The sequence below is a fragment of the Phoenix dactylifera genome, chromosome 5, assembly GCF_051530095.1.
Source record: "Phoenix dactylifera cultivar Ajwa chromosome 5, Ajwa_hap1_PhDact_Kaust_v1.1, whole genome shotgun sequence".
Lineage (NCBI taxonomy): Eukaryota > Viridiplantae > Streptophyta > Magnoliopsida > Arecales > Arecaceae > Phoenix > Phoenix dactylifera.
In genome coordinates, this window is record NC_143194.1 from 7,875,259 (window position 1) to 7,944,899 (window position 69,641).

Consider the following 69,641-nt stretch of genomic DNA (forward strand, 5'->3'; position numbering starts at 1 on the left):
TCAGGACGATACCGCCCTCTCGCTCGAATCCCACCCAGAACAAGTAAGACAGTAGTCTCCACCATTATATCATGCCCCTTGCTTCCTCTATCTCAGGTTTTGCTTCCTTGGCTTCAGCTCTGCTCATCCTTCTAACATGGAGTTCATGCTATATTGCCATATATAGGTCACGCCCTCGAGTTGACGGCTTGGGATATCGGCGATTCGCATGACCAAGGCCAGGAAGTTGCTCTCGGGGACTTGTTAGAAATTAATTTTTAATTCTACGGGCTTACAATTAATATTAATATCAGTTATAAGTTTAGAAGTTGTACGATTCCAGTATGAAATATTTTGAAAAATTAAGGAGGCATCTCAAGTAAACTAAGAGTGATAAGCTAAGAGTTATCTTTATATCAATGACTACAGTCTTGGCATGCACAAGCCATTGAGAACCTTTTGTACCATTCTAGCATGCATGAATAAAAATTCTTCATGCTTTTCACTAAAAAAATTTCTTTCTTGTATTTTGTTTCCTATATTTCTTGTTGTGCCCAATAAGACCGGTGACTTGCCATGAGAAGACGGCAGCCAAGAGAAGAGGAAATGGAGTATGGAAGAGTTTTGTTTGTTTGATTTGTGTCTTGGGACAGGCTGTTCTTGTTTCCTCGCACCTTCTTCTGCGTTTGTAAACTTTTCTCTGTCACTCAGCATTCCAGCTCGCCTTATGAGTTTTGCAACTGTAGTAAAACGAATTTCGATGCACCTAACAGAGAAGTAAAGGCTTTTGGCCCGTTACGTTGCCCTGGTTTTCTTCTCCTTATTGATTCCATGATCTAGAACAGGGAACTATATATATAATTCATGGCTATGATCTTGAAAACGTATAAAATATCCGCGGTATAATGTATATTTTTTTATTCAGTGTTGATTGGTATCAATATGCCCACTCTTAATTTGGATTGATGAGCCTCTTGCCTTCTTACTCTCTTAATCATCTAATAGATATTCCAATGTGGAGAGTATTTTAATTTAAAAAAGACATTCAAGAAAGAGTATCATGCGGAACCTTATCCAACTATGTGGAGCATTTGCATTATATGTTTTACTAGAGGCTACTAATAATAACATGACGATCTCGGCAGAATACCATGAACCATGGGAATTCCTTTTTGATGACACTAGGCTAATATCGTGGTGCCACATACTGATCCAGTTTGTGCTTAGCCTATAGTGTCATAAGGCAAGTTTGAGTTCGCTTGAATAATAAGTTAGGCAGGTCACATAAAAGGTGTTGAATGACATTTTTGCCTCAACAAGTAAAATTTCAACCTTCTAAATTAAAAGAATTTGTAAGACCCAGTAAAATAGGGCTGGTCCACTTGACTGACCTAATCAATTTGGGCCCATAAAAGAAAAGAGAAATCGGCACGTGCCACACATGTGCCTAGAGAGAAGAGGACTCTCAATGAGAGTTTTCTTCCTCCCGATCTCGTCGGATGGAATCCGACTCTAAGTCAGATTCTAGTTGCCCCCAAGCCTATTAGAGGCACTCCCTGAGTCCTCTCTCATCCTCACCGGAGAACCGACCTCGATCAGAGTTCTTAGCTAGCGTGTTTCTCGATTTTTCGCTCCGAGCACCGATCACGTTCGCACCTTCGCCATGGCCAATTGCCACCAAGAGACCGATGAAGACCTTGCCACCATCAAGCTACTCTTCTCTTTCTTCCGGATCTTTTAAAACTTAGATTCCAGTCGTTGATCGCCAGAATTTGGCCGAGAAAGGCAATGCCCTGTTTTTCTCTGTTTTCAGAAACAAACTCTGTTTCTTCTTATTTCTAGCGGGTTTCACCACCGGTGCTTGTTGCCAAGACCTCCTTCTGTTTCTCCACAATGGCTTATGGCCTTGGCAAGAGTTCGGGTTTACCCTATTTCATGATTTAAGGGGTCGGAACTCTTATTTTGATCTGTTGTGGTACTGTCGGCCGCAGTCGCCGTCGAGCGCCTATTGGTCGGCCAGGGATCTCCTGACCCAAGCGCCACCACTACCACCCTTTTCCTCTTCTTTCTTCTTCCTTGGCTAGAGAAAGACTTTTGTTTCTCTCTACTTGAACTTTCTCTCTCTACTCTCTCTCTAAGATAGTTGTTGGATCCAATAGGGACTCTTCATAGTAATTTTGAATGGACCCTGGTGAATGGCACTGACCTAAGGTCGCCGAGCGGCGTATCATCCTCCACCCTGACCCCTACTGAATACTATTAAATTTGATTGCCATGATCCTTGTTAAACCATCTGTGCCTTAATCCGAGTATGATTCGATTAATTTCACTTTGATCAGACCGACCGGAGGGTCAAGCACTCCCGCTTGGTCAACCCTATGAGGGTCTTCGATTTTAAAATTTTATTTTTTAAAAAAAATATAATTATGATGAAATTTTAATGAAAAAGATGTTTCTTTTATATTAGCCTCTGAGAAGAATTTTTAGAATTAATTAGATATGCTAGTTGGATTGCGTTCGCAATGTAAGTAATATATCACTTTTTTTAAATTTATCAGTAATTATTAAATTATTATATTTATGACTTTTGAGTGGTATTATTCATAATGCATAAATTCCATAGATAGTATATTATTATAAAAAATATTATTTTAGAATATTATGATGATATATGTCTTATTATGGATATGATTGATTGATTTTGACTCTGTATGATTTTAAAACTAAAATATGAAACCCAAAACTATTTGAATTTCGACTTGACTATGTTGAGGAATAGGGGCTAATATGTTGGCGCATAATTTGTCCAGAAGGTTGTATCCAAGATTATTAGTGACATGCCGCCAGCAAACTAGCGATCCTGAATAACTTTGCTGCAAAATGATGCGCATCTCATCGTAAGGAGATTAGTGAGTGTTATAACCCTACCATAGGATGATGTGGCCATAGCCCAGGATCAATAAGATGAATTGAATATTTGAAAGATTTTGAATCCAAAAACAAAATTTAAGATTATAAGAAGAATTTGATTTGTATATTAGTATTGTATATATGCCTATTTTCTACAAATTATTATCTATTTGATTGCTTAATTTGTTTAGCTAAAGTGATCATTGCTTACTAGATTATCTAGCTCATTATACAATTTCTTGTTTTTTTACAGATTTAGAGAACTAGCCTATCGGATTTTTTTTGGTACAATATCGAAGTGTTCAATATGAGAGAGCGACTAGCAGAACTTTGATACAAGTTATCTTATATTAGAGTTTATTTAAATTGATATTTTACAATAGATTAATGTTAGAATCGTGAGACATTGTAAGTTGAACTAGTTAATGAAATAAAGTTTGCTTATCATTAGTTAAATTGTTCTACTGCATATTTATGATTATCATATTGAAATATCCTGTATGCTTGCAGTGCAGCGGTTGCCACGACTCCGGTTCATAATTAACCTTGGGTCGAGGGCATGACAGAATTTTTTTTTATAATGATTATTATGATGAGTCTATAAAGGATACTAGCTGCAATAACAAATGTGCCTTCTCATTGGATCCACAAAAAACAATTCCTTTTGGATTGTATCATCGTACAATCATTTTGAGATGAGAAAAATCTAATAAAAAATTTTGAATTTAAAAAATGATATATTATTTAGAGTATAGAAATAATGGTCGTTATTTACATTATAACAGACAGTTATAATTAACAGCCATTATCTTTTCTTATGTATGCATGTAGACACACACACACGTGTGTGTGTGTGTGTACACATATGGCCTAAGTTATGCATGCAGCCAGCCAGAAAGAGCCTCGCTCTCAAGCTGGGTAATGTCATGCCCAAAAATAGCTGGCCCCAGCTCAACGCAGCCTAAATTAATGGGAAGGAAGAGATGCGGTGGGGGGAGAGGGAAGGGCCACGGAATCACCTCGCAGGTAAAACGCTAGATGCCACTCTTTTGAGAGCTTCGTGCAATGTCACCATCTCCCTTGATTTATTTTTTTTTATACTTAAACGAATATTTCATATATTACGAGTACGAATATACACAATAGAATCGGTAAATAATAGGTTTCGAAGTGCCCTGGGCAACTTTCTCTTGATTCAAACAGGACTATGAACATTGGAATTTAGGTTAATTAGCAGTGCTTCATTTACTCATGTCTTTCCAACTTTGCCTTCCATTACATGAGGATTATCCATGAGAGTTGAATCAAGTGAGAAGATCGATATGATTTGTAATACGCTTGGTGGGTTGTTCTTAGCTACCAAAATGATGGACTTGGTATGGTGAAACATAGGAATAAAATCTAGCTGCTCTAGCATATATATATAGTAGAAGTTCTTTCAGGCTTCTCAAGAAACAGGGAGATTTTTATATCCAGCAAAAGGACCACAGGATACAGGCCTCATGTACCAAGATCTTCCATATTTTGTTGCCCAATAAAGCAGCATATGGCTTCAAATTATATTGGGAGATAGCATCCAATAGCAGCACAATATTTAGGAGCCATCATCAGTTTCATAGTGAAGCATGAGAAGCTTGGATGATGAGCAAAACTCAGCTTGAAGATTCTAGAGCAAGCATATTTATTTTCTTGATAAGATAATGTGTGTAGGGAGTTGGGGGGGAGAGGGACTGAGATGTTAGAAGACAACAATAAAACAAAAGAATGCACAAGGGATCTGTTTTACGATGCTCTACCAAATCTGGAGCAATGATCATGGATTAGTCATGATGCTAGCTTCTGTGAAACTACTAGAGAATCAAGGATGGTCAATAGAAACATGACTCAAGAAGTTATCCACATTAGAATTTCGATAGTGAATTTTTCTACAGAGTGATGCATGAAATTATTTGTCTTATTGGCAGTTTCGTGGCTATGGGCAATTCCTTTTTGTCAATAACTATTGGGAATCTCAACAATAATTCCTAGGGATAGAGAAAGCCATGATAAAGACATTCATGAGTTTCAACATGACTAAGAAAGAGGCCGTCAAAATAGAAGATGGTGTGGTTCCAATTGGCATATTAAGTTCCATATGCAAACAGTTTTTGATTCTTATGGTGCTGCTTGGCCTGATTTTGGCTCCAATTCTATGTTGTAAATAGTCCATATATACCATCTATGGATAAGGGAAGAGGCTTGAGTGCTCAAGCATTGATTTTATGTTTACAGAGATATTGAATTGCTTCCTCTCATGCTATTTCAGGAGGCCCCCAACATTGGGCAAGCACCAAAATAATATTCCTCTTTTTATTATTAGGGGTGTCTTTTTTTTTTTTTGGTACAATGGTGCCTTACACAAAACGTGCATGAGTGCAGCCAACAAAATCAAAAAAAAAAACTGGTGAAGAGAAGAAGAAACATACGCTTGGTTCTTCCAAAGAAACTCTCCAACATAATAAGCTGCAAATGAGGCAACCTAGTCGGCAGCAATATTCGCATTCCGGTAGACACGAGTGGTCCGAAAGGAGCCACACCCTCTCGCTAGTCTAAGTATGTCACGGAGTAATGACTGTCTGCCAGCATCGCTATACCGATCTCGAATTCACTCGATCACCGTAGCTAAGTCTCCTTCAAGATAAATGCAGATCGCGCTCCAGAAAAGCCACGCGAGATGTCTTTCTTTTTGTTCCATAACATTTGCAAACTTTTATTTTCTTTCTATTAATATTTTCTTTCCTTTTTCCTCCTCGTTGCGGCGCCAGAGTTAGTTTTTCTTTTAAGATTTTGAGCCCATAGTAATTTTGCACTGATTGGCACTACCTAGCTTAGGCATAGTGTTCAAGTTACATTTATAAACGCCCGATTTGATCCTTCGAAATGCAAGGGATCTAAAAGAATCAGGAATAAAACAGATCTCTACCTAGTTCTTGCAAGCCTATGCTCTATGTGTTGAGGCAAAATCTATTCTCAGCATGCCCAATGAGACAAAATGTTGATTGATGTAGAGACGTTGAAGAAGATGGATGTGTTTCTCTATAAGCTTGAAAAACTGCAACAAGTTCAGCCCAAAAGCATGGAAAGTTCAAACAAACTCGGTAAAATAATGAAAAAATTGCATGGAAGATTTGTGCAATTTGACCGTTAAGTCTTCCCAATATTGCTGCAAATGGTTGCACTAAGGCCTTTGCTTGGGGCATACATTCTAAATTAGGAAAGTTGTTGAACAATGTCAATAATCTTATGGTTTGCTGCTTTCACTCTGCAACTCACCATCTATCAATAAGGCTGTCAAACGAGATGAGCAGCTCAAACTTGTCTCTAGCTCAGCACAGGAAAAACTTGAATCAAGCTTTGTTTGAAGCTAAACAAATCATGCGTGAACGGGCAAAACAGGCCTGAAATTAAATCGACCTGCTTGATTAGGCTCGGTTCGAGAAGGCTCAATTATATAGATACTGGACTTTGGTTTAAGGCTTTAACTTGTGTGTTTTATTCTTTGAATCAATTAAATGTTAATTTGAACTTAAATCAAGGTTGAATTTAAGCTACGATTCAGGCTTGAACCTAGCTTGATTCAAGTTGGAATTGATTCTGGCTTGATTTAGGTTTATCAAGCTTATCAATTAGGCTCATGTCCAGTTTAGTTTGAAATTAAGCTTGAATTCAGATCCAAATAATGATAAACAAATCAAACTTGATGCTAAAGTTTAAGAACGAATATTAATTTTAAATAAGCTTGGCCAAGCAAAGTCGGATCAAGCTCGGCTCATTTACACCCCTAACCATCAACAAATCATAACCATTTGGGAACATCTTTAATGAATTTTATTGTCCAGCATGTAGCTGTACCACCATCTCTTGCAAGAATTAATCCAGAAGAGCTTTGTGCTAATCCACTCCCCTAGTAGCCACCTAATCTAAAAATCCATGAGCATGACTAAGCACAAGTGGCAGAAAGCAACGAGTTTATTGTGATCGCATTTTTGTCATTAACAATCTTAAAAGTCAAATGCTACAAGGTGGGCTTGCTAGGACAAGAAGAGCCGAATAAGTCTCGAAGGTTAATGGTTTTCAAAAGAATGGGGACTATGAGAAATAAGCTTTAGAAACTTTTAAGAGTTCAATTAAGAAGATAGTTAATTCCAAAGTTTTATCTGTAGCAATGACTTGGGGTACCAATGTACTCTTTCTACATGTCACAATGAAATGACAACTGATTAGGAGTTGCCTAGTAGATAATTGGTCAATAGTGCATGCTAAGAAGGGATAAAAGGAAAGTTTTGAAGAATTATGATTATGCTTGTCGGTAGCTATATCAATCAAGCAACCCAATAAGTGACAGTCATTGGAGAATCTTGTTGAAGATGTGATTAATTTTTACCTGTAATAGGCATGCTAACTATACATGATTTTCTTTGTGGCTGGCTTTGGATCTATGCAAGTTGGTGTATGTTGGCATCTTCAGTCAATGCTTTTGATGCATGAAGGGTAGGACAAAGTAGTTGAGATTTACCCACTATCATATACATATTCCCAATTTTGAACCTAGAGATCCTTAGACTCGTGTGGACTACTTTGACTACTACGAGCAGAACTGAATAGGGTCAAAGAGTGAGATCCGCCACATCGGAAAACCAAGTTACAGCCAAACTTTCAAAGGCCATAATTTAGCCATATGATGCCCAATAATTGAGATGAACTTTTTTTTAAAAAAAAAAAAATTGGGTATCTTTTCGAAATCTATAAGTTTGGGCTAACCTCTTAAGAGGTTGAATCAAGCCAAAATTCCATCGTTTAAGCTCCGAAATAGGCTAGTCAAACCGAAAGTTTTATTTTTGGGTAAGACTTTGATCGAGTGTAGCTCTCTATCCGATAAGAATCCAACAGAGCAATAGAAGGAAGATTTGATGTAGGAGTCGGGATCTACCTCCTCGAGATTTTTAGCTTTTTTTTACTAGAAATATCTATTTTAGAAAAAAAAAGTCTTACTAGAATTAGCAAGCGGAATCCGACCCAAATTGTGTTAGAGCGGACCTCACATTATAAATAGAGCCTATGTAGCTCGTTTTTTTTTAATGATCAATGAAAGAAAAGATCAATGAAGCTCAAGCTACTGATTGCAGGGCACTTTTTGTTTCATGCTCACAGTTTTGTGATCTGTATATTCAGCAGAATGGAAGAATACGAGCGTTGGAAATTTTGAGTATTTTCAGTATGACATTGGGAGGAATTCCTCTTCTGTATGGTTTATGGCCAAGAAGGCTGGAATTGTAGACTATGTGCTTCCTCAGTATGTTTAGAAGTGCAATGACTACAGAAACTACCTACTACCTTCGCAGCTGCAGGTCAGAACCAATGTTCTCAAGCCAGCTGACCACCTCCTTGATGGTAGGCCTCTTGAAAGGATTCTGAACGACACACATGCAAGCAACATCAAGCACCTGCAGCATTTGCTCTTCAGACCCTTTGCCTCTCAGCTGGGGGTCGAAGACCTCATCCTGCTTCCCCTGGCATCTCATCTGCCGCACCCAGTGGACAAGCTCTCTCGATAGATTCGGCAAGATCTCGACAGGCCGCCTTCCTGTGAGAAGCTCGAGCAAGACCACTCCGAAGCTGTACACGTCCCCCCTCAATGTGGCCACCCATGCTTGCCCATACTCCGGAGGGATGTATCCCAGGGTCCCAACCAGTTCAGTTGTCACATGAGTGTCGCAGGGAAGGATCAGCCTTGCGAGGCCAAAATCGGCGACATGGGCCTTCAGTTCTGCGTCGAGAAGGATGTTGCTGGACTTGATGTCGCGGTGCACAATGCGCGGTTGGCAGATTTGGTGGATGTAAGCAAGACCACGGCTTGCCCCCCGTGCTATCTTCAGCCTCGCAGGCCAATCAAGCACCGACCCCCCACCGTCATCCCTCTCATGGAGCCAGTAATCCAGGCTGCCATTTTCCATGTACGAATATACCAATAGCCGGAAGTTGCCGCAGATGCAGTAACCCTGTAGGGACACAAGGTTCTCGTGCTGGGCCATGGACAGAGCCTCCACCTCTGCCTTGAACTCCCTCTCTATGAGGCACATGTCACCAGACAGCCTCTTGATGGCGAGCTTCGTGCCGCTCGCCAGCGTAGCTTTGTACACCAGCCCGAAGCCTCCGCAACCGATGATGTTTGCCTGGTCAAAATTGTCCGTCGCCTTCAAGATGTCGGCGAAGGTGAGATCCTTTGTTTCGCAGTTGCCTGGCGATAGCATGACCAAAATGGAGTCCTTGATGGCCTCGCATGGAAGGCCCGAAACTGAGGTGCAGGCAATGCCATCTAGATCCATCATGTCGTTACTACCGCCTCGACCTGGATGCCTCTTCCTGCGACAAGCCACCATGGCAGCGAGAGCAAGCACTCCGATAGAACAGACGCTAAGTGCGACTCCAATGATGAGCTTCTTGTTGAGCCTCCTGCGTGAGGGTGAAAGGGGTTGTCCTGAATGATTGGTGCAAGATTTCTGAATCTCAGAGCCACAGAGCTTGGGATTTCCTTCGAAGCTGGAGGCTGGAAAAGTGTCGAACTGACCTCCCGATGGAATCGGCCCCTCTAGGTCGTTGTAAGCAACGCTGAACGAAGCAAGGAAATTAAGCTTGTTCAGCAGCGATGGAATCATGCCGGAGAGATGGTTCCTGGAAAGATTCAGCCTTTCCAGGTTGGTAAGATTGCAGAGCTGTGCAGGAATCTCGCCGGAGAAGTTGTTAAGGCTGAGGTCCAATGCGAGGAGTCTTTTCAGTAGAGCGATCTCTGGGGGGATCCTGCCACTGAGGCTATTGTTTCCCAAGTATATTGCTGGGGGAAGGGCTGATAGGGAATCATACTGCAAACCAGATGCATTGGTGAGCATCACAAAGACGGGCAGTTCGAGATACCCCACGTCCACCTGGGCGGCGGCTTGCTCCGATGTCAGCACCGGCAATCCTGTGATTCCCAGGGGGAATTCTCCCGAGAAAAGATTATTAGACAAGTCCAGATAAAAGAGATGGGGCAGAGAACCCAACCAACTGGGGACTGAACCAGTGAGTTGATTGGAGGAAAGATCAAGAACCTCCAGCTTTTCAAGTTTGGCCAACCAAGGAGGTACCTGACCGGTCAGCTGACAACCCCATAGGCTCAGCACCTGGATATTCTGGAAGCCGTCAAACCAGCCGGCATCCGGCATCGCCTCGCCGATGAAATTCCCTGCAAGGATGATGGCGGTGAGGTTCCTACAACTCTTGAGGATCTCCAATGTGCCGCTGATGTTCACTAGCTTGTTGGAAGAAAGTGAAAGGTATGTCAGGTTCTGCGGATTTGCCATCTCTCGTGCAATTTGGCCCTGCAGCATATTCCCGGCCAGTCGCAGTGCGGTTAGAGATCTGCATGAGTAAATGCTGTTGGGAATTTCACCAACGAAACCATTGTTCCCGAGATCAAGCATGATGAGATTGGAAAGCCTGGAGAAGTTGACGGCAGAAAGCTCCCCGGTAAAGCAGTTGCTCCTGAGGTTCAGGCACGTGAGTTTCGCGCAATTGCTCAGCGCTGAGGGCAAGGAACCATTCAGTTTGTTACCATATACGAACAGCTGCTCCAAACTTGCGAGCTTGCAGATCGAAGCTGGGAGCTGTCCAGTGAGTTGATTGCCACTAAGATCAAGTGTAGTTAGATTTGAGAGGTTGGTGATACGTCCCCCATCGAGCATCCCAGAAAGTTGATTAAAAGACAGGGAAAGCTGCTGCAGTGAGACGGCATCAAAGAGATCGTCTGGGAGCGGCCCACTAAGATTGTTGAAGCTTGCTTGGAAAACTACTAGGTTCGAGCAATTGCCTAATCCTGATTGGATGCTGCCGCCGAATTGGTTGCGGGAGAGGTCTAGGATCCTGAGGAGGGGCGAGTCAGCGCAAAGAGCGGAGGGAATCAGGCCAGTGAAGCTGTTGTTGCTGGCGTTGATCGCCACAAGATTATGCGCAATCCCCCAGCCGAAGGATGGGAATGCGTCAGTAAAGCGGTTGCTGGAGACATTCAGCACCAGCAGAGGATGGTTCCCCGGAGGCGAAGATGAAGGTGGCGGCGAAGGCAATCCACCGGACAAATGGTTGAAGCTGACATCCAAAGTCACGAGGTGGTCGGACCACAGCAGGGCTGGATGCAGGGTGCCAGAGAGCCAGTTGTGGGAGAGGTTGAGGTGAGAGAGGCGAGTGAGGTTTGCAAGAGCGGGTGAGATCTGGCCTCTGAGTTCTTTAAGGGGAAGCCACAGACGAGTGACTGATTTGTTGCCATCGCAAGAAATCCCTTCCCATATGCAGCAATCTGTGCCCCTCCATGAACCCAGAAGGCTGTTGTTGGAGGTTGACGAGAGGTTGGAGCGGAAGGACAGAAGAGAATCCCTCTCCACCTGCGTGCAGGCACCATGGGGAGAAGCAGAAGAGAGGATGACGACGAGAACAAGGTAGAAGAGGCGGAACAGGTGGCTGCTGCTGTGGGATTGGTGGTGGAGATGGTCAGCAGCATGGACAAGGTGTTGCATGGCTATCTTTTTGAGGGCATGCAAGTGCATCGGGAAGCCAGAGGCCAAAGAATCACCAGCTGTTTGGCAGAGTTGGAGTGCCAATTTACGAACTTAGCAGGAGAGACCAGAGAGCGAGCAGCTTCTCCTTCTTCCATGAGGATGGAAGCCAGATGCTGACGCATGCTAGAAATCATATACCAATCACGATATTAGTCAATGATTCTTGATAGAAAAAAGAGAGAATTGGTAATAAACAATGATGGTGGCTGTGGTTGTTCAGCGCGTTTACTTTTTTTTTTTTTCTCTTCTTAATGGTTGAGCTGTCTGTCTATTTCTTCGAGAGATGAATGAATTAAGGAGAAGCGCGTGGAGCAGCCAGAGCTGACCTCGGCTGTTCCTGTTTACCGGCGACCAATTCAATCCTTCATTCTCTCTCTCTGTCTCTGTCTCTGTCTCTCTGTCTCAACCTCGCAACCCTGTTAGATTGTCATCCTGTGTTCGAGGCCATGCCCGGCTAATTGGTTGCCATGGTCCTGCACTCAAAACATTCTGCCAAATATTCTGTGTCATGGTGAACGGCAAAGGTGCAGGAAATCATAATTAGATTTGTTAGCTGCATGCGTAGATTCCGAACATCTGTAAAAAATCTGGCTGCTCATTTGATCAATCCACAATCTATTTCGTTTCTTGCACGCTACGCGTCTAAAGAAATGGGAACATGACCATCCAGATGGCTCCCCAAGTCAATCGCCTCGCAAATAATTAGTCTTCCGGACAGACAAACGGATATATGGTAGGTACCAAGATTGGCACTATGTGGCCTTACCTGAAATTTTTTTGCTTCCATGTTGGATGAGATCAAGACGGCGATTGAGGCTTGTTTTCTGGGAAGGGATATAGTATTTGAAAAGATGCCCCGACTGGTCTACTATGATCGAAGGATAGAAACCGTTGCGAAGACGACAAGGAAAAAAAAAAAAAGGGAGAGCATGCGAAGAGGAAGGCATCTATGACTCTGTGGTCCGCTCTCTTCACCACTTGCACCTTCTTTAAAGAAAATTCTTCCGTGTCCAACCATGGCTTATTTTTCATAAAAGACATACTGGGTAGGCATACTAGGAATTTTTTTAAAGCACCAATAATTTTTGTAAAGATACGGAAAATTCTGCATAGAAGTTAAAGATGGCAGAAAATAGATTGCATAGAAGTTAATGTTGTATAAAATATGTACAGATTTTAAAGCTGTAGTAATTTTCTACATAGATTTTAATCCGGAGAAAATTTCTGCACAAATTTAAAGTTATAGAAAAATTTTACAAATATTTTAAATCTGCAGAGAATTTTGTGTATAATTTTTAAAGTTGCAAAAAACATGTTTGCACAATTTTTAGAGTAATATGACTTTCTAAAAAAACTGATTTTTGTAAAGAAACAAAAAAAATTTACAGCTTTCTAATTCTATGTAATTAAAACCAAATTTAGTCTTATACGATTCAACTAAATTTGACAAACGATCAAATAGAAATTTCTAGTGTAATCAAACTCAAATTCTTAGAAAATTGACATGAGAAAGAATGTGAACACAAGGGATCGTCCTGCATCCACATCTAAGTATTCTTGATAAAATAATTGCTGGCATGAGATTGCAGGTGAATGATCGCAGACTTAGTTAAATAAATATATCAAAGCTCGAAGATTCAATGTCAGGGCAATTTAAGACAAGTGGACTAAAATAAGATATGGCATTTCCAATCTTTTGCCTAAAATCATGGTGGAAATTAAAATCACCGGACAGGGGTATTCAAAAAATAATGCATTGCCTAGAAGATTAGCAGTGGCTATGGTCGAGTGTCCACCCAATTGCACGCCTTGAGGGGTATGAATTAATGAAGTTGGAAATTCAAGGTTTTCATGTATGAAGTCAACCGCCTAGTTTTAAAATTTGATTTGTATTATTAATATCATCACCTTGACCATCAATAAATGCTTTCTAGTATGTTTAATTCAGACCAACCACTTGCTTCTGATTGTTTTCCAGCTCAAGATGTGAATTATGATTTATTAAATTAACCTTTCAATTGACTATTATTAGGTTGTTGGCTATGTCAAGGGTGGCTAGGCCTCTTCACTAAGTCACAGGGGCCCACAATAGGAGGATGCTCTGGATTTGGTGTTGAGGACTCATCAAGGCTGTAAACACCTCGTGAAGAGGAGAAAGGAGGAAGAACAGAGGATAGGAGGATGGAAGAAGGGTGAGAGGAATCTCTCTGAAACCAAGAGCAGGGGCTATGCGATGCAAGTATTAACAAGCATGTGGGATGCATCTGAGAAATGCATGCATGACCATGAACTATTTGATCATGGATCAGTTTACCAATCCAATTTGGTAATCGGTGATTGGCTGAGCAGTAGACGTAGCTCGATTGACATTGACCTACCTACGTATTGTAGGAATCACTGATTGCCACATCAGGCTGGTAAACTGAGTAGTGGTGTGACAGATCATTGGTGGTGATAGTCTCTACCTTCTTACACTGGCAAAGGTAGGGCCTACATATCTCTATCCCTGATTTATACAGTTTTAGTATGAATACATTCAAGAATGTTAGAAAATAGCAAATCACGGAGCACTCTAGGCAACTCTGTCTCCAACCCATAAAGCACCCCAGAGTGATTAGCCCCAACCTTCTTCGCAAGAATTATACTGGCCTGCCATCGCCTTGGGCAACATTCTAAGCTAAGCCCTGCTGAGGTCTCACTTGTTTGCAAGGGAGAATATTAGATGCGAGGATAATTAATACAAAATGATCATTTACATGAAGGTATGCTTTAGAAAGTCACGCATAAGAATGTTTGTTGAATTAAATCAAGTTTATTTGCATTCAATGCATTACTTTAAAAATTCACTTGGGTTTTAAACTAATTAGAAGAGCTAGCTTCTTTCATCAATCAAAGATGCATAAAAATAGATTATTGTTTTGTATTTATTATATTTACAGATTATTATTTTATATATGGTAAGTTGATTTTATTTTTATTTTTATACATGCAAGGCATGTGTCTCCACTCTTCCTTCTCTTTGCAATAAATGCATCTCTTCTACCACTAATTTTTGAGGTAAAAATCACTAAGGGCTAGTGGTAAAGCATTTATCTTGAGTGTTAAGTTCATTGATGAGCCCACAACTATCTTTGATTCTTTTTGTTGACCATGTGCGGAACATGTGCTGTCTCACAAATTAAACTATAAATAAAAAAAGTGAAAATTGAAAATCATTAATTGATGGGAATGCTATTGTGACAATTCACACATAAAATTTTGAAAAGGATTCATGGGTAAAACACCTAACCCTAATCATTTCAATATTTGATGGAATCATCTCTACTAGCAAAATGGCCCATCCTTTCGAAATAGCAACGTGATCTTCGCTATCAGCTCTTCATTATTGAGCTTTTAACATCCTTCTTTTCTCTTTTCTTTGAACATTTGGAGATTTTACCATAATTATATTTGATGCCATGCAGTTGTCGAAGAACTTCAGTACTAGTTGGTAGAATGGGAGCAGATAGCAACTCTATAGTACCATCAAATAGATTATTTTGAAATCGAAATAGATGATTTGCTTCTAACCATTGACGATGACCCATATAACAGAACTTTTCTCCATATTTTAACCAATACGAATAAGTTGAATCCGACAACGCTTATTAGCATCATCTTATTATTGGCTTTCGACGACATTTTTAAGCATCATACCTTAATGGCGCTTAAAAAAACATCGGTATAAATGTTTCTAAATTGCCAACACTTTAAAGCGTTGTTGGAAGCCAATAATAACACAGCGCTAATAAGATGCATTGGTAAAATTTGGCACGGTTTATCTTTTAACGATGCTTCTTTGACAAATTTTCATTGGATTTCACACTTTTTTCTAGTGTTAGTAAGATATCTTTGCTCGGGCAAATATTATGCTCAGTTTGAAAATCAACTTATTGAAAATCAACTTACCATAGCTACCACTATCCTCGAAGTATGTTTATGCCATGTGGACGCAGCCGACCACTTTCTGCATGATGGGATTGGGGTGGTCATATATGTCTGCTATCCTATCTGTTAGAATAAGTTTAGAAATTATATAACAATCTGCACAACTCATAATATTTTTTTTATCAGTGTGATTTTGTGTCAACCTATATTAGTTTTTTTTGTTAGCATAATCTTGTTAGAGCAATTTTAGGGATCACACGACAACATATATCACCTATAATATTTTTCTTTGTTAATGAGATCCTATATCAACCTATATTATTTTTTATATATAGAGTCTATATACGAGTATATATAATCCCTAAGATGTACCAAATACAAAGCAACAAAAAAATAAATTATCTCTCTCTCTCTCTCTCTCGTTTTCTTCTTCAAATATTTCAAATGGTATCAGATCACCGATCACGTAACCTGCTGCCATCATCTCTTCAGCCTTTGCTGTGGTCATCGTCGTCGTTCGCAGATCTTTTGTTTCTCCTACCTCATTTGGGGAGGAGAGGGTAGTCAGGGCTCTAGCCTCGGCGGGTTTCATGTATGGAGTTTGTATACGAGTATATATAATCTCTTTTCTATGCATGAAATTTGTATACGAGTATATATAATTTCTGAGATATGCTGAATATGAAGTAATAAAGAAATAAAATTACTTTTCTCTTTCTCTTTTTCTTTTGCTTTCTTCTCGAAATATTTCAACACCATCATTCTATCAACTCCAACTATTTCTGTAATTCAGGAGAATCATGAAGTATAAGACATCCATTGCTGATTGCGTTAGTGGTATGAGTTAGATGATTCACTGTTGTCCTAGCTCGATTTTCTAGCAAATGAGCAATCTTATTTGCCATCCTAGGAGTATAGGAAATAGAAAAATAAAAATTTTGGTGGAGTTTTTTTAGTATAAGCAATAATATTCTAGACCCGCAAGACAGGAGTAGAACAATCCGTTGATAAAAACGTCACAACAATCATTAAATCGCCTTCAACAATTCCTGAGCATGGATGGATGAAGTGAAATCAAGAATTCAATGCCTCAAAAACGCTATTGTTTTAACATCTTCAGCTGAGTGGGAAAGGAACAATGAATGATTTCCAAAACTATACGATTTTCTTGATGATCTTGAACAACCGAAACAACACGGAAGCTGCTCCATATATATTCATTTTAATGCAATCAAAGGGAGACTAACTCATTATTATGAATAGAAACTTTATCAATTACATGGTTAAAGATGAAAAGTACTCCTTTATTATCTTTTCGTTGCAAGCTTTCCAGATAAATCACATGAGTGAAGTAGTGTAACAAAAATTTGATAATAATTATTGCAATAGGATGAAAAAAAGCCACTCAACTATCCAATTATCATACAAGAATATACTTCTAAAGTTCATACTAACTTCTCAACAAAGTTGGGAAAATCTATAATAAATAAAAAGATGATCAATTGATTCAGCTTTCTTTAGATGAATTCATTTTCTGATTCATGTTTAGCCATGCTCATATTATGTCAGTATCGAGCAACACCAAGGTACTCCCCCTCACACAATTTCACGTAGCAGAGGTCCCTAGCACGCAGCAGTTGCAGCCCACGAGAAAAACTAATTGCTCGCAGCGACAGTGATGGCGACGACGTTGGCAGCCGAGCATTCCAGGACGCGTGGACCGGTGGCGACCCCGTTCACGGCTCCGCATCCGCGCGCTTGGGAATGCGAGCCTGGCTACCCTCCTGTCCATGCCTCTTATCTCGCCCATTTAATTCTCATCGCCAACCCCAACTACCCTCTCGTACGTCCCTCCTCATAAATGCCCAGTCGCGGGGCAGCCCTTTCCGCCCCATACCCGTCCTCTCTTTCCTTCGGCACTCCTAACCATGCGCCTTCAGCTAGTGTTTGAGAAGAAGACCCTTGTTTAATTGTTTGTTTCTCTCCTTTTTTTGGTTCCTGCCCCTCGCTTGTAGAGGGCTTCAGTGAGTTTGTTTGAGAGAGAGATGATGACGAAGAAAACGATGGTGGAGGAGGAGGGGAGGAAGAGGGAGGGGGAGGGGCGAAGCGCAGTGAGGACGGCGGAGACGGTGCTGAGGGTAGTGCCCATGGGGCTGTGCCTGGCGGCGCTGGTGCTCATGCTCAAGAACGCCCAGGTCAACGACTTCGGCTCCGTCTCCTATGCCGACCTCACCCCCTTCAGGTGAGTTTTAAGAAGAGTTTAGAGGCCTCTTTGGTTGCGTCCTCGTCCTTTTCTTTCTATGTATACCTGTTTGTCTTTTTGCTTCTCTCGTTCTGCGGTGTCTCAACAGTTGGAACTACATATGGATGTGAAATAGGTACCTGGTGTATGCCAATGGCTTCTGTGCCGGCTACTCCCTGTTATCCGCCTCCTACACGGCCATGCCACGACCGAACACCTTGTCTCGTTCATGGGTCCTATTCTTCTTTGATCAGGCATCTCTCTCTCTCTCTCTCTCTCTCTCTCTCCCTCCCCCGTCTGTGTGTGTGTGTGTTTGAACAGTTTTATGTTTTGTTTTGTTTTTTTTTTACTTTTTTGCTAGTCCCTCCTACATTTATCAGTATTTGTCCAAAATACGTATACCTGTTTTATAACATCTCATCATTTATGTGGATTAGGACTGAAAATAAAAGTAATGTGTGTTATGGTATAAGAAGGTTACAATGACCTCAAAAATAAAAAATAAAAAAGCGGTACGAAGATTCATGTAACCCAATTATCGCAGAGCATGTACAGTTCAGCACAGATAAAAGCTTCGTTTGGTAGGGCTGTTGGGACTAAGATTTTCCGAAGTGGAAGTTTTATAAAAAATTATTTGTTATTAAGTAAATATAATTCTAAAAAGCTCTGAAATTTTAAAATATGTTTGATAAATAAAATAAAAAAATATTTTGGGTATGACAAAATGACCATAAATAACATTGCATAGTATTATCCAGCAAAAAATAATAAAATATAATATATTAATATATAAATATATAATATAATATAATATTACTATAATATAATATAATATAATATTATTATAATATAGTAATATAATATTGTATACTATATTATAATAATATAATATAATTTGATATTATATAACATAATATATCAATGTGTTATTATATAATATTATATTATATTATATTTATAGTATAATATAGTAATAAAAGTATACAATATTATAATTATTATTATTATATATTAATATCATCATTTTCTATAATTATTATATTTAATTATTGGTATTTTGGATGGAAAAAAAATTATAACTTAAAACAATCTTTCGATGGAGCCTAAAAGTTTTTTTTTTTAAGAGAAGCTCTAAAATGAAGATTCTTTCAAAAAGCTATTTTAGTTTTTCGGTAAAATTAAAATAATTTTTTAATTTTTTTAACAATCATTTCTATTTTATGCTTTTTGGTCCTCCAAAAATTCTTTCGAGGCTTTATGTGAATTTTCTATTGCTCCGAGACTTCTCAAAATAAAGTAGCCACCAGACCTAGAGTGGCATCAAAATTGTTGGTCAACAAATTCTGAAATGGCATCCACACAAAAAGGAGGTGTTAGATGCTAAATTTCTCCCGGTCTACAACACGTCCATCATTCGCATCATAAGCAATCTTTTCTCTCAACCTCCTAATAATTTTCGATTTCTTCTTGGTTTGTTGCAATAACAACATTTATATACCGGGTTTGGGCAGGTGTTCACGTATGTGATCCTCGCCGCCGGGACGGTGTCGGCAGAGCTGACGTACCTGGCTTACAATGGCGACGAGGCGGTGACATGGAGCAAGCAGTGCGGCGTCTTCAACAGCTTCTGCCGGAGGGCGACGGCTTCCATCGGCATCACCTTTGGGGCGGTGGCCTGCTACGCTGTGCTCTCTCTGCTCTCCTCCTATCGTCTCTTCAGCACCTACGAAGCCCCCCTCTCCTTCGTCGGCAAAAGTGGCCGGGAGAGCTCTGCCTTCCCCCGCTGATGTGATACAGGTGGCCTCCTCTTGGCAGCATGATATGCGAGCAGAGGATGCCAGGATATTGTGTGTGTGTGGAAATCAAGACTTAGAGGCAGAGGCGTAGAACAAGGATGCAGTGCTTTCGTAAATAAAGTTTGATGGTCACTCTTGCAGCTGTAACTTGTATTCCTATATATATATATATATAAACTCCTTCAGCTCAGCTTTATTAGTTCTTCGGACACTATCAAACTGTCACGCCCCGAACCCAGCACCCGGGTCCGGTACGCGACCGGCCGCATGAGCCCTAGAGCAGTGCCCTAAAGATCATGCAAGGCCTATGATTAACCAAAAATTCCAATAAATCCACAATTAATCTAGTAATTCAAATAGAGCAGTCCGACATGTCCAAATAAACAAATTAGTTCAATTACAAAATCTTCAAATGTTCATCGACATCAAAGAAGAATAAACAAACTAACTAGCTAATGACTCTGATACTTGCACTCTGCGCCCATCCCATCCAAATCTAAGCATCCTGCAACTCTGATAAAATGAAAGAAAAAAAAAGGGGGATGAGCTTTACAGCCCAGTAAGAATCCCTACACATCCACACCAACACAATAATAATAAAAATCTGAAAACCACGACAAGTCGAAGCACATATTATGAAGTCATAAACCGGCTATCAAAGCTCAAATAATCGATACAAGTATGTACATCAAACATCAATAAAAGTCCAGCCACACAAGAAATATATAGCATATGATAGCTCATAAACTTGTATTATAGTTTCAGTGTCTTTTCTTCAACTTGATCCAGATTAATTATCTTTCCGACTTTGGGTCAAATCTTGGTCACATTTCTCAGCCTGTGGTGGGGCAACCAAATTATCACATTTTCAGCCTGTGGCGGGGCCTGCACATTATAGTTCTACATTTCTAGCCTGTGATGGGGCCTGCCAAAGTATCACATTTTCAGCCTGTGGCGGGGCCTGCACATTATAGTTCCACATTTCTAGCCTGTGAGGGGGCCTACCAAAATATCACATTTTCAGCCTGTGGCGGGGCCTGCATATTATAGTTCCACATTTCTAGCCTGTGAGGGGGCCTACCAAAATACCACATTTTCAGCCTGTGACGGGGCCTGCCATAATAACAAGATAAACCCAAAGTTCCTTTTCATACAATCCAGTTTACATCTACACATCAATTTTCTTTATGTTTATTTCCGGCTATAAACTAACCACAGTCACGTTTCCAGCCCGTGACGGGGCAACCAATATCATATGGTTAGTTTAGAGCACCACATCCATCAGTCAAATTTTGCAGGTGTAGGTTATGCGCATGCATGCATCTATCATTATACCAATCACAAGCAAAGACGATCAAAATACAATTTAAATATAAAAACCATTTTGTTTTGCCTGGATCATAGCATATCAAACATATATATATAGTGCAAAATATTTATATCATGTAGGATTGGCGTACAAGGATTCTTACCTTTGTTAACTCAGACAGACTAATCACCCGCCCTCATGGCCATCTATAAATCCGGATATGCAGAACCCTGCTCAGCGTCCTTTCGTCTGTTAACAGATTGTTCTCCTATATAACCAAGACAATATTAAAAATTATCCGGAGTATCTGACAACCCAAAACCCTCCATTACCTACGACTATCCAGCAGTCTGTACAAACAATGGTCTCCTCTTATCAAACTAGAGAGAGAAAACTCCAATCTAGAGAGAGAAACTGTAGAGAGAAATAATCCAAGTAGAGGGAGAGGAACTAATAAACAAGCGAGAGAACCTAGGAGAGAGAAGAGAGGAGAGAGAAAACTCTTCCTCCTTCTCAAAACAGGGGGACCGGTCCCTCCCTCTCTTCTCGGATCAGGATGGCACAGCCACCAAGGTGCCCATCCTCGGCGACGACGGCCGGCCAGTGATGGCCATCAACTGCGGCACCACCGGCGACAGTGGTCGGCCGGCGACCAACCAACGAGGGGAAGGAAAGGAGGTGGAATCACGAGGAAGGAGATCTCGGTCCACCTCTTCCCATCCCCTCTAAAACCCTAAAAATCCCTCTCAACCAACCCACAGTCCCGATTCAACCCCCAAGACCATAGCTCCGGCCAACCCGGCGGCCGGCGGCGGCAAAATCCGGAGGAGAAAAGCTGAAACAGGGGTTTCCTGTTTCGGACTCTTCTCCGGCGATCTCATCGCCCAAACCCCAACCGACGCAACCCAAAATCTAGCAAAGGATGTGCAAGGAGAGGCACCACACTTACCTCAGTCCGACGGAGTGCTCCGGCGACCCTTTCCGGCGAGAAAATCAAAGGAAACGAGCTCGGATCAAACTCCTCTCTTCTCCCGATTTGTGGATGGTCTTCACCGAAGGAAAGGGGCTTTGGGGCTTCCTCCACGGTCATCCGGATCTCGGAACCGTCGCCTCTTCGGCACTCGGTCTCCTCCGGCGAGTCACCCCCTCTAACGCCGCCGCCCCCCCTCCCCTCTCTTCTCGTTTTTTTTTTTTCTCCCACGATCGTGCCTAGGGCACGATTGTAAACGGGTGGATGGGCCCGGTCTTTTCGGGCCGGCCCGTCCATCTTTTTTTTTTTTTTTTTTTTAGGGGTATTACATACTCTCCCCCTTAAAAAAAAAAAAATTTCGTCCTCGAAATTAACTTACTTGAAGCCTCAAATTTTTTTTTTAAAAAAAAATTGCATCCATTATATCATCCCTGAGATTTCAAATAGTCTCCCTCTCGGAGTACCTACCCACAAGATTTGACATACAAAAATTACAGCATCTCAAAACTTAATCCTTTCTATTTCGATTTGTGGTGGTGTTCATTGATGACATTTTAATTTATTCAAAAGGAAAAGAAGAACATGAGGAACATTTACGAAGCGTACTTCAACTCTTAAGAAGGGAGAAGCTCTATGCTAAATTAAAGAAGTGTGAGTTTTGGTTGAATGAGATATCGTTTTTGGGGCATATCATATCCGGAGATGGGATTTCTGTGGATCCAGCAAAAGTGGAAGCTGTAGTATAGTGGAACAGGCCTACTAATATTTCTGAGATTCGCAGCTTTCTAGGAATGGCAGGCTATTACAGACGATTTATGGAAGGATTTTCCTCTATAGCTATACCTTTGACTCGTTTAACTCAAAAAAGAGTTAAGTTTGAATGGACTGAAGAATGTGAACGAGGCTTTCAGGAATTAAAGAGGCGGTTGGTTACAGCACCAATTCTTACTATACCTACAAGTGATGATGGATTCACAATTTATAGTGATGCTTCAAGGAAGGGACTCGGCTGTGTTTTGATGCAGCATGGTAAGGTAGTAGCCTATGCCTCTAGACAATTAAAATCTTATGAGCAAAATTATCCTACTCATGATTTGGAGTTAGCAGCTGTGATTTTTGCTTTCAAGATTTGGAGACATCATCTTTGCGGAGTACGATGCGAGGTGTTTACAGATCACAAAAGTTTGAAATATATATTTACCCAGAAGGAATTGAATTTGAGACAAAGAAGATGGCTGGAACTGTTGAAGGACTATGATCTAACGATAAATTATCACCCTGGAAAAGCTAACGTTGTTGCAGATGCCTTGAGCAGAAAGTCAATGGGAAATATGGCTACTTTGATTACTAGCCAACTACAAATTTTGGAAGATGTGAGGAAACTTGAACTAGAAATCCGAGTACCTGGCACAAGGACTCAACTGGCTTATATGCAGGTTCAGCCGACACTCATAGAGAGGATCAAGACAGCTCAGGGTAATGACCAGCAGTTATTGAAGATTCGGAAGTCGATAGAAGCAGGAGATATATCTGAATTCAGGATTCATGAGGACGGATCTTTGAGGTATCGGAATAGAATTTGTGTACCTATGGATTTAGAAATCAAATAGGAAATTCTTAAAGAAGCCCATCAGTCTGGATATACAGTGCACCCAGGAGGGACTAAGATGTATAGAGATTTAAAGGAATTGTATTGGTGGAACAACATGAAAAGAGAAATTGCTCAATTCGTGGCACAATGTCTAGTATGTCAGCAGGTTAAAGCTGAACACCAAAGACCTGCAGGACCGCTTCAGCCTCTTGACATTCCAATATGGAAGTGGGAACAAATTTCTATGGATTTTGTAACAGGACTGCCAAAGACTCCCAGTTCTAATGATGCAGTATGGGTGATAGTGGATAGGCTAACCAAATCGGCACACTTTTTACCTATCAAAGTGGGGTTCGGTCTGGAAAGGCTAGCTAAATTATACATTAAAGAAATTGTGAGACTGCACGGTATTCTAGTATCCATTGTGTCGGATCGAGATACTAGATTTGTATCACAATTTTGGAAAAGCTTGCATAAGGCTTTGGGGACAAAATTATGTTTTAGTACTGCCTTTCACCCTCAGACCGATGGTCAGTCTGAGAGGACCATTCAGATTCTCGAGGATATGTTGAGAGCTTGCGTCATAGATATGAAGGATTCTTGGGATGAGCATCTACCTCTGATAGAGTTTGCATATAACAACAGTTATCAGAGTAGCATACAGATGGCGCCTTATGAAGCCTTATACGGAAGAAAATGTCGTTCGCCAATTTGTTGGGATGATATTGGTGAACGAAGATTGTTGGGCCCTGAACTTATACAACAGACAGTTGAGAAAATTCAGCTAATTAGAGATCGCCTTCGGACTGCACAAAGTAGACAGAAGAGTTATGCGGATAATAGAAGACGAGAATTAGAATTTCAAGTTGGTGACCATGTATTTCTTAAAATATCACCTACAAAGGGAGTTGCAAGATTCGGTATTCGAGGAAAATTGAATCCCAGATTTGTTGGTCCGTTCGAGATCTTAGAAAGAATTGGTAAGGTGGCTTATAGACTTGCATTGCCGCCTTCTCTGGCTGGTGTACACGATGTTTTCCATGTCTCAATGTTGAAGAAATATATACCAGACCCAAGTAGTGTCACGGAGCTTGAGCCGTTACAAGTTAGAGAAGATCTATCATATAAGGAGCGTCCAGTGCGGATAGTAGACAGAAAAGATCAAGTTTTGAGACACCGTGTTATACCTTATGTCAAGGTGCAGTGGAGCCATCATACAGAAAGAGAAGCTACCTGGGAACTGGAAGATGAGATGAAGCAGAAATACCCTCAACTTTTTGAAACTGCAGGTACGAAAATTTCGGGGACGAAATTTTCTTTTTAGGAGGGTGGGATGTAAGAACCCGGAACTGGGCCCGGTCCACTCGACCGGCCCAGTCCCAAATCTTGGCACGTGAGGCAGCGGGATGGAACCTCCATCCCGAAGAAGAAGGAGGAGCCCTGTTTTAGGGCTTCCTTCTCCTTCCTCTCCTCCTTTGAGCCCACCGAAGGAGAGCCGCCGCACGCAAAGGGGGGGAGGGTTTTCTTCGTGTGGCCACCGAGAGAGAGAGAGAGAGGGAGAGAGGGAGAGAGAGGAGCCACGACACCGGGTGGCGGGTGGTCTCCTTCTTCTTTTCCGTCGGAGAGGGGGAGGCGCCGGTCTTCGTCGGGGCTGAGGTAAGGATCTCTCACCTTCTTCTCCTTTCCTTGCTTGATGCTTGGCCATGATGTGTTGGGGGTTGGGGCCGGCCGATCACCGGATTTGGGTCCAAAACGGCTACCCTAGCCGTCGGCGTTTCGCCGCCGCCAGTCGCCGGGGGTGGTCGGGCTTGCTCCGCCACCTCCTGCCGCTGCCAAGGCCAGCCACCGCGGCCGCCTTGGGTCCGACCGAGAGGGAAGAAGAAGGGGGGGGCGGGGGCTCACGGGTCCCCTGTTCCACCGAAGGAGAAGAAGGGAGTCGGGAGAGGAAAGAAGAAAGAAGAAAAAAAAAGAAAGAAGAAAAAGAAAAGAAAGAAGAAAAGAAAAAAAAAAAGAAAAAAAAAAATAAAAAGAGGGTGGTTTACGGGTATGAACCTGAATCCGAACCCGAACCCGAGGTGCTAGACACTTCGGCAGGGTCGGCCCTGGGAGAATGTTAAAATTTAGGTTTTATATATATATTGTGATGAATTTTAAAAGAAAATATGGTTTTTGAATATTAGGTTCTGCGAGGGATTTGCGGAATTAATTGGATTTGTTGTGGATCGCGTTCGCAAGGTAAGTGATGTAACCTCTTTTCTAGATTTATCGGCAAACTATATATATGTTTCACGAATCGAATTATTCATGATTTCGAATTTGATGCATGGATTATATGTGTATTTTAGAATATTATATGATTATAATTGAACGTATTTGCTTCTGATTTGAATTGTGTTTAATTGCTCCGACATTGTATCTTTTGGCTTGGAACACTAAACATAATGTAAGAAAAGATTATGACTTGAAATAGATTCAGATTTGCAGTCGGGCTATGTTGAGGACCCTGCCAATGGGGGCTAATACATTGGTACCGCAAGAAGAATAGTCGGTGATATGACCCTACCACAGTGAACATGTGGTCATAGTTCCTGGCTGTTGAGTTGAATCTGATAAATTGAAAGAAATGAAGATATGAACGACGTTTGGTTTTGACATTGTATGTTTCTTTTATATATAACTGAAATATGAAATAGAGAACAAGCTGAACTGTCGACCTGGCTATGTTGAGGACCCTGCCAATGGGGGCAGATACGTTGGCAGTTGACTGTCCTGAAGGACTCACCGCAAGAAGATTAGTCGGTGTTGATGACCCTGCCACAGGGAACATGTGGTCATAGTCCAGGATTGACATGATAAAATGAATATGTAAAAGAATCTTTTGAATTTAAGAAATATTTGACTTATACTTTGGAACTGCATATTTATTTATTTTCCACATATTATTGCTTGATTTATCTAGCTAGGGTGTTCATTACTTACTGGGCTGTCTAGCTCATTATACCCTCTCTTGTTGTTTTACAGATTTCGAGAACTAGTCTATTGGGGATTCAAATTGGAAGAGCGATTAGAAGGATTGTGGCACAAGTTACCTTAGATTAGGGTTATTTAAGTTGATTTGTTATTATGGACATTTATTATGATTGGTGGACTTTTATTATTTTAAGAACTAGGTTTCTGCATGTTGGTAAATGATTATTCCGCTGCATATTTAGACTTGTGAGACATTATGGCTTGAGTTAGTCAATGGAATAAGATTCCAATTTATTCTCTTAAATTATTTTGGAAATTCATAATTGAGGTGTTTGGTTTAGATGCCTTGCAAGCTTGTGGGGAGAGTTTCCTACGGGTGTGCGGCGGTTGGCGCGACCCCCGGCCCGCGATCTCGGGACGGGGGCATGACAACTTAAGTGGAAGCTTTATGTAATACCCCTAAAAAAAAAAAAAAAAAAAAAAAAGATGGACGGGCCGGCCCGAAAAGACCGGGCCCATCCACCCGTTTACAATCGTGCCCTAGGCACGATCGTGGGAGAAAAAAAAAAAACGAGAAAAGAGGGGAGGGGGGGCGGCGGCGTTAGAGGGGGTGACTCGCCGGAGGAGACCGAGTGCCGGAGAGGCGACGGTTCCGAGATCCGGCTGACCGTGGAGGAAGCCCCAAAGCCCCTTTCCTTCGGTGAAGACCATCCACAAATCGGGAGAAGAGAGGAGTTTGATCCGAGCTCGTTTCCTTTGATTTTCTCGCCGGAAAGGGTCGCCGGAGCACTCCGTCGGACTGAGGTAAGTGTGGTGCCTCTCCTTGCACATCCTTTGCTAGATTTTGGGTTGCGCCGGTTGGGGTTTGGGCGATGAGATCGCCGGAGAAGAGTCCGAAACAGGGAACCCCTGTTTCGGCTTTTCTCCTCCGGATTTTGCCGCCGCCGGCCGCCGGGTTGGCCGGAGCTATGGTCTTGGGGGTTGAATCGGGACTGTGGGTTGGTTGAGAGGGATTTTTAGGGTTTTAGAGGGGATGGGAAGAGGTGGACCGAGATCTCCTTCCTCGTGATTCCACCTCCTTTCCTTCCCCTCGTTGGTTGGTCGCCGGCCGACCACTGTCGCCGGTGGTGCCGCAGTTGATGGCCATCACTGGCCGGCCGTCGTCGCCGAGGATGGGCACCTTGGTGACTGTGCCATCCTGATCCGAGAAGAGAGGGAGGGACCGGTCCCCCTGTTTTGAGAAGGAGGAAGAGTTTTCTCTCTCCTCTCTTCTCTCTCCTAGGTTCTCTCGCTTGTTTATTAGTTCCTCTCCCTCTACTTGGATTATTTCTCTCTACAGTTTCTCTCTCTAGATTGGAGTTTTCTCTCTCTAGTTTGATAAGAGGAGACCATTGTTTGTACAGACTGCTGGATAGTCGTAGGTCAATGGAGGGTTTTGGGTTGTCAGATACTCCGGATAATTTTTAATATTGTCTTGGTTATATAGGAGAACAATCTGTTAACAGACGAAAGGACGCTGAGCAGGGTTCTGCATATCCGGATTTATAGATGGCCATGAGGGCGGGTGATTAGTCTGTCTGAGTTAACAAAGGTAAGAATCCTTGTACGCCAATCCTACATGATATAAATATTTTGCACTATATATATATGTTTGATATGCTATGATCCAGGCAAAACAAAATGGTTTTTATATTTAAATTGTATTTTGATCGTCTTTGCTTGTGATTGGTATAATGATAGATGCATGCATGCGCATAACCTACACCTGCAAAATTTGACTGATGGATGTGGTGCTCTAAACTAACCATATGATATTGGTTGCCCCGTCACGGGCTGGAAACGTGACTGTGGTTAGTTTATAGCCGGAAATAAACATAAAGAAAATTGATGTGTAGATGTAAACTGGATTGTATGAAAAGGAACTTTGGGTTTATCTTGTTATTATGGCAGGCCCCGTCACAGGCTGAAAATGTGGTATTTTGGTAGGCCCCCTCACAGGCTAGAAATGTGGAACTATAATGTGCAGGCCCCGCCACAGGCTGAAAATGTGATATTTTGGTAGGCCCCCTCACAGGCTAGAAATGTGGAACTATAATGTGCAGGCCCCGCCACAGGCTGAAAATGTGATACTTTGGCAGGCCCCATCACAGGCTAGAAATGTGGAACTATAATGTGCAGGCCCCGCCACAGGCTGAAAATGTGATAATTTGGTTGCCCCACCACAGGCTGAGAAATGTGACCAAGATTTGACCCAAAGTCGGAAAGATAATTAATCTGGATCAAGTTGAAGAAAAGACACTGAAACTATAATACAAGTTTATGAGCTATCATATGCTATATATTTCTTGTGTGGCTGGACTTTTATTGATGTTTGATGTACATACTTGTATCGATTATTTGAGCTTTGATAGCCGGTTTATGACTTCATAATATGTGCTTCGACTTGTCGTGGTTTTCAGATTTTTATTATTATTGTGTTGGTGTGGATGTGTAGGGATTCTTACTGGGCTGTAAAGCTCATCCCCCTTTTTTTTTTCTTTCATTTTATCAGAGTTGCAGGATGCTTAGATTTGGATGGGATGGGCGCAGAGTGCAAGTATCAGAGTCATTAGCTAGTTAGTTTGTTTATCCTTCTTTGATGTCGATGAACATTTGAAGATTTTGTAATTGAACTAATTTGTTTATTTGGACATGTCGGACTGCTCTATTTGAATTACTAGATTAATTATGGATTTATTGGAATTTTTGGTTAATCATAGGCCTTGCATGATCTTTAGGGCACTGCTCTAGGGCTCATGCGGCCGGTCGCGTACCGGACCCGGGTGCTGGGTTCGGGGCGTGACAGAGTGGTATCAGAGCTTAAGGTTAAGATATCCTGAGGTTCAGGTTCAGGTGAGTGTGAGTAGGGAATCATGATTAAAAAAAAACTATCAGAGACTTGGTTTATAATCACTTAAGATTGTAACAAGAATGATATTATAATCTAATGTTTAAGACCACTAGGGACTGTGGCCTTAGTGGCATCAGAGTTTGAGGTTTAAGATCATTGAAAATTGTGACAAATTGGAATCTGAGCATATATTTAAGATCACTAGGGATTGTGACAGAAATATATCATAGCTTAAGGTTACGATCATTTGGGACATGATAATTAAATTCAGTGCTTAAGGTGTGAGATCACTGGGCATTGTGATAAAATGTATGCATCGGATTTGGTTTTCGATGAGTGTAGAAGGAAAGTATAAATTGTCTGTGATCATGATAAGAGAGGTTAGACCTAAGATTAAGTGTAGGAAGGTTAACAATGGCATATCGGTTATACGATGTTTAGATATTATTTAAATGACCTGAAAATTCAAACTTGATATGGGTTTTGATATGATTGTACTTTTGATTTTGCTACTAATTATTAGAGTGAGATTTGTACGTAGATCTTCCATAGTATTGGAGTGAGCTAAGAAGATTTCATAATATTGAAAGGAACGTTCTTCGAAGTTGAAAATGCATGTGGATTATATCTGATATTGGCATGTTGGATATTGCAAATAGGTCTATTTCCTATTGATGTATTTGATTATTTTGAGACCATAGAGTATGCATATTGATGGAGGAATTCTAATTATTTGAATTCTCATATTTGGATTGGGCTACTGAATTTTTCTTATAATTGTTGGAGATTATTGGGTGTGTTAACTTGAAATCTTTGTCATTGTAAAATACAAAATTGAGTAGAAATTTCGATTTTGAGATGCTTATGTGAGTTATTATGTGTAGCATTGATCATAGACACTAAGAATTTTGGTGAAAAAGAATTTGGAGGTTGATAGGGTTAATTCCTACTCATAGTGATATTGGCTCAACAGTTCTAACCCATTGAATTTGAAGTAAATTCTGTTGGAAGGAAAATCAATGTAGATTTTCTGATTAAATTGCTAAGGGAATACAAGAATTACCCCTTTAAATTAAACCTAGATATTTTTGGATTCTAAAAAGGTTGTGGAGATCACGTAGTGATCTTAAACTTGACTAAAAGATTGGGGGTTAGTTATGGTAAGTATACTCTATATAAATCGAGAACAAAAAGATCTAGAGGTTTTGCTCTAGTTCTACTTGAAAATTTAAAATTTGGAATTTCTTAGTCTCGATGCAAAGTGATACCTTGGACAGAAATCATTTTGTGACTTTAGAGAATTTGATGAGTTAGATCAGAGTGCGCAGCGGAAGTGTAGTGGTTTGAGTTATTTTGAAACCGATAAGAAAAAGAAAAAAAAAATAATGATGATACCTTGATCTGAAGGGTATTATTATGGAAGACTTGAGTTAGTTTTCTAGTAGAGGGGAATGTGTTGATTCTTTGCCTACTGGAAGTAGTTATGGGCTCTCCTATTTTTGATAATTCTAAGAAAAATTTTGGGGCATCTCAAATTTAACGTTAACGGATTGTTAGCTTTGTGATTAAGCTTGAGCCTGGAATGATTTAACATAGTTCTTCGACTCCTAGCTCTGACTTGTTAATCTATCTATTTGAAAAGGGTTTGCGGTTTTCCTAGGATAAAGGTTGATCATTTAATCACAGGCAAAGTTAAGAAAAGAAAAATGATTACAGAATATTAAGAGCATTTGATACTAAAGATTTCTCCTATTTCTATTAAGCCAATTATGATCTCTATGTAGAATCAAGAGAAATTAATTTCTTTGGGATATAATTATGGCATTTTAATCCAAGGTTGGGAGTTGGAATTCTTTTGAAGGAGATCAAAAGAACTTACTATGTGTGATAAATAGAAAGGATTAAGTTTTGAGATGCTGTAATTTTTGTATGTCAAATCTTGTGGGTAGGTACTCCGAGAGGGAGACTATTTGAAATCTCAGGGATGATATAATGGATGCAATTTTTTTTAAAAAAAAAAATTTGAGGCTTCAAGTAAGTTAATTTCGAGGACAAAATTTTTTTTTTAAGGGGGAGAGTATGTAATACCCCTAAAAAAAAAAAAAAAGATGGACGGGCCGGCCCGAAAAGACCGGGCCCATCCACCCGTTTACAATCGTGCCCTAGGCACGATCGTGGGAGAAAAAAAAAACGAGAAGAGAGGGGAGGGGGGGCGGCGGCGTTAGAGGGGGTGACTCGCCGGAGGAGACCGAGTGCCGGAGAGGCGACGGTTCCGAGATCCGGCTGACCGTAGAGGAAGCCCCAAAGCCCCTTTCCTTCGGTGAAGACCATCCACAAATCGGGAGAAGAGAGGAGTTTGATCCGAGCTCGTTTCCTTTGATTTTCTCGCCGGAAAGGGTCGCCGGAGCACTCCGTCGGACTGAGGTAAGTGTGGTGCCTCTCCTTGCACATCCTTTGCTAGATTTTGGGTTGCGCCGGTTGGGGTTTGGGCGATGAGATCGCCGGAGAAGAGTCCGAAACAGGGAACCCCTGTTTCGGCTTTTCTCCTCCGGATTTTGCCGCCGCCGGCCGCCGGGTTGGCCGGAGCTATGGTCTTGGGGGTTGAATCGGGACTGTGGGTTGGTTGAGAGGGATTTTTAGGGTTTTAGAGGGGATGGGAAGAGGTGGACCGAGATCTCCTTCCTCGTGATTCCACCTCCTTTCCTTCCCCTCGTTGGTTGGTCGCCGGCCGACCACTGTCGCCGGTGGTGCCGCAGTTGATGGCCATCACTGGCCGGCCATCGTCGCCGAGGATGGGCACCTTGGTGGCTGTGCCATCCTGATCCGAGAAGAGAGGGAGGGACCGGTCCCCCTGTTTTGAGAAGGAGGAAGAGTTTTCTCTCTCCTCTCTTCTCTCTCCTAGGTTCTCTCGCTTGTTTATTAGTTCCTCTCCCTCTACTTGGATTATTTCTCTCTACAGTTTCTCTCTCTAGATTGGAGTTTTCTCTCTCTAGTTTGATAAGAGGAGACCATTGTTTGTACAGACTGCTGGATAGTCGTAGGTCAATGGAGGGTTTTGGGTTGTCAGATACTCCGGATAATTTTTAATATTGTCTTGGTTATATAGGAGAACAATCTGTTAACAGACGAAAGGACGCTGAGCAGGGTTCTGCATATCCGGATTTATAGATGGCCATGAGGGCGGGTGATTAGTCTGTCTGAGTTAACAAAGGTAAGAATCCTTGTACGCCAATCCTACATGATATAAATATTTTGCACTATATATATATGTTTGATATGCTATGATCCAGGCAAAACAAAATGGTTTTTATATTTAAATTGTATTTTGATCGTCTTTGCTTGTGATTGGTATAATGATAGATGCATGCATGCGCATAACCTACACCTGCAAAATTTGACTGATGGATGTGGTGCTCTAAACTAACCATATGATATTAGTTGCCCCGTCACGGGCTGGAAACGTGACTGTGGTTAGTTTATAGCCGGAAATAAACATAAAGAAAATTGATGTGTAGATGTAAACTGGATTGTATGAAAAGGAACTTTGGGTTTATCTTGTTATTATGGCAGGCCCCGTCACAGGCTGAAAATGTGGTATTTTGGTAGGCCCCCTCACAGGCTAGAAATGTGGAACTATAATGTGCAGGCCCCGCCACAGGCTGAAAATGTGATACTTTGACAGGCCCCATCACAGGCTAGAAATGTGGAACTATAATGTGCAGGCCCCGCCACAGGCTGAAAATGTGATAATTTGGTTGCCCCACCACAGGCTGAGAAATGTGACCAAGATTTGACCCAAAGTCGGAAAGATAATTAATCTGGATCAAGTTGAAGAAAAGACACTGAAACTATAATACAAGTTTATGAGCTATCATATGCTATATATTTCTTGTGTGGCTGGACTTTTATTGATGTTTGATGTACATACTTGTATCGATTATTTGAGCTTTGATAGCCGGTTTATGACTTCATAATATGTGCTTCGACTTGTCGTGGTTTTCAGATTTTTATTATTATTGTGTTGGTGTGGATGTGTAGGGATTCTTACTGGGCTGTAAAGCTCATCCCCCTTTTTTTTTTCTTTCATTTTATCAGAGTTGCAGGATGCTTAGATTTGGATGGGATGGGCGCAGAGTGCAAGTATCAGAGTCATTAGCTAGTTAGTTTGTTTATCCTTCTTTGATGTCGATGAACATTTGAAGATTTTGTAATTGAACTAATTTGTTTATTTGGACATGTCGGACTGCTCTATTTGAATTACTAGATTAATTGTGGATTTATTGGAATTTTTGGTTAATCATAGGCCTTGCATGATCTTTAGGGCACTGCTCTAGGGCTCATGCGGCCGGTCGCGTACCGGACTCGGGTGCTGGGTTCGGGGCGTGACACAAACGGTTTTCATACTTTCCAAACTTTAGCTAAGATATGATTATTTAAAACTATAGTAGAAGCCTAGAAGGTGCTTTGGATGGCCTTCTCATAATGCCGCGACGTCTAAACTGCATCAGCAAAACCATTTCTTAGTCAAGAAAATTTGGGGACTGCAAAGCTGTTGATGGATGGCCCGATTGGAATCAAGTTACCAATTGAGCAATTCTGCTTGATGCTATTGCTCTCACTAATGCTGAGTTTTTTTTTTTTTTTCCCAGGATATCGAAGTCCATTAAAAAAAATTACATATTTCCAACTATCACTACTTGTTGGAGTAACTTGGATAAACTTAACATGTAGCCTTTCCACCTTATGGAAATCATCTGTTGCCATGAGGCAAATCAGTCTGGTATCCTTCTATCCATTTTCATCGTTAGTGTTTTCTTCATCCCATGCAAACACCTTTTCCTCTGATATTCCAGCAAGGAAGCCTCTGCAAGCAATATTTTTCTATCTTGTTCCTTCACCTTCGAGTTATGAATTTCCCTCCATATCACCACTTGTTCAAGAGACGGCCTTTTCCAAGGGCATATTTTTTTAGCTCCTATTTATTTGGGCTATACATACCTTTGTTTGCATGACCAGGTGAAGCTGCTTCTCCTATTTGCCATATTGCCATTTGTCATAAAGATGCAACAGGAAGCCATTCTAAAGAAGAAAGTACAGTTTTGGGTTCCTGAGCAAACATATCTTGCGAGGGTGATCAAAAAACTTCTGAACTAAATACAGGGATAAGCAGAGATCTTTATGGCAGCTATTGCCCCTAAATTGGATGGTGATTGAATTGAGCAATGTGCTATTCTTCTCCGAGAACTTGGGATGTATGAGTATGTTTGCTTGCAACCCAGCCATTGTTAACACTACACGGATCACCTGCTCCATACTTCGATATCTCATTTTACCAGATACCATACACTTGTGCTGAAAAGCAGGCAGGCAAATTAAAGATCAACTTCTAAGACAGACCATCAGAGACTTCGAAATTTCCTTTAATATTGATAGAAACAACCATCATGTCAGATAACAATCATCAAAACCTGTAAGACATTAAGACCATCAAGGCCCGAATTTTCCATTTACGTTGATAGAAACAAGTAAACAACCAGAATGTCTGATCACAGGCATCAACATCACAACAAATGGCATAATTCATGGAGTTTTAAATGCAAAGCACCTTGAGAATGGACTCTGATCACGCTACTTTTATCTCTGGCCGGCTTGTACAAATCTCGGGCATAAAGGTGCTCAGGAGAATGGAGTCCGAGTCGCAGCAGTGAAATTTCTGCCATAATTCTGTTCTTCCAACTGGTTGAGACTAATGCAAGGCGAGAACCACGACGTGGTCGCATCTCCAGAAGCCTGCGAGCAGGAATCCTGCGAAGTCGGAGGCAACTGGGATAGCAGCCTAACAGCAGGTTTTCTGGCCGGCAAGGCAGTCAGAGTCGCCGCCCCCCTGAGCATCCTTATAGCCTTCCTCATCGTTGGCCGCCGCTTGGAGTCGGGATGGGCACAGCAGAGCCCAACGACCAGCATCCTGCCCATCTCATCCCTGTTGAAGCTGCCCTCAAGCCGGGGATCCGCCGCATCCACCACCCTCCGTCGCCCCCACAGCGACCAGACCCAGTCGACGAGCACAATAGCCTTCTCCACAGGCTTTCGCCCTGTCGCCACTTCCAGCGCCAGAATTCCAAAGCTGTACACATCTGACTTCTCGGTGGCCACACCGGAATGGACATACTCTGGTGCTAGATAGCCCATGGTGCCTGCCGGCTTGGCCACCGGTGGAGTTCTGTTGTGATCATTCAGCTCGGCGAGCCCGAAATCCCCGACCTTCGCATTGAATTCGGCATCGAGGAGCACGTTGCAGGCCTTGACATCCCGGTGGATGATCTTCTTCTCGCACTCCTCGTGCAGGAAGACAAGCGCGGATGCGACGCCAAGGACAATCTTCCAGCGCTGGTCCCATGAGAGTGCGGGCGGTTGCCCCGCCACCGGGGATCCAAAAGGAGCAGCAGCATGGAGGATCTTATCGAGGCTGCCATTGGGCATGTACTCGTGCACCAAGACCAGCTCGTCCTTCTCGCAGCACCACCCCCTGAGAGGGACCAGATTCGGGTGCCGGCATGAGCCCATGACGGCCGCCAGCTCCGTGGCGAGTGTGCGGCTGAACCGGTCCACCTGACCGAATCTCTTGACGGCGACCTTGCATCCAGAAGGCAGAACACCCTCATACACCGTCGCCGAGCCGCCCTGGCCGAGGATCTTGCTGCAGTGGAATTCTTTGGTAGCCGACCTTATCTCATCCAGCGAAATCCTCGCCGGCGCCGTCTGGAATTCGCCTCCCACGGCGGTCTCCGGCGCGCTCCCTTCGCTGCCCTCTTCCTCATTTCCCCTAAGACACGAGATGACAGCAGCGATCAACAACAACAACAAGCAGACGAAGACCACTACTCCGCCCACGACGAGAACCACCCGAATATATCTTCTTGTCCCCACAGCTAGACTCGCCACGGGGCCATCACCAGGGTTGAGGTACTCGTCGCCCGTGTCGCCTCCTTTCTGACCTTCGGTCGAACAGTTGGCGCACCCAGCAACGTCCGTGCCGTTTCCGGCCGGAGACGCCGAGGAGGCGGCGGCGAACCCGAAGGTCCGGAAGCTCCACCGGGTGACGATGTGGAGCGCGGTGCCATGGCCGTTGGAGGCGGAGAAGCCGACGTACATGAACTCGCGGAAGAGGCCGGAGAGGTCGACGCGGGCGACGAGGAGGGGATCGGGGGGCCGGAAGTGGGAGTAGCTGAGCCACACCCGGACCGCCTTCTCGGTGCTGCTGTACTCGACCCAGGCCATCATGGGTATCCGGGCCTTGAGGTCAACCCCTGCGTTGCCGGCGTCGGCGGCGGCGAAGGAGAAGATGCTGTCGACGTCGAGGGCGACGTGGTTATCGTTGATGTCGCGGAGCGGGGCATCGAGGTTGGTGTCGAACTCCACGGCGATGGTGACGGCGTCGTCGGCCTTGGAGGCGGAGGCGAGGTCGGAGAAGAGGCCCAAGAAGCCGTTGGGGCTGCCGAGGAAGTGGGGGTCGGAGGTGAGGAGGAAGGCGAGGCCGTCGCCGGGGGAGGAGGGGGTGATGGAGAAGGAGAAGCGGGAGGAAAAGGAGGCGGGGGAGCGGGTGGTGGGTTCAAGAAAGCGGATGGGTTGGGAGTAGAGGGCGCGGCCGGCGCTAGCGGCGGAATCGCGGGTGAGGCTGATGGCGCCTTTCTTGAGGCAGGCGTCGCCGAGGAGGGTGATGTTGGTGTCCCAAGATATTCGCTCAGGGGCTAGCTTTGTTCCGGCGGTGGTGGAGATGGATGTTTCCGGACGGCAGCGGACGGTGGAGGCAGGGAGGAGAAGGAGGAGGAGGAGGAGAAGCAAAGCCCAATGTGGCCGGAAAGATGTGCGCAAAGATCTGGGAGTCATCTCTCTCGATGAAAAGAATGGCAGGAAAGAAGACGAGGAAAGGAAAGAAGGGAGGAAGGAGGGATCGGACGTCCACAAGAAGGGTGGGAGGAGGAGGTGGCTTGCAATCTGTTCACCGGTAACTTGAGTCCCCTTTCTTTCTTGGCGGTTTGGGTAGTCGTTAGTTTTCTGGCGGGAAGAAGGGGAACGTGATTTTAGTCAGCGTCGCATGAATAAAAGGTCCCCATTTCAAATCCAAATTTCATGGAACCGTTGCCCCTCGAAGTAGACATTAGATACGATGATGCAGAGTAAATTATGGTATTATCCTTGTTAGTTTCACAGCACACAAGGCAATGTTAACCTATAATGGAGCAATCCTTTGTCCTCGGGGTCGCATAATCAAAAGTGATACTTGATTATAACACTAAATATGCAAAACAATGCTGCACAGGACTGGCAGAGCACTAGCTGAACCAAACCAATGAGCTAGCTGGAAATGATTGGAGAAATGTTGGACATCCCGACTTCGAATTAGACTGACCTTCTTTGCCTCGGTATAAATTAAGGTGAACAACTTCAGTGAAAACCAAGGAGCTAATCTGTATGTACCAATAAAGACCGGCAGCTATGATAACACTGTTGTTAACACATGATCAACGTGATCACTGCCATATGCTGCTTATGCACAACGTTTTCCATATTATAAATGTACAACTGACCATTATCTGGCAATTAAAGGTACGTCGCACCAAATCAGATAACGGATCGATTGACTACCCTATATATACGGGTAGTCTGGAAGTTCTCAGGTGAGCTCATTTAGAGATGCTACTTTGTAGGGATTTCCCCCTTCTATGCTATTATCTTTCTATTTTGACTTAGATATCGGAAGATCTCCTGCTGGAAACATTTCAACAAGCGAATTTCTTGCAGATCGTCCTCAGAGAAGACCGGTACTTCCACACCTCGGTCGACTAGTTAAGTTTGGTTCTTGCCGACCTTAAAGTCATCCAACCTATGCTCCGACCTCAATTATGCAGCAACAGAAACCATTTCTGAGACTCTACTTTTTGTTGTCGAGAAATAAATTTCGGAGCACCAACACTAAGAATTACTTCCATCAAATAGCCGGGGAACATCCATATGGTGCACAATTAAGCAGGTAGAGGCACAAACTCGTGGTTTTGAGTGAGTGGCGAATCGCTGTAAAACGGTACAATTTGGAATTCTCCAGAGCTTTTGGTATACCAAGTTTCGGTGGCGCGTCATCCTTGAAAGCCCCAATCATGGGGCGGCCTGATCAGCTCTTGGCCCAGCCCAGCAAGAAGCCGTTCCCCATCGTGAAGTCCGCTTGCTTATGGCAAAAAATATATGTAGGAACTTCCGTCAGGATTCAAAACATGGAACCTTTCTTTCAAATAAAGAGAGCGGAATTGCTCCCTTAATTCTTTCAGCCATTTTCCGCGCCTTTCCTCTATTCTCCCCTCCTTTCTTGTTCCAAACTCCTGCACGGAATGTCCCTTTTGCCTCTCCAAAACCATCTGCTGGTGTAACCTTCTGTGTTTCTTTTTTTCTTTTCTTTTTTTTCTTGGTACAACAGCCACTCATACATGCCGTGTGCGAGTAATGCCAATAAAATAAAAAAAAAAGTAAATGAAACAGAGTGTAGGGTACCTCGGTGGTGTCGATCCAAATAAAACCTGAGTTGCGAATGAGGCCACCAATTAGCCGCGCTATTCACCTCTCTGTAGACGTGTGTAGCCTCCGAAAATCTGCTGCAATTAAGAGTCTTTGAATATCACATAGCAATAGTCTGACTCCGTCACCAGAGCCTGGATTCTAGATCCACTCAACTACTATAGCAGAATCTCCTTCGAAGAGGATGCGGTCTGTCCCCAGCATCCGTTTCGCGTATGTGACCTTTTGTTTAGTTGTTGCGGTGACTTCTCCCTCCATAGTGAACAATGCAAAATAAATAGTTTCTCATCGTCCTTTGCGGCAAAGAACTAAAAATTTTAAAATTTTAAAAATAGAGCTCGACTCCATTGGAGTTGAAATTGGATAAGAAACATTATGGAGTTAAACTTGAGAGTACAGTCAAACCCAAAGTTTGCATTGTGAAGGATATAAATATAAACATAGATTATTAGTTTATAGATTCGTATTTTGTTTTGAGTGTACTAAACGCATGGATATGGCTAGCTGCCTCGGAGTCGTTCAAGATCCTGATCGGGGACAAGATCGAGCGGACGGACCTAAAAATGGGAGGAAGAGCACGGTGAAGCATGAAGAGGAGCATGGCCCTCATTTCCCTTCTATCATGCCCCAAGGCTACCTCCCCATGGTGTATGACGCCGTGGCGCCCGTCGCCGTTTCCTTATTGGCATCGCCACTCGGTTCGCGCAGGCTATGGGCCTGATCGGGCACAACCGAATTTATTCAGTCTGTGTCTGCCGTTAAAAAATATAAAATATATAAATAAATCTATCTCATTCCATCAACTTAAGCTTTTAAAAAAAATAGTGATTTCAACATGATATTTGAGCTTACTCATTAAAAAATAGTCTGGCCCACATGTAAAAAAAACATAAAAAAATATAAAATATATAAATAAATCTATTTCATTCTACCAACTTAAGTTTTTAAATTAATTGGTGATTTCAGCATCCACTTCGCAATCAGTTAAAACTCATTCTATTTAGATTGGGTTAGATGCTGATGGGATAGAATATAAATTGCCATCCTTTTATTCAACTTAGAAGATGTGTAAATTTTAGCAAAAATTAATTCCTTACACAGGTGTAGGATAAATTTCAGGTCTCCATTGTTTTTTTTTTACAGCATTTTATTTTTTTTTTTATGTACAACGGCAGCTTATATCTATATGAATGCTGCCAATAAAGTTGAAGAATAAATATAGGGGTGGAAATCGGGTCGGGTCGGGTCATAAACGGATCGGGTCACATGCAGGTCGGGTCAGAAAATCATAAACCTGAACCCGACCTGTTTATTAAACAGGTCAGAAATTACAACCTGAACCTGACCTGTTTATTAAACAGGTAACCCGACCCGACCCGTTTAACCTGTTTAATAAAAAGGTAACCTGTTCACCCAACCCGACCCGACCTGTTTAACCTGTTTGCCCAACCTGACCCGTTTAACCTGTTTAGACCTGTTTAAACTGCCCAACCCAACCTATTTAACCTGCCCAACCCGACTTGTTTAGACCTGTTTAGACCCGTTTAACCTGTTTAGACCTGTTTAGACCTGTTTAACCTGTTTAACCTGTTTAACCCGTTTAACCTGTTTAGACCTGTTTAACCTGCCCAACAGTTAAACGGTTTAAACGGGTCAGACATCTAAAATCCGTATCCGACCCAATTAATAAACAGGTTAAACGGATCGACCTGTTTACGACCCAAACTTGTTTAGGCCAAACCCAAACCTGTTTATGGCTGGTCGAACACGGATCGGATTGGCGGGTCGGATCATATTTTGCCACCCCTAAATAAATAGCTACAAAGAGATTTTGGTACCGATACGTGATTCATTCAAATAAAATTTCGTGCAGCCAAAGAGACAACCCAGCCTTCAGTATTCTATTCGTTTAAAAGACAGGTCGACGTCAGTGACCTCATAAAGAAAAAGAAAACTGATGAGAGAATGAAACGGGAATTTACCGCACCGTGGGAGTCAATTCTGTCCATCGTCCTTTTTATGTGTTTGCAAAGAAAAATACAATAGAGATAAGATGAAGATTCCGCGAACGCGAATCTCTAAATGATAACTCCAACGCGAATCTCTATGTGATAACTCTGGGATGGACCGCGCACATGATTGCGATGCTTGCGGCGGTGTTACGATTCCTTTGCGCCCATCGCCAGGCCCCAATTATTCTTCCCATTTCATTCACGCCAACACCGCCTAGTGTGCTCGTGACTCCCGGTATATCTAAGGAAATCCAGCGTATACAACAAACGGTACCTCCGTTACATCTTAATAAAACTTAAAATTACTTACATATAACGTAACTCCACCGTATTTACTTACACCCCAAAAATCCAGACCGTCCATCACAAGGACCACCGGTATACCCAAAGGAAAAGACCAAAGGACAGCGGAGAGGAATAAAAATAATAAAAATAATAAAAAGACGGGCTACGACGGCGGGGCAAATAGGAGGTCGTCTCCGAAGAGGTAGAGGAGTCGCTCCACGGCCCAGCTGGGCTCCGCCGCGGCCGGCGGGAAGGAGGCCGGCTGGTACACCGTCGTGAGGAGCGGCGCCCGGCAGAGGGGGCAGGTGAGGTGCTCGTCGTGGTCCAGCCAGCGGTCCAGGCACGCCTTGTGGAACACGTGGCAGCAGTTTCGCAGCTCCCACACCCGATCCTTCCTCCTCACCTCGCTCAGGCACACCGCGCACGTCGCCGCTGCCGCCGCCGCCGCCGCCACCTCCCCGTAAGTCGCCACCTGGAGGCTCTCCCTCACCGCCTGCGCCGCCGCCAGCTGATGGTGCCGCCGGCGGTGCTGCTCCGCTCCGGCCTCATCGCCTTCTCTAATTTCTTCGTTGCTGGACCACCAGCAGTAGCAGGGAAGGAGCACCCGTCTCACCACAAAGGATAGGAGGAGCGCCACCTTTTGGAAGAAGCCGGCCACTACCCGGCTCGAGTAGTAGTACTCCATCGATATAGTCATCTTCTCTAGCTTATATAAACTCAAATTATAATACCTTATCTATATAAAAGAGAGAGAAGAAGAAGAAGGAGGAAGGAGGAAGGAGGAAGGAGGAAGGAGGAAAGGGGACGTGGGAAGAGGCAGGAGGGGGGATTTAAAGGGTCAGGGAAGGGGGAGTGGTGGTGTGAGTGGGGGTATGCTTTTTTTTTTGCTTTTTATTTTATTGTGATTGTGTCTTTTGAAAAGAAGAAAAGTGAAACCCTCTTCCATCTTTTGCACCACAGTGGCCCACCACCATTTTCGTGTGGGCCCAGGGATGGGTGATGAGATCACGGGAACGAACGGTGGTAGCAAGAGAGGATCTAAGAAAGCGTTTCTTTCTTCTGATGGGTATTCTATGTCTAAATAATTGGAATTGGATGGGTACAGTTTATGCAAGTGATAGCTGGCCTTCCACTTTATTATATGTCTAAAATAATCAACACATGGCCTGATTGGAATCAAATGCCAATCCACTTGGTGATGTTTGAGAACCGCAGACCGCATCTCAGCATAATTGGTTGGAAGCATTGGTAATGGTCATGCTCCAACTCTCTCATGTCTTGCATATGTTAAGGGACAAATCAAACATTATTTTCTTTATTATATTATAAATTCAATTATTCTTGGTTGTTTGTTTTGAGGTAAACAATTGGATCTTTCCTTGTATGAGTTCCAAAAAGGTGGAGCCTGCTTGTGCTCTCCTACTCCCCCACTTTGTAATACTTGAGTTGGATTTTGGAGATGCCAAATGCAAACCTAGTGTAGTAGTTTCGCAAATGTCCAGTTTACTGCTTCAATCTCCACTTACAATTGATATATTTTTGGTGGCAGGCGATTGCATGTGCAATCCCTCTCAACTTTTTAAATTCTTCCTTGGCCTATAATCATGCATTTATTTAGATCTACAACAAAAGTATTTGCGTACACTAAAGCACTAATACATACATGATTGTAGTTATTGTATCTAGCATCTACGCCAAAATGACACTTAGTAGATGCTCTACGAGTATTGTTGCTTCATGCTGCAAATCCATCATCTATCAAACCGAATTTAAAAATTGCACCAATCTTTTCATGCCATATCTGGGGTTGGGACCCATAGCAGGGCTCGAAAAATATTATCAATAATAAGAATTAAAAAAAAGAAAGATACGATAACCAAATGGACACGTGTGGAGAAACCTCAAGCTCGTACATTAATATAAGGTAAGGCATTGAATCAGGATGGGTCAAGTAATCTAATTATGGGTCATGGTATTGGCCATTGGGTCCAAGAGATCTAGATGGTTCAATCCCAAAAGTGTTGACCGAACCTAGACAAGTGTGCACCAAATAAGTCTTCTTCTATTCTTATTTATGATACACGGTGGCGTGATTTGGGAAGGAAGGCCTAACTTGTTCTCTCGGTGGGCCCGGAGTGGGGCCGAACCAAGTCAGATGGGCGTCGGATCCGAGTCGGATCCCACTAGTATGGGAGTTGATGACATCACGAAACGCTGTTGTCAAGATTTGATCGGATGCACACCAAGGGCATGCACGATGTTTGTGACCGACACATGGATTTCACGTGGATTCAGCCTGTCCAAATGCATGACACCACGTAGGACCTTCAAAAGTTGGTCCGAAACAATTTGGTTCAGGCTTACCCTGCACTGGCTTCATTCATTTGGTGCATAGCAAGATTAGGAAAAGATCTAGGTCGATGGCAAATTGATTTCATTTGGACTAATGACTTGGATCAAATATTTGATATATGTCACATATGAAGTAGATAACGATTATCGGAGAATCACTTGAGAAAAAAGCTAACCCTAAATTAATTAGTACAATATATTGTTTTATACTAAGCATAGATCTCTTGGAAATTAAGAAAACTAGCTTGGATATTAGCGAATTGTTGGTGATGCTAAAATGTTGTTATCGATATTACCTTCTTGGATAACATGTTCAACACATCAGAAAGTAACCCAATCTCGGCAAGCGTTTTTTTTTTAATGATCATTATTTGTTTTTTTTATTTATTAATCCAAGATGACCAAAAAGGTTGTGGATTGTACTTGGTTCAAATTCCAAACATGGTTCGACTCTATATATATCAAGCTTTAATTTCTTCTTGCAAAATCACCTTACCATTGCAAACATTTGAACAAAAACGTGCATTGGACCAAAAACATTTTTAATAAATGGGGCATGTTGGTATCTTGGCTTTTTGAGGATTTGGCCTACTTTGATCAATAAACCTTCTTAGAGACCAGCATCTCAGATGTTTACAAAACCTTGGGTTGGACCTCACCAACCTGGAGTGCATGTTGAGCCCCACTCATGGTTAAACAATCCATCGCTTCTCCATGAATCAAAACACCCATCACCAAAAAGCATTGGAAAATAATTTAGGTGACATGGATGGCAACCTTTACAAGAGGGTGATGACTCACCGGGCAATTGGAAAGCTATTATTATTATTATTATTGTTATTATTATTTATTGACAAAGGATGCCTTAAGGATAAAATGGCAAGATAGAAATGGTTACCAAGAAAGAGGAAGCTGAGATAGATAAAAATTTAAAGAAGAAAGTGAAAGCAACGAGGTTCACTCGCCGTCCCAACACTAACGAAAAAGCAAACTGATGGAAACTGTGGTCTATTTCGCTCATACCTTCTCCTTTAATTAACTAAGTTTTTCGCATCGCATTATACCTACGTTCGCACCCCCACGGGTGTGGTTAATCTCATTGACTCCAAGAAGGAATGGAAAAGATTAGAAGGCTGAAAGCCATCAGCTGATGACGACTTTGTTTACTTTTCCAGGAACTTGACCAAAACCAGTCTATATCCAAAACCGCCCAACCAACCAGATCCCTTGTCCCTCACTTTTAGTCAATCTCTACTCTTATCCCCAACCTTCTCTTGTCGGCAACGGCACCACCACTTTCCAGGGGAAGAAACAAAAGAGAGAACAGAAGAAATGGATGTCTGATAATTTCCTTCCAACATAAGCTTTAACTGCTCTAGTTACAGCACAAGGACAGTAAAAGATCTGATGGAAAAAGGGATGCTCATGGCTTCAAGAGGAAAAGAAACACTGCCTATAGAGACAGAGTTCTTCATCTCACCAGATAGCAGATAAACCAGTCATGAAGGACCTAAGAAAAGCACCTCATGTCTATGGATTGGAGAGTTGGGACATGGTCTTCTTTGTCTCACATGATGCTTATATAGAGAACCTGACCATTGCAATATGTGATGCATGCCAAAAATCTCCATATGACTCCTGTGGAACATGCCACTCATTTGGTTTGCTGCAGCTGTTCACCCTTTTCTTATGGACCTGATGTTCTCATCTATTTCCCCTAGGCCTGGATGAGGTGCTGTTCTTCCTCTGAATGATTTCTTTTATCTTTAACCATTAATGAGCTCGCATAGTTGCACTTGTAAGTTATAAAGTGTCAGGTTAATCTAGGTTAATCTAGGTCAAATTTGCAAGTTTTCATTCTTCTGCAAAGAGTAGTACTAGGTTAAGAAATGATTCTTGGTGGGGAAATTGCTGTCAGGAGACATTGAAGAGAGGGCTACTCTGATATAACTCCATTGGAGGATGGTCTTTGGTATGACATCAACAAGAGGATCACTCTCTCGAGAAATTACTCTTAAAAAGAAAAATTTATTATCTATCAAAAGAAAAAAGAAAACCTGTGATCAGTTGTGGCAAGTTCAGGGTCTTGAATTGTCAAGAAGATCGATGAGAAATCCCCATCTTTTTTCCCTCAAGAAGATTTTTTTAATAAAAGAAAAAGAAGAAGAAGAAGAAGAAGAATCTGCTGGTACCTTGTCAGAGAATGAACATCCATTTTTGAAGGAGCAAGCGAACATTGGTTTCATCCAAAATTATGATCAGCCAACACTGAAACATCACTGATACATGAAGATCATGAGCCCCACGGACAGAAATAAGAGGATTGACCTCACATGTGCAAGCATGAAAACTCCAATAAAAGTTGGTATATTTAGGATGAATTGATCAATCTATTGTGAAGCTAAACCTCTTTTAGAGGAAGAAAGCAAGCAACACTAGAGCTGATGGCTCGGTTGCCAAGATGAAACCACCTGGCTACCCATTCTATGTACCTTTGGTCTTGTTTCTGGTGTCTTGTTCTCTGTCATGGTGAGAGAATCTAGAAGATTTTCCAAAACTGCAATTCAGTATGTTACTAGGGACAAGATCTAGACTTACAGCTACTGAAAACAGATCACCCTTGCTTGATCTCAAAGAACAAAGTTGATTGTAGAGATCGAGTGCATACAGGAGGAATACCTGCCCCCCAAACCCAACAAAGCACACCCAAGGAAAACGGAGAAGAAGATTGAGTGGAAAGGGTGACCTTGAAATGGACTTTGATCAACAAGCCTTCTGAGTATATTTTCAGCAACCTCCAAGCCTGGAGATAGGAATAACAGCCATCAAGCCTCTCCATAACTAGTCGCGGCTAATCTTATACAAGTGCTTCGTAGACAATCTTTTCTGTGAAGAGCTAATTCTGATGTCTTATTGCAAGCTCATACACATCCTTTTTCACAACTTCCATCCAAATTAACCTAGATCTCCCCAAAATTTCAACAGTTAAAAACCCACTTCGCTTTTCATAAATTAGTGTTCATAAGTATTTTATGGCTAAAGTTTGTCTCTTGGGTGCTTGAACTTAAACCTATAAATATATCCATCTTGTTTTGGTTGCTAGTAAGTAGGCACTGGTAGAAATATTTTACCAAAAAATTGCTATATCTTTATTTCATAAAAATATTATAAAAAATAATTTATTTAAAAAAATAAAAAGAGTTTGTCTGAATTGAAGCATATGATATACACTGCTCTAAGAATATATTTTGCCTCCTATGTACAAACTTGCAGCGATTTTATCCTCAAAGTAGAACAACCTGACTCAGCCCGATCCTCCTTTAACGAGCACGATCGCTTGGAAGGCTTGACCCGACCAACTCCTTCAGATGCTCAGATAAAAAGAAAAACTTGAAAGAGGTTTGAAAGTAGAAAAAAAAAAGGATAGAAAAATTCTCTGTTTCGTCTTAATTAAGAAGCAGAGAAGTAGTAATTTGGATTGATTTTCTCATAACACCGGACCCAGAGCCCATTTATAGACTATGTCCTGTACCGATACGGTGTGGCATTTCCGAAGATGCGATGTTGGAAACGGAAACCAATATTCTTTTTAGAAGGGTTCAACTCTTCTTGAAAAAAGGTACGAAGAAAAAGGATAAGAGTTTTAAAGTTTGTAAACATTTAAAATTTAAGAGATAATTTTCAAAAAATATTTTAAGTTTTTTTACTTGAAAAAAATGTTTCCATATATCTGCTCTATAATATTTCAAAAGTTGCCAATGAGTGCTTCCATCAATTAGATACTATACAAAAAGAAATTCTCTGCAGATAAGTGCAAATTCTCTACAGTAATTAAATTGATTCCTGTCCATACTCAAAACCAAACGACAGAATGATATATCTTGTACAAATTCTCTACAGTAATTAAATTGATTCCTGTCGATACTCAACCAAATGAATTATCATTCTGTCCTCTCAATTGTCCTTTTATTGGAATTTTATTCAACTCACTTTGGCTCCTTGAATAATCTTTTCTCCAAAACCCTTCAGGCATCATTTATGGTTTATGCTTTTCGAGATCCTTTCACACATTTGTGCGGTGAGAAACGATATGAACCCTGTCGTTTTAGTATCTTTCTCCCCTTGCTTTAAAGGCCCTTTGGGAAGTAAAGTGGAATTAGATTGGTGGTGGAAAAGGTTCTTTTGATCGGTTCTCAAAGAAGTTCCAGTTATTTCCCATTTTCTTTGGCAACAAAATCCTTTCCCGCGACACTTAAAATTTTTTTTTGAGGTTGCCCGTTGTCTTTCATACCCTCTTATTCTCTCAAGATATTTTCTTCTTATCCAAATATAACAACACAGAACCTTATCCAAAATAGCTAGCTGGAAGATATTATTTGGATTTTTTAATCCTATATAACTATCCAAAATCTCCTTAGCAAATAACTGATGTGAGACCCATGCAGACATATGTTTAGTCCCACATCGGTTATTCACCAAAGAAATCTTAGATATATAGGACTAAGAGACCCAAATAAAATATTCTCGCTAACCATTTTGGATAAGATTCTGAATTATTACAAATGGTATCAGAGCGGACCCGACCCATAACCTATATAAAATAGGAGACATGGCAACACAAATTCATTGGGGCTGACCATAGGCCGATCGTGATGCTTGTGATTAGATTTGAACTCTTAGTCTGACGAGAACGTCAGGGCGCGAACAGGAAGAGTGAGGACCCGTGTAGGCATATGTTTAGTCCCACATTGGTTTTTCGTGGAGTAGATTTTAGGTATTTATATAGGACTAAAGAATGCAAATAATATCTTCCGACTGGTCTTTTTGGATGAAGTCCTAAGTTGTTACGCTAAGAATGATTAGGTGACACTGTATCTAATAAGGTACAGTTGCCAATCAATGGAGCAATAGGGAGATACAAGTAGGCAGTATGACTTGTGAGATTCTATTGTGCAAAAGCATTTGTCTTGGATAATTCTTTTGCCGAACCATTATACCAGCCTACTTTAAGCCCAAGACTTCTGTTGATTTCCTTTACTCCATGTTGGTGGATCTCCTTTTCTTGTTTTGACTGGTTATTAGCACATTTTGGTAGACTATAAGATTACAAATATTCTTGCTGTCGGCAACGCTACAGGAATACAGAAATCTGAATCAGCAAACTGTTGTCTCTGCTAACCAGAGATTCAGTTAACTTTAATGAAAGAGGCGATATTCTCACAACTTTATCAGCAACCTTTTATTCTTCAAGCACATTAACCCTTCTTATTTTGACCTTCTTTAGTCTTGCTTCATTATGTTAACACTGCTATCATGGGATTTAGACGCTTGGTTACCTTCCTTGCCCTCCTGATAAGTCTTTGTACTGAAATTCTACCATGCAAGTGCGGAATTTTTATTCAATGCAATGTGTTCACTTTTTTACTCCATACTTAATTCCACTATGCAAATGTGGAATTTTTATTCCATATATTGTTTTCACTTTTTACTCAATACTTCATTAACCAATAAGTGCATCAGATTTCACTTTAATCCTTCCTATTTTGACCTTCTTTAGACTTGAATCATCATATTAGGCATGCTATTAGGGGAGTAAGATACTTAGTTACCTTCCTTGCCCTACTGATAATTCTTTGTAGTTTGTCGCCCATTAAAAATTCCACTATGCAGATGCAGAATTTCTATGTGATATAATATTTTCACTTTATGCTCCAAACTTAATTCCAATATGCAAATGTAGAATTTGTACGCGATATATTATTTTTTTGCTTTTTACCTCATACTTTATTTACCGATTTGTGCATCATAGCTCTAATGGTTCAATGTACCAAATGACTTCGATAATCTGCCCTCTTCTCAGTTCTTTTAAAAATCATTGCCTTGATCACACTCCATCCAGAAATTTTCATGCCACTGTTGCTAAACTAACACTAAGTGCCCTGTTTCTTAATGGCAAGTTAGTGCACATTCATGGATATTGCAGCTTTCTCATTGCAATCTCTTGGTATATGATTCACATGAGTTTGAGAGCCGGGTTGTTAACCTATTTGATGTATGTTTCCACTTCTGTATTATGCCATTCTCTGTATGAGGCTATCAGTTGTACATTCATATTATAGTTGGTGAATCGGTCATTAATTCTGATATTTTGTGCTCATAAGTATCTGGCGCTTTGCCCTAACGAGATCACACAAGAAATAGAACTTTCAAATTTCATGTAAAACCTAGATGTATATTTTTAAATTGTAAATAAGGGTTCATGACACGGACTAGCCAAGATGGCCTAAGAAGTCATCTCAATCTATGATCTCCTCGCCAATCATATTGGTCCAACTTAAAATAGCAAGAGAAAAAGGGAAACCAATTATCTTGTATATTCTCCATGGACTATAAGAATGAAAGCAATTTCAGATCGATTAAGAGCAGCATGCGTCAGTATATGCTTAGAATTGTAATCCCAAAGATATCATGCATGGATGCTTCTTCAAACGAAAACAATAGAGACAGCAGCATTGCATCATTAGTATAGTATTACAACATGATTATGAATCTCGTGATGTAACTTCATCAATTATTTGCAAGTCTGCATAGCTGTACCTATTATACAAATTTGAAACCAAAATGAGGGTCATAGTGTCAGGACATGCATCGCAAAGAGAAAATTGTAGAGATTAAGTTAACTTGCTTTTATTGTATAGGTTTGAGGGGACTAGAGAGATGCTAGTGGAACACAGGACAAACAATTCGAAAAAGAAGGATGCTGCAAAGAAGATGATCACAATGCAACCAGAAATGTCAAGATGGATAAGCCATGAAACGTGAAGAAAAGAACACATAAGTAGTAATTGGGGGGGGGGGGGGGGGAGGAAAAAAAAGATAACCTATGGATGACCAACGGAAATGGGTTGGTCACCTAGATGGAAGGCTAGGTGTGGCTAAAATAAGGGCATATAGAGGATGGGAAGAGCATTGTCAACTGAGAAGAAAGCAATGACAATATGAGAATCTTGTGGGCTATCCATGGGGGATGAAGGATTCGGCCTGGCTTTCGCTTGCTGACAATTTACAGGATCATACCTAGCTATAATCCAATTCGATCTAGATGGAAATTTTGTGGATGGTCCAGTTGAAAACCATTCGCACGGTGTCCATGTATCGCATGTTGATGCGCACATTGGAATCGTGATTGAAAATGCCAACTCCTTCATCCGACGACAGAAGAGAGAGAAGGAAAACAAAAGATGAGAGGAGAGGCTAGCGAGGAAGGGATTGGTACCAAGAGGACGCCTCTTGGAACGCCATCGGAGTTTTCAACAACATTGCACTCCATCGAGTGCCATCTTCTTCCCTCAGTCAGGAATCAGGTGTGTTCTTTTCGCTGCACACAGGATTCAACCCTAAAATATGCCGAGCCGCTGCCCGGTCCTGACGGCCAGCCACCAGAGGAAACCAGCCAGGCGAGACGGACCCCCAACCCTAAAGAGGTCAGGACCAGACATACTGATACTGTTAGCTTGGCACAAGATTAATGCAGCAGAACCGGTTGAGCATACAGTGAGTGCTAAATACTTCCTCAAGCTTGCTTATTCGGTTCACAAACACATAACTTCGAGATTCAGTTATGATCCTGGACTTAATGAAGTGCCATTTCATTATGGGATTACAGAGTAGGGATTATACCAAATCTCTTCCCTAGAGAGCCATGGGGCTAACACCATTGCACATTGCATGCCTTGCACGTAAAAAGTCTTACAAAACAAGTGCTTGATGCGGCCCCCACATTTAAAAGTTTCATACCTACTAAAATTAAATAAGTCCAAACCAAAGATCCTTTAATGAAATGCACAGCTAATCAATAGGGGATGAATGGAGCTTAAGGATCTAGCATGGCTAACTGCAACTTGCGAGGGTAGCGGAAACAAAGGCTTTCTGCTCTCGAGCAGACTGTGTGCATGCCACCTGCTTTTCTGAGTAGCCAGGAACAATGGAAATCAGGATTTTCATTCAGCTTCCTCAGCAAGATGTCTATCTTGAATGCTGAGTCAATAATACAACACTACAAAAGCTTCAAGCCGCCTGTCACATCATCAACCACATCAGCAGGTCCTGCCCAGGTGCACCAACACGATCAAATGTAAGAATATGGGGGTGATCATGAATTTCAATTCATGTAAAAGGCAGGAAGCCTCGACAGTCTCCAATTAATTTCATGCACATCTTTTAAACTTGTAATACTATAGCAAATTATTGCTTCATAATCAAAAACGAAACTAGTAGAATAATGCCACAGATCATGTAACTCTGAAAGCGCTTTCCTTTTTGTTGGTTTTGGGAACTGTGGGGGGAGGGGGGGGGTGTGGAGTGGGGAGCAAATAACAGTGTCTTAAAATCCCTAATATCACCATCTTATTCCATAAAGAATAAGAAAAATAAAGGAATGGGGGCAAATAACAGTGTCTTAAAATCCCTAATATTACCATCTTATTCCATATAGAATAAGAAAAATAAAGGAGCGGGGAGCAAATAACAGTGTCTTAAAATCCCTTATATCACCATCTTATTCCGTAAAGAATAAGAAAAATAAAGAAACAGCCATTATCATTACATCACACACACAAAGCAAATGTACCACCACATTCTAATCAATCTATGATGTTAATCCTTCAACAGATGCCTACTTCCAGCCATGCAATGGTAGTAATTTCTAATGGTTCTAACTTACAACTTAAGAGTCCCAATCCCCTAACTCAAAAAAAACAAGGGTGAGTACCCTAGACAGTGAAGCCATATCCAAACTATATTTCTCTTTTCTTAATTAAGATTGCAACTTCAATCCGACTAAAGTTTCAAAATGTTGAGCAATAGAATTTCATTTTCAATGCTGAAAGAGGAGAAGCTCATAATGCAAGGAAGACAAGCCTTAAATATCAGGACAAATCTCTTTTGTTTTAGCCCACAACTGCCCCACCTTCAAAGACAAGGCAACCAAAGAATAAACTGCTGTTAATTTATCACTCATACTCAAGTTTTTCATATTTTTTATCCAATACATCAATAAAAGCAAAATATATACTTGCAGTAATTGAAGGTGTTGAGATGATGAAATCTCCTCCTCTAGAGTTCTCCCAGACTAACCATCTCACCCAATGTATTTAAGAGACACAGGATGAAGATTCTTCCTCCTAGCAATGTTTCTTAATTTGGTGAAATTAAATCATTAACAATTATTGAGTTGGTGTAACAAGTATGCAGAAAATTGAGTAAAATATCTGATTTTTGCTTCTTCCACTCTCTTCCTCTTCAGGTATCTTCTTTAATTGTAGTCAATCATTTGCAACATGGGGATTGAATAATAACCTCAAACTAGCAATCATGATAATAAAGTGCTGCTAATAACCATTTAAATAATAACGATGTATTACAGCTCACTTTCAAACTGATAACCATTTAACAAAGAATTTGAGGTTTTGAACTTTTGCCATATCATTTTCACAAATTTTATCTTGCCATCGGCGTATCGTAAGAGAATGACAACAGATATATACCGCTTTCACCTAACAAATCTTTTGGTTCCAATGTGTCACATGTTTTATTAAGCACTTTGTGACTAAAGCAAGCAAATCGGAGATAAAGCACTATCAAGTGTTCATTAACAAGATCACAATTAATTCAAGCATAATATACACACACAACCAACATGAACATGCACACACACACACAGAGAGAGAGAGAGAGAGAGAGAGAGAGAGAGAGAGAGATTAGTCTAAGTAACCATATATCACATATTGCCTAGGGAGCACAGGCTGAGTAAATTAATCTTTTGACATCATCTTTGCTGACTTGAGAAAAATTGCATTGTAGGAAAACAGTAAAAAAATTTAGAATAAATTAAACAAACAGCTTACCAAGAATAGCCATTACTGTCCTTGAATCTGTAAGAAAAGAGATGAGATGTCCGTACATAAGTAATATAACTATGAAAAATTTTCTAACAACAAAGAATATTTGACTGTGCAGCTATCCTGATTGAAAATGATGAAAACGAGAATGATGGGATCGAAATGTACAATTGGGACGAGATTTAAGCAACTCACTTGGCGCAATTTGTGTTCTCCCTGCGTCAATGGTAACGTGGGTTGGTAGCTTTAGTGATTTTGCTCTTTCCTGTCACAAAAATAGCAAGTACGGTAATTTTAATGATTAAAGTTTAGGGATCTTTTGCTGGTACTTAAAAATTAAAACATCTACGTTAGATGGACTAAAGAATTAAATTAGAATTATGAGTAATTAGGCATATTCAACAAAATAAATGTGGGTAAATATACTATTTTAAACCTATGTTGGTAATTTTTCAAAGAAAGAAATTAGCAAATATGAAAGCCAGGTTTGGGTAAATCTGACAACATTTCATGCTGATTAGACAGGTTTATTGCCTGACCATTAGAATGTTAAAATATAAAAGAAAATTGACTATTTGAGTATCACTGATTCCATCAAATGGTAAATTGTGTGAATTTCTAGAGGTACTGGGTTCGGGTGATGTGCATACCAAATTTGTTTTGTCTAATCAATACAACTCAATGCAAATAACTAAAAACTGAAGAGTTATATTCCATTGATCAGTAACTCACAGTCAGCTCCTTGATGCAGTTCAAAGCAGCAAAAGACAAGCCAAAACAGAGCCTAAAGCTGGCCAGTGTTGGGCTAGGAGAGCAGTTAAAAGAGGCCTGACCAGTATTTATTTAAGCTCCATGTTGTGACTTTGATCAAGAACTATCTGAATATCTAGTGAATCTAGTCAGCACCTCCTCCGCGGATTTTGTTTCCTGTTTCACTTCTTACATTAAATTTTCTACTTTTATGAATTACGGGTTAATTGAATCCCATAGAGACTTTGGTTTAGGCAACTAAGACCAGACAAAGGAATCTATAGCAATGTTGATGTAACTGTGAGTCATACATGCAGAGTTTTTAGTGAAAGAGAAAAGGAAAAGTACGGTCCACATGGCCATTCTTTTTCCTTTCACAACTCTAGTTCTCTCTTCTTCCCTCTAAAACTATTTATTTTTCCTCACTTCCACACCTTCCCTTTCATACTTTCACTGCTTGCTGATGTTATACAGCAGGAAAAAAAATGATCTAGTTCTCTACCAGCTGCAATTATTTAACAAGCAGCTGTATCTTCAGTTCTGAGGTGCATAATTCGTCCCATATTAATATGTTGTTATGGGTTGTATGGATGATGAACTTGCTGAAATACCTGCCTTTGAATTTTTAAAGCAATTCTCAGAAGATTAACCTTTCGTAATAGGTAGAATCTGAAGGGGAAAAAAATGCTTCATATCTGTATAAAGGTTCCATGCCAGTTTGTAGAATACCCATGTATGGTTATATTGCTATATTAAAATGCTTCACATATCTGTATAAAGGTTCTGATGCAAGTATATAATTGTCCATGTCAATATTTTTGTTTTTTGATAACTATAATACAAATATCAGTGCATATGCCACAAGTTACTGTACTTGTAAAACAAGCAGATCTTCCTCGCTTTCAATTTTCAAAACCACTTTAACCTGCCCGCACATTTCCCACCTGTAATTAGAAGAAAAGGACACACAATAAAGCAAACAAGGCTAAGCATATAGTAAACAAAAATGCTTGTTCAATTTTTCAACAGCTGAGAAAACACAGAATGAAGAAATATACCATTAAAAAAAAAACTCAGGTTAACATGATTATCATGATAAGTAGTCAAGGTACCTGCTCAATGATTTGGGTGCCCTACGAAGAAGCTTCTTGTACAAACCTAAAGTTGCATGACTGGCAAGCAAAGGGATAAAATTAAAACTTACATCAAATGTCACCTATCTAGTGATTAAAAAATTAAGTTTAATCAACATAAAAGAAAATTTAAGCTAATTAAAATAAATTAAAACTCAAAAAATTGAAGTATAATGCCAATAGATTGATAGTTACTCTCCTTCATCTCAGTGGTTGCCATAAATTTGGAAAAAATCTTCAAAAGATTATAGGTGCATCCAAGCCAAAAAAAAAAATCCATGCACTTATGCACACTAAAAATGAATTCACTACCTACCACCTAAATACTTAAAACCATATGAAACTTATATATTCATGCATCCTTTGTTTGTTTGTACCTCCAAATGTCTGTGAGACTAAAATTTACCCTCTCAAGGTGAGAATTTGCTTTCTTTTTCAGTTTCTCAACTTTCTGGTGTATCCATTTGTCCCTGTTTTCGGAATGGCAGCTAACATAGTTCATTATAAGAGCATCTCAAATGCTCTGTCACTTATATGAATCTTGAGAGCTTTTAAGTTCATCTACAATCACCATATGGTGTGTATATTGCTCTGGAGATGCATGTTTTTAATCTTACACAGCAGTAAGATCCATGCCCTCAAGTTACTTTAAATTTTCTCATGCTCAAACCTATATCTTCACCTATAAGCTATTGAATATTATTTGGATTGAGAGTTAATCTCTAGTTTAAACTGCTCACAATCATGATAAAATATTTACTTTTCGCTTTAAAACATCCTCCTTGCTTTCTTTTTCATCTTAGAAAACCTTGTCGCAATAAATTTGGTGAAGAGATGAGCAAAAGGATGGCTTTGTCATGAAAGAAGGCCATGTTCTATATAAATTACAAAGCAGACCTCTTGCTAACATTTATGGTTGTTTATTAAGACCATGGTCTTTATTGGAATTTTAACCAGCGATGGCTTAGTAAAAAGAAGCTACTGATAATACCAAAATATAAAAAGAACAAGAAGAAGCTACTGATTTATATTTGGAGATAAGAGAGAACCAAAGCTTTATTTCATTCTTTTAGACCAGGTCTTATCATCCTCATTGTACTACACATTAAGAACACTTCAAATTTTTTTTAAAAAAAGTCCTCATCCTTTTAATTCAACAATATTGCTTAAGCCTTAAAATTTCTATAAGCATATTTATCGAAACCAGTTTCTGAATTGATCATATCCATAGTTTATTACTCATAGACATCATGGGTCATACAGTAGTTACTACAGGTTTTTCCAGCATATGCTAAGAGGAATTTGGGTCTTCTAAGAAGAACGATGATCACATTAGCACCCAAAATCCATGAAATATTTGAGGAAATGCTGAATGAAACTGTCGTAAACCTACTATGATCTTTCTGGCAATTTCTTTTTCCCTTTATGTAACTTTTTCTCTTCATGCAGCATAAGATTAGCAATTAATTTTTTCTGCCTTACTAATAGCAATGTTGATAAAAATTGATAAATTTGCATTGTTGGAGCTAACAAGATGGATACAAGGCACTTGATTTCTTTTTGACTATATAAATAAATAAAGAATAGTCTATCCAAAGGATAATGAAGTTATCATGCAAGATGTTCCAATGCTAGGTGAAGGCAAGAAGGTTAACAAGATTGATGCTAGATTTCATATTATTCCAATACTACTTCATGAAACTACTGGTGGCCCAATGGGTGGATAATATTTGCGCATGATGTCCCATTCAAAGTTGACTAATTATTTCTCCCTTTCGTACTAATCCATGATTTTAAGTTCTTTCGTAATATAATATAAACTTATAATATAGATTGATGGATAGAGTGAGGCTCAAAAGGGTGAAGTTAGATCTTAGATTAACTGCAGTGGAAGAGGAATGCAAACTTGCCAACTGATTCTATGCCTCAGCCAACTTGTCTTAATAACCAACTTGGTGGTAAGCTTACACTAAGGACCCACATATTCAAGCATAGAATCAGGCAAACGACAGGTTTTTTGTTGAATCTACTAGCTTAGCATGTTCAATACTTGCGCAAAATTCTGGTCTTCCTAGGGTTACCAAACTACAATCCCAACATTCTCATTTCCATGAAACTGATCATGCATATTTTGGGCATATTAAATGCACAACATTCTGATCCAGATAGATTTGTAGATATTGCCCTCTAAATGTTTCACTTACATTGTGAAGGCATGCAACAAACACATAACACTCCAAAAGCACCTTCCTCAATTTTATCAGGCATATGTTTCCTACCAGTGCATATCTCTATGTAATAGATACAAAATAATAAATATGACCACATAGTATTGTCAATCAACTTCTTTTGGGATCAAAGGATAACTTTTCCCATAAAAAAAATGCATTCTGTATTATTATTACTAATCATATCAATTTCATAAACATTTTTTTGTTCCCTAAAATCTAAAATTCCATCTTACTTTCGTTTCATCACTTAAAAATATCACATGCAAACCTTCCATAAGTATTTCTGAGACTTACCTGCCTGCATTTTCTTTCATAAGAAGCCAGGACCACATAAAAGCTGAATCATGGTTCAGAAACAGGTCCAAAACCAAAATATAGTGATATCTTTGCATAACCTTCTCCACACTTATGTCTCTAGTTTCGTTATGCTGATTTAGAAAAGTTTTCTCCCTTAATACCATAAAAATAAATTATACGGATTCAATTGTATATTTTCTCCAAATTAATAAGATTAGCATGTAAATTATTTACATTATTTCCAAATATATTCTTCGACTACCCAAGAAAGTAAATAGGCTAAATATTAGACCTTACATGCAAAAGCCAAATCGCAAGGCCAGCAGCACATGACACAAGCTAATGCTATTATACTTGTCAAATTTCAAGAGAAATGCATTGAAGAAGTAAATAAAAGTGAGGTCAGAAATAAGAAATCTGAAGAGGCAAATGTATATTAAATAAAATACCTGCATTGTGCAGCAATCTTCCCTTTTCCCATCTTTAAATCATTCCTAACAACCAGAACCTGCACGACAAAGCATCGAATTTCACACAAGCCTACATATAAATGCGGGGAGAACATCTTTGACAATAGAATAAGAAGATAATAGGAGCAAGCATTAGGATTTGTGCCGATGTAAAACCAGAAATGAAGATTCAATAATTTCTTGGGCTCAGAAACACTTCAAGAACACAATTCAAGCGTCTTGGCTTCTGAAAAGCATCGAAGTTCGAGAAAAAGCTACAAAATTTTTAGAGGGCTTTAGAGAATAGATCACCATTTTGAAGTCTTCGAGGATATCGGCGAGGTTCTCGATCTCAAGGAGGGCGGGCTTCTTCTGCCTGGTCCTCTCCGTGTCCACTGTCTCCGCCGCGGCGGCGGCGGCGCTGGCCTTGGAGACAACGGTCTGAGCCCAGGAGAGGAAGCGGAGGCCGGCCGTCTTCCTCCTTTTGTTGTGGTCGCCGCCAGGAGAGGGTGGGGATGCGGATACGGATGCAAGGAGGTAACCTAAGGCGAAGCATCCGGCGCCGACGAGGAGGGTGGCGGAGACGGTGAGCAGAGAGACGGAGGACCCCATGAGCAACGGCGTCGCCACCGTCGGCGGCGCGAATCCACCGCCGCGGGCACCCGCAGATTGGGCGAGGCCGCGAGGTCAAGGGCTCGATTGCCGGACGGCAACTGCTGCGACGGAGAGAGATCTGGCTGCAGCGTGAGTCAAGGGTCGACTCGAATCCTATGGGGTATTAGTTGATGGGCTTTGATTGGGCCTAAATATAATAAGAAAAAGGCAATATCTTGGGCTGTGTAATGGGCCTGACTACGTTAGGTCTCATTTCGGTGCTTGGATCAGTATAATTCAGTATAAGAAGAATCCATTGGATTTGGAGCTTAGCAAGCTGCCAGGAATTCTTTTCTGCAAACATCTGAAACCCAATAAGACATTGACCTGTTTTTAGTGTTCAGGTAATAAATCCATGACATGATTAATTAATTAATTATGAGATTATAAAATAAAATTATACATATAACAATGAAATCTTGTTATATAGGTAACAGATATATCATAGAAACAATAAAATTTCACAACTATTTTATAAAAATTAAATATGCATTACCAACTCCCATCAACCGTGCATTCTAAATCATTGGGAATGGTGACAAATAGCAGCCGAGGAAGTTAAGCAGCTCATAAGGAAAGCTTTTACCAGGCTAAGATCAAATCCTAGTTCTAGCTGGTAGTGAAAGATAACTTATTGTAGGTTTTATGTTCTTGAGAAGCTACGATATCTTAGTTTTTTTAAGTATCTTTGAAATCGTTGATGTAAATGGGTTGAAGGGCCGGCAAAATCTGACGACATGCCAACCACGTGAATCTACATAAAATAAATTTATTTTTATTATCGGATTATGTAAGGACTCTTGCGGATGTATGTTTAGTCTTACATCGATTATTCGTTGGATAGATCTTAGATACTTATATAGAATTAAAAAATCCAAATAATACCTTTTGGCTAGTCATTTTGAATATGGTCTTAAATTATTACAAATGATATTAGAACAGATCCAGCCCATAACCTATATGAACTGAGGGATACTGCAGCACGGGCTCATTGAGGCTAACCACGGGCCGATCATGGTGCTTGTGAATAGATTTGAATAGATTTAAATTTTTAGCTTGACGTCAAGGCTTAAACAGGAGGAGCATGTGAGGACTCGTACTAACGTGTGTTTAGTTCTACATCAGTTATGCACTGAGTAAATTTTGGATACTTATACAGAATTAAAAACTCAAATAATACTTTCTGACTAGTTATTTTGAGTGAGGTCTTGGATTGTTATAGGTTGGTTTGCAGTTGACTTGAAATCAACCTGGGGAGGTTTTGTTTAACCCCAAACACATTAAGTCACCTGAGATGACACCTGATCAAGAACCAATTCGCTTGATGGCTCTTTAATTTTTCTATATAATTTAATTCACCAAAAAATGATTATAGAAAATGATGAATAGAATGGACTTGGGATTTCGAAATGCCCGGTCGCGGTTTTGCGAGCTTTCTGTAAATTCTTTTATGAGCATTACGTTCTTTAAGCTTATTATGATTATGATAAAATATCTAAAATTGAATTTGGCTTATTATTTGTGATCTTTGATAGCATATTTTTTCTTTATTTTAGTTATTTGTATAATTGATGGAGAAAAGTGTGTGAGTTGGTGGGTCAATGTGGATTGATGTAAAATAAATGAAGTGGTATGTGTTTATAGTTTTTGACATGACTTATATAGGTATGGATAAATCATCGGACCAGCACATCTTAATTCAAACCCAACCCGAACCAACCAACCTATTGTCATTTCTAATCAAAATTGATCCATTAGAGCAAGTTGGCTGAATCCTAGAGTTCATACATACTGTGCAGATTTTTGAAATCGGCGAACCTAGAATCAGCTTGGCTAATTTGAACTTTCGAGTCATATATGGCCCAATTAGTCTGTCTGAATCTCAAAATATTGCATTTTTTCTCTTTGAAAGAGATCACAAAATTCTAATTATAAATGCTGAAGTAAAACATCATATTTTTCTTTTTTTCCCAGCATCTTAAATAGGTCAAAATTAGGTCGACGTGGATAAGTGAAGCGGTTCGACCTTCAGCTCGCTATGTCGCAGGGAATTTCGAATTTGTGAGCTTGGAATTGGGATCTCGCGCTTTAGTTCATAGATCAAGCGGGTCAACCCAATTGATTTGATTTGATCGAATCTTAAAATATTTCTTATCTGTTTGAAGTAGATCATGGAATCAAATCCTCTTCCTGTGGCTGCAGTATATTTGAACTGTTCCAGATGGGTACTCTCTCTCTCTGAGATCTCACACAGGGGATAGAGATCGATATGTGGAGCATGATGGAACCCACATGAGAAAATATTCTCCGTCTTATTAACTTCAATCATGAACATGAGCAGTCCTGCCATGTGAGCCAAGGATGACATGCTAAAATGTTATTCTCTTAGTCTTTAGTTCTTTTTCTTTGACGACATGTTTTCAGCAAAATGATAATAAGATTGATCAAGATTCATCGTCTCGGTACTAGTGCCATACTAGCATAATATCGGTACGGTACAGTGCAAATTTTTTTACAATATGTCATCCGTATTAGATACCGGTATTGAACCGGTATGGTACGGTACATTCCGTACTGTCTACTTTGAACCGGTACGATGTACCATAGGATTGATAGTTTACCTATCAATTATCAATATTCGAGATATTCTTCATATTCATAGATACATATATATATATATATATTAATGAATTCATATATACATGCACTAGTGAATGGTACGTGTTGCTAGTAATCATTTGAATGGAATTTCAATTGAGAGATTCCACTATGTGGAATCAACCATCTGGTTACCAAAAAAATTTGCTTATCTTCTATCTTATCTTTTTCTTTTAATTTGCTGGATTTCTTATTATGTTTAATAAAGAGTGAGGCTATGTGCAAATTAGAATTCAATTAAAGAAATGCATTCTTTAAAAAAAAATAAACATGCTACCTCTGTTCTTTCGTTTTCTTTTTTTGAAATAGCATTAAGTGATTAGACTTGTGAGTCGTACCTTAAGCACCTTTGAAAATTTTTAAGACAATTTCTAAATTATAACCTGAGCATGAATAGTATTTTGGTAGTATAGAATGCACAGAGAAAAATAGCATGGTCCTAATCTTTGGGTTGGATAAAAGTTTGAGTCCATATAAAGTTTTACTGCTTGTCATGTAAAATACAACTTCCAATGAGTTTCACCAATTGAGCAAGGACAGCTGCAAACCAAGATAAATAAGAATTAAGTGGTCTGATTGGTAAAAATATGAGGATGAACCCTTCTTTTCTTGTTTTCAAATGAGGCCTTCATGTTTAAACTTATGACAGTACAAGTTTGATCTTTATTAATGAAAAAAACATAGCCACATTCATCGATGAGACCTAAGTTGCTAGTCCTTGAATGATGACGACGACGATGATGATGTTAGGTTCCCAAAATCTCTACCTACTGCAATGCTATAAAGTTCCCAAAATTTTGAAGATAGCTAATATAAATAATTAATTTGAAAGTTCCTAAGAAGATCAGGAAAAGAGCAATGCGCATAGCACATCGAGCTCATCACAAAATATTGATCTAGGAGGGATTCGAAATTTATGACCTTCGATTCGAATAGCATATTAGCTAACTACAAGACTGTAACTAATATTTATCGAGCCTTAACATGAAGTGCGAGGGAGAAACATTCCATCTCATGATTCTTTTTAATGATTGTTAGTAGTCGTATCTTCTTGCTATGTTCGCATTGCCCGTGTGACAAGATGAGAGAGAAAAATTAACAAGCAGTATACATAAAATAGTGCCTAATAAAAGTTAATAAATAGTTACAAAATAGCAAATATTAGTTTCAAAGAAAGGGGAAGCAACCGTAAAGCTTAAGTGTAAAATGTGTTGCGATCGTTGTTCTTGATTTTTTGTTGCTTTCAAACATGTGGGTATACCATGAACGACAATTTTATCATACATTAAATCACGCAATTAGAACCACTCCTTTCTTTGCCTATCTACAGGGAAGCAAAGGGGAATTATCCTTTTATCTTTCTATTGCACAGTGAAATAGTTAAATTTTAGAATTTTTTTGCATGAATATCCTTTTAAATAATGAATTTTGCATGAATATCCTCCCAAAATTGATATTTGCATGTATATCCTCGTAAAACACTTATTTTGCTATTCTACTCTTTTTTTATTCTTATTTTTGCATATGTACCCACACCATCTAACATCATTAAAAAATTAACGGCTTTCAAATTAAAATAACTAAAATACTCTTAATGGATAGATGTGCAAAAAAATATTTATAAGGCGATCGTGGTGAAGGAAAAAAAAGTAATTTTAAAATTTTATTTTATTTTTAATTAAAATAAATATGGTTTTTATTAACGGTATTAGAAGAACCGTTATATTATGGTCATTTGTGCAAAAACAGTATTTTATGAGAATACAGAAATAAATATAAATTTTATGAGGGTATTTACGTAAATTTAAATTTTTAGAAAGATATTTATATAAAGAATCCTAAACTTTAACATAGTAAAAAAAAGAAGAAATATTGAAAAGTAACCTATTCCTCTCCTGTAGTCATAGGGTAGATAACCTACGTCATGCGGCGCACGCCTAAGACGGAAGCATGCATTAGGCTGCAGTCGACCCAAGTCAAGAAAATGCCAATTTATAAAATTACAACTCAAACTACTCGTGTTAGCACCCATCACGGGCAGCTACAATTATAGCTACATTTGGCCTAAGCCTCATCTATAAGCAGAGGCTAAAAACTTGAAGCTTTTGAATCTCTTCAAAAATTTATAATTATCCCCGGTCAAGCATAATTCACACAAATCATATATATATATATATATATATATATATATATATATATATATATATATATATATATATATATATATATATAACTTCAGATAAAATTCTTAGACTTCTACAAATCAAGCATGATTCACACAACCTCGAACATATGCTTTTGGGGGTAGCTCCAAACATTCAAGGTCGTCCCGGTTCAACTATTTAGTTAAAAGACCTTACCAAATGCATTGACACTTGCTCGTACTATTGATTAGTTGTCAATAATTAGCGGGGCAGTTGACCTTCTCTTTCACAAGGTCTCCACCGATAATTTTATACAGTACACCAATGCGCTTTTTTTTTTTTTTTTTTTTTTTTGGTACAACGAGCACTCCCACATGCCATAGAATCAAGGAAAAAAAAAAAAGATAAATGATACAAGGCGTGGGACACCTTGACAGTGTCGACCCAAATAAAATCTTCAGCATAATGGGCTGCGAATGAAGCCACCCAATTAGCCGTGCTATTCGCCTCCCTGTATACGTGTATAGCCTCCGAGAGACTGCCTGCAGCTAAGAGGATGCGAATATCGCATAGTAATAGTTTGAATCCGTCAACTGGGCTTAAATTCCGAATTCACTCAATCACTGTAGCAGAGTCTTCTCGAAGAGAATGCGGTCTGTTCCCAGCATTCTTCCCGCATATGTGACTTCTTCTCATGCTGCCTTAAACTCAATAGCAATAACAGAAGTATCAAATATCCTCCACCCATCCGCCGCTATCACTCTGATCTCATCAAAAATTTTTTTGAGAAAACCAAAAAATTAGAGCTCGTAGGAGGCCAAAACAATCCTAAGTGCTGCGGGACCAGAAGAAGAGCCCCAACATTTATTCAGCCGTCTCAGGCGGCAGTAGCGTAGGTGCGGATAACAGATATTTAAGATATGAGTGAACATGGGTGGGACCCAACATCCAACCACAAATGCTTGGCGATGGGCGATGGCACGGGCTTCACGTGCCCAAACGCTTTTATTTTTAAACCCTCCTCGAGCCAAACCCCATAAAAAAAGCAAGCTCACACCCCCCAAAAAGCAAACCACCAATAAAAACCACCGCCAACGCTAGTGGCGGAGGTTGCAGACCAGCCCACGGATTTAGCCAAACCACCAATTTTGATTTCCTTTCTTAAAGCACCCACTTGACGAGGCCCTAACGTCACACCCCCAGTACTAGCATCTGTGTCTCGTCCTATCTGGCCCCCCGTGTGCGTTTTGTGGTCTTGGCTTCAGAGTTCGGAAAAATGTGGGAATATATTCTTGTCTCTCGCGCGATTTAAACACCCACTCTCGGACCTGTTCGATAGCCAGGGCTGTCACGTGACTAGCTATTTGGATATGCTTCCTTTTGGTAATTCTATTGGACTTCCTAGTTGTATCCACTATGTTACTGTTTGTCTGGTACAAATGAGATAATTCTGGGTTTTTCAATGATTAATGATATCTAGTCTTTTGTACAATAATATGACATGTTACATGACCAAAATACTTTTACTACATCTTTAATTATTTAGATTTAAATATTTGAGGATGTATCATTCGAAACAATCTATAAACTTTGATGGCAAAGGGATATGATGATCGTGACGGTGATCCTCATTGCATGATCAATATTTTTTTAAAAAAAGTTATACTTGCTAGCAAGCTTATTTGAGCAATACATATCCATAATGCTGATATTGGAGTTGCAACGAAATCTTAGCGAAAGGAAGAAAATATCTATATGCTTGCCAGCAATTTAACATCCATAGCTAGAAAGAGATGTTTGAATTGAAGTTATCAAGTCTGTAATTCTTTTCTAAAAAATGTGTGTGAAAAAAGCCAAATATTAAAAGGATTACAGTTTTTGCCAAATACCAATTGTTCGCAATAGTGGTAACCATGATTTTTTATTGACAATGAGCATAAAAGGTTTGACAAAGAAAGCCAGATAAAAATCTCTTAAAAGATCGAATTTAATCTTTTGAATTGCATTACAAGGGTGTCCAACCATTTTTTGATTGATAATTTGATAACTGAAGTCTGATACAATAAACTAGTTGCCATGTTGATTTGAATCGTCGGTAGATAATTAAAATAAAAGGGGCATAGGAATTAAGGAAAAAAAGAGGATGCTTTCTACATAGCCAAACCTTCAATCTTCAAGAATATTAAATCACAATTTTTTTTTCAGAAGTCAATAATATAAGTTATGAACCCAAATCAATAAAAGAAGAAAAGAAAAAATGTCAACTACATATCTATAATTCCTCCAAGAAAGCAAGTTATATGTATAGATGTATATCTGGAGCTACAAATCCTCCACAAGCATATGCAATTTAGACGCGTATCAATTTGTGATGTGCAAAATCCTCCACAAGCTTCTAAGTTAAGGTAGATTTATGCATGACAAGTAGACACTATTTGCTCTAATAGTAGGAGCTCCCTAGTATAAATTTCTTATGCATAATATGCATTATATAAAGAAACTACTTTCAAATAGCTCGCCTCATGTTCAAGTTATTAAGGTTCTTGTAAAAGGGTAATGAAGACATGACTATAATCCCCATATCAGTTCCAAGTCTATGCTCATGTTTGCCTACGATGTTCGTAACATGATATGATTAGTTTGTAGTATCGTGGAGGGCCAAAAAGTACTTTCGAGCCCTCCAAAAACACTTTTAGATAAAATAGAGGTATTTGGTAGAATTTTCGAAAAATTGTTTCAGTTTTGCAAGAAAGCTAAAACAGCTTTTTGAGAGAAGCTCCATTTTGGCGCTTCTCCTTAAAAAGCACTTTTAGAAATTATCAGAAATCTATTTTGAGTTATAATATTTTTTTCGTTTTGGATCAAAATACTCATAGTAAATTATAATAATTACACAAAATGTCCCTTTATACCTTTATTATTATATTAATATAATATAATATTATATTATATCATAATACATTAATACATTATGTTAAATAATTTAATATTATGTTATATTATACCACAGTTATTGAGAGGATGAAAAATTAATTTACTTTAATAATTATAATATTTTATACCGTTATTATTGTATTATACTATAAATATAATATTATATTACATTATATCATAATACATTGATATGTTATGTTAAATAATTTAATATGATATTAAATTATTATACTCTAGTATACAATATGATATTATTATATTATAATAATATTATATTATATTATATTAATATTATGTTATATTATATATTTATGTACTTAATACATACTATATTTTATTATGCTCTATTGTATAATGCTATGTAATATCCTTTATGGTCATTTTGTTATGCCAAAAGTACTTTTTCAGTTTGTTTATCAAATATATATCAAAGTTCCACGACACTTTAAAAATGTAGTTACCAAATAGCAAACAACTTTTTATAAAATCTCTACTTCTAAAAGCTTTACTGCCAACAGCTCTCCTAGATGGGGTCTATAATCCCTATATCAGCTCCAAAGTCTATGCCCATGTTTGCCTATGATGTCGGTAACATGATATGATTAGTTTGTAGTATCAAGGATGAGTTTATATCATCACCTAACCAAGTTTTTTGTGATATTGAAGATGATAACCAAGAAGGTCAAGAGATTGTAAACTAACTCATACTCAGACTTGTAGGCCATTTGTATCTGATTAATGCATCATGTTGCAAACATTGTACATAGTTTTGAGCCTAATCTTTTTATCTCTGCCACACCATCTACATATTATCAGATTTTTTTTGTTTATTTTTTTTATGCAAATGATAGCGAGCATCACTTTGTTAAGATGTCGGATGGTTAATTAGAATGCTAATTTTTCTTAAGAATGTTATAATGCCAAATGTGATATATTTAATTCTTTACATCAGATGGTTTAACTCAATTGGATACTTAGGCTCAAGTACATAAAGTGTCTGATAAATGGGGACGAAAACATCGAAATATGGAGATTAGTAAATATCTCTCATGTATTCGCTGGAAAACATTGGAAGAAAAGCAGTCATGGGCATGCGTTAGGCCATGATCCACACGTCTCACCTCACCATAGGTGCTCCCTCATTTTATTAGCAAACGTTTCTCTCTTTTTGCCAAAAAAAAAAATCATCTCTCTGTTTTGGCAGAGGTAACGCGAGGAGTATAATAATTAATTCACGTCGATTAGAAATTTAAACTAAATACTTTCTAGTTGATTTAATGTCATGCATTTGAATATTTTAAAAACTAATATAATTTATTAAAATCAACTTCGATGAATATGTACTAGATGATGGCAAAAGGGGAGGTGCTCGTCATCAGAGATCCGAACTTCAGGATGGTGGCTACTGGTGGTTGCCAGATCTTCGACATCTCAATTCGGAAAGCTGAGCTATAGGTGGCATAGGCCAGTCTGGGCCATACTCGGCGTGTGTTGCAGGCTAGAGCAATTATGCTTGAGGATGCTTTGGCTACGATCGGTGATCGGCTGGATTCAGGGAGACACAGATGGCATGGGCAGGTGCCACCCCTTGCTTCGAGACATCCGAGCCATGGTTAGTGGCAGTGTGGCGTTCCAAGCCATGCACGTTTATTGAAAGGCTAATGGAGCCGCGGACTGGGTGGTCTCGTATGTGGCCAATCACTCTCGGAGTGCCCTATAGGTTGGAGAGAGAGAGAGAGCTGCCTAGAGCGCTCTGTGATCTGCTGTTTTTTGACTTTTTTGAATGTGTCTATACTAGAACTATATGAATCATCCGTTTTACCAAAATAAAAAACTAATATAACTAAATTGTGGACCGATTATCACGTCTTAGATGTATCCAAATATACGTGAATAACTAGTAGCACTACCTTCGCTTGCCTTAAAAAATATCACGACATACTTACTTGCATAAGTTTTGCTTGCTTTTTTTTATTTTTGGATGGTACCTAGTTTCCCGGAGCCCACGCATATTCTTATTCAGGCATACTACTCTCATTTAAGCAAAAAGATGCACCACGGGGGATTCTGCTTCTCTAAACAGGACGTATGAGCATTAATGGTTAAATCTGGATGCTGTCCATTTTGTGTTCAAATTGGGGAGGGTTGAACTCAAATCACTGGCCCTCCCTTCATGCAGTATGAGTCAGCTGGTGATTGGAAAAAGGAAGGTTATATTGTCTAGAGTCATCCAATAATTGCCTCCTAACTAGCAAATATATGTTGTGATTAGACAGGACTGGAGGAATCTTCTACAATTGGATGAGCACCAGCTGTCCACCAAGTGGTTGATGTAGAATATGGACCGTTCTAAGTTGAGAATGCATTTAGTTCACGGCCAGAATCGAAATTATAATCGAAGACAAGATCAAATTTGATTGTAATAGAAATCGTAATGATCCTATTTTCTGACATATTTAGTTTGTTACTGTGATTTTGGAAAATTTAGATATTTTCATTCTCTTCCAAAATTAGAATAGAAATAAAACTCTTTCCAACTAAATTGTTGATATGAAAATCATTTATTTCAATTTTCATTTCAGAGCTTAATTCTCCTCTGCTAAATTTGTCCAACTATAAATACAAGAGACGTAGTTATAAATGAACGAAATTTTTATCTAATCAATATTCATCTATTTTTTAACAAGCGCATTTGCACCCTTTCAACATAAATGGAACTAACTGGAGTTTTAATCAAGTGTCAGGTTCATCCGACATTTCAAGAACCAGTGCAACTAAATCTATAATTGTGGAATAGGTGGAGTATACGACAATTATCCGTATGCACCAAGATCTAATGGTGCTTTCGTTAACACGCCCTGGAAAGTGATATTTTCCCCCCTGAAGGTGTTTTCTCTCTCATCCAAGGAAGATTGATGCATAAGGCGTCTTTTATGGTTGTTGGGATAACTACAAGGAAAGGAAAAAAAACAAAACAAAAAAAAGAATATGATAGATGAGCCCGGATGCTATCTATTAGATGTTTGAATCAGAGAGGACCAGTTTCAAATCACCGGTGTTAGACG

General features: G+C 40.0%; 5 protein-coding genes and 2 long non-coding RNA genes across 7 annotated transcripts; 3 read left to right on the top strand and 4 right to left on the bottom strand.

Annotated features, from left to right (window-relative positions):
* Positions 1-8,030: 8,030 nt before the first annotated feature.
* Positions 8,031-12,420, bottom strand: PSY1R (Leucine-rich receptor-like protein kinase family protein). Its single transcript, XM_088721538.1, has 2 exons — positions 11,746-12,420; positions 8,031-11,639 (listed from the first exon to the last, which is right to left on the bottom strand). Exon 2 carries the CDS (start codon positions 11,502-11,504, stop codon positions 8,259-8,261), a length of 3,246 nt encoding a protein of 1,081 aa, XP_088577664.1. The 5' UTR covers positions 11,505-11,639; positions 11,746-12,420; the 3' UTR covers positions 8,031-8,258.
* Positions 12,421-17,331: 4,911 nt separating this feature from the next.
* On the top strand, positions 17,332-19,671 carry LOC103717786 (CASP-like protein 2A1). The gene is made up of 3 exons (XM_008806299.5): positions 17,332-17,685; positions 17,822-17,939; positions 19,197-19,671. Exons 1-3 carry the CDS (start codon positions 17,489-17,491, stop codon positions 19,470-19,472), a joined length of 591 nt encoding a protein of 196 aa, XP_008804521.1. The 5' UTR covers positions 17,332-17,488; the 3' UTR covers positions 19,473-19,671.
* A 5,219-nt stretch (positions 19,672-24,890) lies between these two features.
* LOC148703351 (uncharacterized) lies at positions 24,891-26,540 on the top strand. Its single transcript, XR_015987751.2, has 3 exons — positions 24,891-25,007; positions 25,532-25,586; positions 26,373-26,540. It is a non-coding gene; the product is annotated as an uncharacterized LOC148703351 (long non-coding RNA).
* A 376-nt stretch (positions 26,541-26,916) lies between these two features.
* On the top strand, positions 26,917-29,046 carry LOC149753447 (uncharacterized). The gene is made up of 2 exons (XR_016413127.1): positions 26,917-27,125; positions 27,808-29,046. It is a non-coding gene; the product is annotated as an uncharacterized LOC149753447 (long non-coding RNA).
* A 5,142-nt stretch (positions 29,047-34,188) lies between these two features.
* LOC103717805 (L-type lectin-domain containing receptor kinase S.7) lies at positions 34,189-37,829 on the bottom strand. The gene has a single exon (XM_008806333.6). It carries the CDS (start codon positions 37,096-37,098, stop codon positions 34,888-34,890), a length of 2,211 nt encoding a protein of 736 aa, XP_008804555.3. The 5' UTR covers positions 37,099-37,829; the 3' UTR covers positions 34,189-34,887.
* A 3,220-nt stretch (positions 37,830-41,049) lies between these two features.
* LOC103717787 (uncharacterized) lies at positions 41,050-46,393 on the bottom strand. Its single transcript, XM_088721539.2, has one exon. It carries the CDS (start codon positions 41,770-41,772, stop codon positions 41,239-41,241), a length of 534 nt encoding a protein of 177 aa, XP_088577665.1. The 5' UTR covers positions 41,773-46,393; the 3' UTR covers positions 41,050-41,238.
* A 4,667-nt stretch (positions 46,394-51,060) lies between these two features.
* On the bottom strand, positions 51,061-58,938 carry LOC103717788 (uncharacterized). The gene is made up of 7 exons (XM_008806302.4): positions 58,499-58,938; positions 58,187-58,245; positions 55,189-55,248; positions 54,951-55,020; positions 53,522-53,591; positions 53,333-53,359; positions 51,061-51,533 (listed from the first exon to the last, which is right to left on the bottom strand). The coding sequence occupies exons 1-7, from the start codon at positions 58,796-58,798 to the stop codon at positions 51,484-51,486; spliced, it is 636 nt and encodes a 211-aa protein (XP_008804524.2). The 5' UTR covers positions 58,799-58,938; the 3' UTR covers positions 51,061-51,483.
* Positions 58,939-69,641: the final 10,703 nt, after the last annotated feature.

Bases quoted from the DNA above. Each gene is read 5' to 3' on its own strand.
- PSY1R (XM_088721538.1), bottom strand. From the start codon at position 11,504: ATGCACTTGCATGCCCTCAAAAAGATAGCCATGCAACACCTTGTCCAT.
- LOC103717786 (XM_008806299.5), top strand. From the start codon at position 17,489: ATGATGACGAAGAAAACGATGGTGGAGGAGGAGGGGAGGAAGAGGGAG. The intron at 17,686-17,821 runs GTGAGTTTTAAG...GATGTGAAATAG, and splicing joins GCCGACCTCACCCCCTTCAG to GTACCTGGTGTATGCCAATG. The intron at 17,940-19,196 runs GCATCTCTCTCT...GGGTTTGGGCAG, and splicing joins TCCTATTCTTCTTTGATCAG to GTGTTCACGTATGTGATCCT.
- LOC103717805 (XM_008806333.6), bottom strand. From the start codon at position 37,098: ATGACTCCCAGATCTTTGCGCACATCTTTCCGGCCACATTGGGCTTTG.
- LOC103717787 (XM_088721539.2), bottom strand. From the start codon at position 41,772: ATGACTATATCGATGGAGTACTACTACTCGAGCCGGGTAGTGGCCGGC.
- LOC103717788 (XM_008806302.4), bottom strand. From the start codon at position 58,798: ATGGGGTCCTCCGTCTCTCTGCTCACCGTCTCCGCCACCCTCCTCGTC. The intron at 55,021-55,188 runs GTACCTTGACTA...TTCTAATTACAG, and splicing joins GCACCCAAATCATTGAGCAG to GTGGGAAATGTGCGGGCAGG. The intron at 53,592-54,950 runs GTACAGTAACTT...TTTTTGTGACAG, and splicing joins AAGATCTGCTTGTTTTACAA to GAAAGAGCAAAATCACTAAA.